The sequence below is a fragment of the Chiloscyllium plagiosum genome, unplaced genomic scaffold (genome assembly GCF_037043375.1).
Source record: "Chiloscyllium plagiosum isolate Xiang-an unplaced genomic scaffold, Cpla_swu_hap1 HiC_scaffold_33, whole genome shotgun sequence".
Taxonomy (NCBI): domain Eukaryota; kingdom Metazoa; phylum Chordata; class Chondrichthyes; order Orectolobiformes; family Hemiscylliidae; genus Chiloscyllium; species Chiloscyllium plagiosum.
In genome coordinates, this window is record NW_028270171.1 from 14,039,936 (window position 1) to 14,100,883 (window position 60,948).

Below are 60,948 nucleotides of genomic sequence, written 5' to 3' on the forward strand. Positions count from 1 at the left end.
TGACACAAAGGTTGGCGGTATCATTGATCATATCGAGGGCTATTGGAGGCTGCAGCGTGACATAGACAGGATACAGAGCTGGGCTGAGAAATGGCAGATGAAGTTCAACCTGGATAAATGCGAAGTGATGTATTTTGGAAGGTCGAACTCGAATGCTGAATATAGGATTAAAGACAGGATTCTTGGCAGTGTGGAGGAACAGAGGGATCTGGGTGTGCAAGTACATAGATCCTTTAAAGTTGCCACCCAAGTGGACAGGGTTGTTAAGAAGGCAGATGGTGTTTTGGCTTTCATTAACAGGGGTATCGAGTTTAAGAACCACGAGGTTTTGCTACAGCTCTACATGTCCCTGGTGAGACCACACTTGGAATATTGTGTCCAGTTCTGGCTGCCCTACTATAGGAAAGATACAGAGGCTTTGGAGAGGGTGTAAAGAAGGTTTACCAGGATGGTGCCTGGACTGGAGGACTTGCCTTATGAAGAAAGGTTGAATAAGCTCGGACTTTTCTCTCTGGAGAGAAGGAAGAAGAGAGGTGACCTGATCGAGGTATACAAGATAATGAGAGGAATGGATAGAGTCAATAGCCAGAAACCTTTCCCCAGGGCAGGATTGACTGGTATGAGGGGTCATAGTTTTAAGATATTAGGAGAAAGGTATAGCGGGGACCTCAGAGGTAGGTTCTTTATGCAGAGAGTTGTGAATGCATGGAATGCGTTGCTAGCGGTGGTGGTGGAAGCAGAGTCATTAGGGACATTTAAGTAACTGCTGAACATGCACATGGACAGCAGTGAACTGAGGGGTGTGTCGGTTAAGTTATTTTATATTATATTATGATTAACCTTTGGCACAACATCGTGGGCCAAAGGGCTTGTTCTGTGCTGTACTTTTCAATGTTCTCTGTTCTAAAATGACTGAATAACTTTAATGCTGGTTAGTTCCTCACAGGAACAGTCCTTTAATTGAATTGAATTGAATTTATTGCCACGTGTACTGAGGCACAGTGAAAAGCTTTATATTGTGATAACCAGAGTAAATTGTGTGATACCGGTTACCCTTTCATGTGTGATATCAATTAACTCTTTTGTGCATATCCTCAGTTCTAAGGAAGGATCACTCGACCTGAAATGTTATCTCTGATTTCTGTCCATAGATGCCAGACCTACTGAGCTTTTCCAGCAATTTCTATTTTTGTCTCTGATTTACAGCATCTGCAGTTCTTTGGTTTTTCTTTTATGTATTAATTGTCTTATACAACAAAACAGACGTGGCCCTGAGAAGGGGATGATGAACTGCCTGCTTGAACCACTACAGTCCTTGGAGTGTAGGGACACCCACAGTGCTGTTCGGAAGAGAGATTCATGCTTTTGACCTAGCAACGGCGATATATTTTCACATGAGGATGGTGATGGCTTGAAGGTGAACAATAGGGAGTGGTGCTCCCATGGATATGCTTCCCTCGTTCTAGATGTTAGAGTTTATGTGTATGGAAGGTGCTGATTAAGTAGCCCGGGTGAGTTGCTGCAGTATATCTTACAGATGGTACACACTGCTACAACTGCGCCTTGATTGTGGAGGGACACCATTTTGAATGGTGGCTTGTAAGTAGACTGACTTCACCAAGAGTTGATGTACCTAACCTCAGCTGTGAAATCCTTGGGACAGTGACAGTTACCTCTTCAGCCAGAGACATTTAAAATTAGAACCATACCAGCTGTTAAATACTGCTCCTTTATTATCTCTTCCCAGCAGACTTCCTTTGCTGGTACATGTGTGTATGGTAGTCTCAAGTGGACAAAATCCAAAATGCAGTTGTCAATACGGTTAGTGGTACCTATTGCAGAGCAATTGGCTGTATTGTTCTTGATCTCAGGTTGAGAGGAGGAGATGTGGTAATCATACTATTTATCCAACGCTCTTGTTGGTCTCTGTCTTCCAATCGCCTTAGCTAAAATGTTCAGATATGTATTCAGAACAAGGCATGACTGCAATGTTCCATGGGTAAACCATCTCCTGAAATGTTTAAACTGACAACTGAAAGAAAAAGAACCACAGATTCATGGGAACTCCCCTGATTCCCCATCCCAAGTCACACACCTCCTGACTTGAGCACATAGCAAGCATTCCTTCGTTGTGGCTGGGTTAAGAATTCTGGAACACTCCTTCCCATTTATCCAGTGGTTATGCATTTGCCACCAACCCTTGGGAATGAAGTTTCAATTACTACCCCCATCCAGGACCACATGTAAATCCACATAATTCCCATCTTTTATCCCCCTGTTCACTGACTCACAAAAACATCCAGAATGTGGCAGGACCTCAAGCTGAGTAACTGCAGCCTGGGTCTTTAATGGAAACCTCTTTTAATGGAAAAATGTTGAGAAAGTGGATTAAGAAAGCTGCTTCTTTGTGTCACTTCTTCCATACTTCCCCTCCCTCACACTATACCACAAACACAGAAACATACTACAAGGGAATTTTTGGCACAAAGTGTTTGGTAATAGATTGCATTTATGTGGATCTCCAGGGTAGGGTATTGAAAAATGAGAACGTTTGAAAGAAATATGCATTCATATAAATAGAATTATAAATAGAGCTTTGTCTCCATCAAAGCATGTACGTACTTCATTTTAATTTCAAAGCAGGATTCTATAATGCCTTTCCCCAATTTAGACTTTTATAGCAACCAATCTGCTCAGTGTTAATATAGAAGCACAGGAAATGTAGGCCATTTGGCCCTTTGAGCCTGTTTTTGAAGTCAATAAGATCTGCTTTGACCAGCTATGTCAACACAATGTGCTTGCCAAGCCTCTTGTTTCAGGATTCCCTTAGCTTTCAGATTTGTATTGGCTTCAGTCTTGAATATTCACAATAAATGGGCTGTGGCTGCTCAAGAAGGCAGCTTGCTGCCACCTTTATAAGGGCATGTAGGGCTAACAATAAATGGCAGCATGGACAGCCATGCTCACATGCCATGAATGAATGAAAATAAGCTCACCATTCACTGCTGTCCAAGTAGAGACAGGGTGAATAGCCAAGGTCTTTTTCCCAGGGTGGGGGAGTCCAAACCTAGAAAGTATAGGTTTAAGGTGAGAGGGGAGAGATTTAAAAGGACCTAATGGGCAACGTTTTCAAGCAGAGGGGGGGGTTTGTTTGGAATGAGCTGCCAGACGAAGTGGTAGAGGCTGGTACAATTACAAAATTGAAAAGGCATCTGGATGGGGATATGAATAGGAAGGATTTAGAGGGATATGGACCAAGTGCTCGCAAATGGGACTAGATAAATTTAGAATATCTGGTCGGCATGGATGAGTTCGACTGAAGGCTCTGTAACCGTGCTGTACATTTCTACGACTCCATGACTCCAGAGACTTCCAAAGGCTTCTTTCATCAGATGTGACAAGGGCAATATTTGCTGTCCATCATCACCTGGCCTTGAAGTGAGTGTTTGCTCAGCCAGTTCAGAAGGGAGATTTGGGCCATGTGGATTGCTTGTGTCTGGAGTCACATGTAGGCCAGACCAAGTAAGGATGGCAGATTTCCTTCCCAAGAGGACATTAGTGAATGAGATGGGTTTTGATGCCGATCAATGGTAGGTTCATGGTCACCGTTATGTAAAATAACTTTCAATTACTAATGCCAAATGAAATGACTGTGTCTGGGTGCATGGTCTAGTTGCCATTAAGAGAAGCTGGTGGAAAGAATAGAACAACCTGGCACAGTGATAGCTGAAAATACAGTCATACAAGATAGGAGCAGGAGCGAAATGAGGAAATGCTTCCAGGCACTTGGTGGTAAGGATTAGAAACATAGAAACAAAATATTGGAACAGAGGTAAGCTTTTGTTACACTCCCTCCATCACCAGAACATCCTTCCTCAGATAAGATTAGATTACTTTACAGTGTGGAAACAGGCCCTTCGGCCCAACAAGTCCACACCGCCCCGCCGAAGCGCAAACCACCCATACCCCTACCCCTACATTTACCCCTTACCTAACACTATGGGCAATTTAGCATGGCCAATTTACCTGACCTGCACATCTTTGGCCTGTGGGAGGAAACCGGAGCACCCGGAGGAAACCCACGCAGACACGGGGAGAATGTGCAAACTCCACACAGTCAGTCGCCTGAGGCGGGAATTGAACCCGGATCTCTGGCGCTGCGAGGCAGCAGTGCTAACCACTGTGCCACCGTGCCGCCCATAAGGGGAACCAAAAATGCACACCACACTCCGGGCGTGGTCTCACTAAGGCCCTGTACTCGAATCCACTCACTCTGAAGGTGAACATACCATCTGTCTTCTTCACTGCCTGCTGCTCCTGCATGTGCCTCTACCTCTGGTCGGAAAGTCCAGGTTCAGGTAATGCCGTGCCTTGAAGGTGTGTCCTAACCTTTCCAAACAGGTCGATTTTAAAAATAAGTTTTATAAAAAAACGGTTTCTATTAGGGAATGGTTGGTCTGGCCGAATTGAAGGATTGTGTGTATTTATGCTGTGTTGGGTTTTGTAAGCAGATTGATTTGGGAGATAGATTGGTTCCTATCTCCCACTTTAATAGAGTAATGCTGCTGAGATTTTGACCCCTCATTCTAGACTCTCCTGTCTGGGGACAAAGTTTCTCAGTGGCTACTGTCCCAACATCATAAAATAGAAGCCTGGAATATTTACAGCATCATGATTACAGGGAGTTGGCCATTCAGCCCATTTCTCCCCAGATGCTATATAGTTAGCTCCACTTGCTCTGACCCCTATGTTTTCTCATCAGATAACTATCTCGCTCCTTTTCGAAATTGTATCTTGTGTGCTCAGGAAGTGCATTTCAGATCCCCAAATAAAAATTCCCTCATGTCACCTTTGGTTTGTTTAAGGAAGAGAAGCGAGTTATCAGATCAACCATGATCTCTGTGAATGGTAGAGCTGTTTGGGGTACTTCTGTTTCTACATAGAGTCACTGAGTCATACAGCACGGAAACAGACCCTTCGGTCAAACTCATCCATGCCAACCAGATTTCCCAAACTAAACCAGTCCCACTTGCCTGCATTTGGCCAATATTCCACTAAACCTTTCCTTTCATGCACTTATCCAAATGTCTTTTAAATGTTGTAACTGTACCTGCATCTATCACTTCCCCTGGCAGTTCATTCCACATTCTGGATTAGTGGTGCTGGAAAAGCACAGCAGTTCAGGCAGTATCCAAGGAGCTTCGAAATCGACGTTTCGGGCAAAAGCCCTTCATCAGGAATAGAGGCAGTGAGCCTGAAGCATGGGAGTCCCTTTCCCACTCTGCCGAGGACATGGAGGTCCTGGGCCTCCTTCACCGCCGCTCCCTCACCACCAGACGCCTGGAGGAAGAACGCCTCATCTTCCGCCTCGGAACACTTCAACCTCAGGGCATCAATGTGGACTTCAACAGTTTCCTCATTTCCCCTTTCCCCACCTCACCCTAGTTCCAAACTTCCAGCTCAGCACTGTCCCCATGACTTGTCCGGACTTGTCCTACCTGCCTAGCTCCTTTTCCACCTATCCACTCCAGCCTCTCCTCCCTGACCTATCACCTTCATCCCCTCCCCCACTCACCCATTGTACTCTATGCTACTTTCTCCCCACCCCCACCCTCCTCTAGCTTATCTCTCCATGCTTCAGGCTCACTGCCTTTATTCCTGATGAAGGGCTTTTGCCCGAAACGTCGATTTCGAAGCTCCTTGGATGCTGCCTGAACCGCTGTGCTCTTCCAGCACCACTGATCCAGAATCTGGTTTCCAGCATCTGCAGTCATTGTTTTTACCTCTTTAGTTCATTCCACATGTGAACTATGCTCTGTGTGAAAAGGTTGCCCCGCACATCCCTTTTAAATCTTGCTCTTTTCACCTTAAAAATGTGCCCTCTAGTTTTGAACTCCCCCAACATAGGGGAAAACCCTTTGCTGTTCACCCTCTATATGCCCCTCATGATTGTATAAACCTCTGTGTGGTCACCACTCAACCTCCTCTGCTCCGGTGAAAGTAGTCCCAGCCTATCCTTATAACTCAGACCTTCCAGTCTCGGCAACATCCTTGCAAATGTTTTTGAACCCTCTCGAATTTAATAATATCCTTCCTATAGCAGGGCGATCAGAACTGGACACAGTGTTCCAAAGGTGGCCTCACCAACATCCTGTACAGCCTCAACATAATGACCCAACTTTGGGGCGGCATGGTGGCACAGTGGTTAGCACTGCTGCCTCACAGCGCCAGAGACCCGGGATCAATTCCCGCCTCAGGCGACTGACTGTGTGGAGTTTGCACGTTCTCCCCGTGTCTGCGTGGGTTTCCTCCAGGTGCTCCGGTTTCCTCCCACAGTCCAAAGATGTGCAGGGTCAGGTGAATTGACCATACTAAATTGCCCGTAGTGTTAGGTAAGGGGTAAATGTAGGGTTATGGGTGGGTTTCGCTTCGGCGGGTCGGTGTGGACTTGTTGGGCCGAAGGGCCTGTTTCCACACTGTAATCTAATCTAATCTAATCTAATCTAAAAAATCCTATACTCAATGGTCTGGGCAATGAAGGGAAGCTTGTGGTCTTTTGCCAGTCATCTTAAATTCTCTAAAGCTTTAAGGCCGGGCAAACCTCACCTACCTTTAAAACCACCATCCACCAATCATCACCCTCCCCTCCCCCACGTCCCAGAAGGATATCCTTCAGCCTTCCACTCACCCGATCTCCCTCCCATTAGTTTTACAATCTCTTCCCAGTGAACCATGCCCTAATCAGGAGAAATGTCTATCAGGAAGTGTCAATTAATCACATGGTTTGTTAAAACCTAAATATAACTTTGTAATCCAGCAACATGATTCAATAGTAAGTGCTCAGTCTGTCATCTTCTTTGATGATTTAGCTCCATAAATGTGCATCGTTTTCGATTCCTCCTTTATTTAGAGATCCAAGTAAAGGTCAGCAGCCCAGATTACAGGACATGACCAGGGTTGAAATCTGTTATGATATTATCACTTAGCTATTCCACTCCAATTAACGTACTCACATCAAGGTGCCTTCAGCCACAAAAACAGAAATTGCTGGAGAAACTCAGCAGGTCTGGCAGCATCTGCAGACAGAGAAAGCAGAAGCAATGTTTCTAGTCTAGATGAGAGTTCTGAAGAAGGGTTCCTGGACTCAAAATGTTGATTCTGTTTCTGTCCATAGATGCTACCAGACGTAATGAGGTTCTCTAGCAATTTCTGGTTACGTTTCAGATCTTTAGCAGTTCTGAGGAGGGTCACTGGACCTGAAATGTTAACTCTGATATCTCTCCACAGATGCTGCCAGACTTACTGAGCTTTTTCAGCAATTTCCGATTTTGTTTCTGGTGTTCTTTGCTTTATAGAACATAGAACATAGAACAATACAGCACAGAACAGGCCCTTCAGCCCTCAATTTTGCACCGACCTGTGAACTATTCTTAGCTCGTCCCCCTACACTATCCCATCATCAGCCATGTGCTTATCTAAGGATTGTTTAAATCTCCCTAATGTGGCTGAGTTGACTACATTAGCAGGTAGGGCATTCCACGCCCATACCACTCTCTGAGTAAAGAACTGCCTCTGACATCTGTCTTAAATCTATCACCCCTCAGTTTGTAGGTATGCCCCCTCGTACACGCTGACGTCATCATCCTCGGAAAAAGACTTTCACTGTCTACCCTATCTAATCCTCTGATCATCTTGTATGTCTCTATCAAATCCCCTCTTAATCTTCTTCTTTCCAATGAGAACAGACCCAAGTCTCTCAGCCTTTCCTCATAAGGCATTCCCTCCAGACCAGGCAACATCCTGGTAAATCTCTTCTGCACGCTTTCCAATGCTTCTACATCCTTCCTGAAATATGGGGACCAGAACTGTACACAATATTCCAAGTATGGCCGCACTAGCATTTTGTATATTTGCAGCATGATATTGCGGCTCCGGTACTCAATCCCTCTATGAATGAAACCTAACACACCGTATGCTTTCTTAACGGCACTATCCACCTGGGTGGCAACTTTCAGGGATCTACATACATGGACTCCAAGATCCCTCTGCACCTCCACACTGCCAAGAACCTTTCCATTGACCCAGTACTCTGCCTTCCTGTTATTCTTCCCAAAGTGCATCACCTCACATTTAGCTGCATTGGACTCTATTTGCCACCTCTCAGCCCAATTCTTCAGTTTATCTAAGTCCCCCTGCAACCTGTAACATTCTTCCACACTGTCCACTACTCCATCGACTTTAGTGTCGTCTGCAAATTTACTAATCCATCCACCTATGCCTGTGTCTCAGTCCTTTATAAAAATGACAAACCACAGTGGTCCCAAAACAGATCCTTGTGGCACACCACTAGTAGCCGGACTCCAGGCTGAATATTTTCCATCAACCATTACTCGCTGCTTTCTTTCAGAAAGCCAGTTTCTAATCCAAACTACTAAATCACCCTCAATTCCATGCCTCTGCATTTTCTCCAACTGCCTACCATGTGGAACCTTATCAAAGGCTTTACTGAAGTCCCTGTATACCACGTCAACTGCCTTACCCTCATCTACATGCTTGGCTACCTTCTCAAAAAACTCAATGAGGTTTGTGAGACACGACCTGCCCTTAATGAAACCATGTTGACTACCTGCAATCAAATTGTTGCTTGCTAGATGATTATAAATCTTATCTCTTATAATCCTTTCCAAAACCTTTCCTACAACAAAAATAAGGCTCGCTGGTCTATAATTACCTGGGTCATCTCTACTGCCCTTCTTGAATAAGGGCACAACATTTGCAATCCTCCAGTCCTCTGGTACTAAACCTGTTGACAATGACGACTCAAATATCAAAGCTAAAGGTTCTGCTATCTCCTCCGTAGCTTCCCAGAGAATCCTCGGATAAATCCCATCCAGCCCAGGGGACTTGTCTACATTCACTCCTTCTAGAATTGATAACACCTGTTAGTAACTAACCTTGATCCTTTCTAGTCTAAAATCTCGTACCTCATTCTTCTCCTCTACAATACTCTCCTTTTCCTGAGTGAAAACCGATGACAAATGTTCGTTTAGTACCTCTCCGATCTCCACAGGGTTCATACTCAACTTCCCACTTCTGTCTTTGACTGGCCCTATTCCTACCCTAGTCATCCTTTTATTCCTCACATGCCTATAGAAAACTTTAGCGTTCTCCTTTATTCTATTTGCTAAAGACTGCTCATGTCCTCTCTACTCTTCTTAGCTCTCTCTTTAAATCTTTCCTAGCTGATCTGTAACTCTCCATCGCCTCATCTGTACCATCTTGCCTCATCAACACATAAGCCTCTTTCTTCTGCTTAACAAGAGATGCAATTTCTGTTGTAAACCACACTTCCCTTACCTTATCACTTCCTCCCTGCCTGACAGGGACATACCTATCAAGGATACGCAATATCTGCTCCCTAAACCAGCTCCACATTTCCGTTGTCTGTATCCCCTGCATTTTGTTACCCCACTCTCTGCATCTTAAATCTTGCCTAATCGCATTATAATTGCCCTTGCCCCATCGATAACTCTTGCCCTGTGGCATGAACCTATCCCTTTCCATCGCTAAACTAAACGTAACTAAATTATGGTCACTCTCTCCAAAGTGCTCACCTACGACTAAATCAAACACCTGGCCTGGTTCATTATCAAGCACCAGATCCAGTGTGGCCTCCCCTCTTGTTGGCCCTTCAACATACTGTGTCAGGAAACCCTCCTGTACACATTGGACAAAAACTGATCCATCAGATGTACAGAGTTATAGCATTTTCAGTCAATATTGGGGAAGTTAAAGTCCCCCATAATGACCACCCTGTTCCTTTCATTCCTACCCAGAATAATTTTGCCAAGCCTTTCTTCCACCTCCCTGGAACTCTGCGAAGGCCTATAAAAAAAACTCCCAGCAGTGTGACCTCTCCTCTCCTGTTTCTAACCTCAGCCCACACTACCTCAATAGACGAGTCCTCATCAAAAGTTCTCTCAAGCACCATTATACTATCCTTGACTAACAAGGCCACACCTCCCCCTCTTTTACCACCTTGCCTGTTCTTAATGAAAGATCTAAACCCTGGAACCTGCAACACCCATTCCTCACTCTGCTCTATCCATGTCTCCGAAATGGCCACAACATCAAAGTCCCTTATTGAATACTTATTCAAGTATTGCTTATATTTTATTCAGCACGAGATGCTCACAATAGCCTGCTGATGGCATTTAACCTTCTCTCGAGCCATCTTTTGTTTCTTATCCTTTTACCATTCATATCTACCTTGCTCCATCATTTTATCATTTAATCTCTCTTGCCTTTCCGCTTACCCCACTCCTTCCTTTCTCTCTCCCTCTCTCTCTCTCTCTCTCTGTCTCTCACTCTCTCACACTCACACCATCTTGGTCTCCCAGCTTCTGGATTTGTTTGAAACCTGTTACATCTCTAACATGTATTACAATCGTAGGTGATGGTAATATTGAACAAGTCAGGTCCTAGGACGAAATTTGGCTTGGTAGGCAACAAACTTTAGTTTTCTTATTTATTGTGAGACCGGTCACTGAAAATTCTCACAAGAGGCTGCCAATGTACTTTTAACAAAAGGAGAAAAAAGCATGTTTACTACACAAAAGGGAAATGCAGACAATGTTACAACAGGTGATAACTATTGGAACAATCTCATTACAAACATCTGAAAGAAAGATTAATCACTTTTATTTCAGCAATGACCTTAGTAGATACACAAATCTCAGTGAAGAATCACCCTCTATCTTTACATTAATTCTTGTTTCTCAGTTGGCACAGCTCTATAATGTTTCCTTTTGTCAAATTTCTGCTAATTGGATAGATAATATGTTTTTCAGTTAATGTCTCTCCATAAGGCGCTTAAACTAAGCTCAAACAAAAACAGAAATTGCTGGAAATTGTTTAAGATCTAGATTTAGATATTACTGTCATGTGTACTCGAGTACAGGAGTACAGTGTACAAAATCGCCATTCTCCGGTGCCATCTTAATACAAAAGACAGGGTTAAAAACAGAAGCAGAAATTAAAGGAACAGCCAATAGGAAAGAAAACATCCACATCACCTCCCACCTCCGCCATGAGTCCAGGTCACCTGAAAAACAAAGTCACAAAGTCCATCTCTCAGTCTGTGAACACTCAGGTGCCCTGAGTCCATGCACGCTGCGGCAGCCAGACGTTGCCATCAGATAACGGGGACCGACTATGGCCTGGAGACACATCACCAACGCTGCAACCACGTCACTATTCTTCAGCACCAACTCGCCTCCACCAACGGGTCAGTCATGAGCCCACGCTGGGCAAATCCTGACAATTCAGTCACCAGTGAGGCAGCTGGGCCTGGAACTGGCCTCAAACCTGACACCGGGCTCACCATGCTGACGTAGCCAGTGCATCATTCTAGCTGATGGTGCTGCAGCTGCCCCCTGGGACCCCCATTTCAGCAAAAGAACATACCACAGCCGACCCTCTGGGAATGAACCATTCCCACTGCTGGTGATACTCTGGGAAGGAACTGAACTAACTCAAACCTAACTGAGCAGTCTGTAATTTAGTATTAATTTGTGGGAAGGCACTGGTCTATTGGTACTATTACAACCTGTTAATCCAGAGACTCATGTAATGCTCTGGGGATGTGGGTTCAAAACCAAGCCTGGCAGATGGTGGTTTTTGAATTCAATAACAATGTGTAATTGAACTAAACCAATATGGTTACCTCACATCCTTGAGGGACAGAAGATGCTGTCCTTGCCTGGTCTGGCTTGCACGTAATTCTTAAAGGTCCTTCATGACATTTGGAATGGCTAATTAAACTCACTATCAATTGTCTCTATCTTACCAAAGAGCAGCCTTTGGGACTAGGGAAACTTTCACTTTACTGGCCACGGAGTGCTTTGGGACATCCCATGGCTGTTAAAGGTGATAAATAAATGTAACTTTTTCTTTCTTTCTCCCCACCCCAATTCCTCCCACGTCTCCAATTTCCCTGCTTTATCCCCTTCTGTCATACCGCCTAATTTCTCCTCCTTCCTTCCTGAAGGAATACTGGAAATTTGGAAAGTTCTTGGAAAGGATGAAACTAGGGAGGGACAGTTCAGCAAACCTTGAGTTTGGTACAGTGTGGATATGAAGGGTAAGAGACTGACTACAAGAGTTTATAATAGCACTGCATAAGAATAGAATGGATTTCAAACACTGCTGCCATCCCTGAGCTGTTTATAGTCTATTTTTGCCAGAGAAACATAAAGCCTTTAATCATCCCTCTGTCTCTGGGTGTGGCCCTGAACACTGTGTTTTCACTGAGTTAAGAGACACAGTCTGTTTTGTGCTTGGGAGAGGAGAGTTACAAAGGGATACAGTCAGGCTAAGAGTGAGAGAGGACTATGGGAGATAGAACGTGTCTCACTGGATTGGTACCTCACCCATCAACAACACACAGTAGGCAGTGGTGTATACCAACTACAAGATGCACCCCAGCAACTCACCAAGGCTTCTACCACAGTGCCTACTGCACCCACAACTACTGCCATCCAGAAGGGCAGCAGATGCATCACTGCAAATTCCACCACTTGCAAGTTCCCCTCAAAGCCACTCACCATCCTGACTTGGAAATACATTGCCGTTCCTTCAATGTCGCCGGGTCAAAATCCTGGAACTCTTTCCCTAACAGCAGTGTGTGGGGGTGCCCTTGTAGCCCAAGCACTGCAGGAGTTTAAGAAGCCAGCTCATCGCCGTCTTCTCCATGGCAATTAGGGATGGCCTGGTCAGTGAGACCCACACTCTGTGAACAAATTAAAACAATCTACTTCAGATTGGAGAAACAATCATTATGTCCTCACTGAAGCGGGAGTAGGAGTGTGAAAAAACAAAATAATTTTGGTGGCCATGTATGCAACTCATTAAAAACTAATGTCCAAGCCCAAAAAGTAGCCAAAGAAAGCTGATGGGGCTGGTGGAATATTACCTCAAAGATGGTACTTATGTTCTTTCCCACGGCTGGGACACTGCTACCCTCCTGATTAAACCAGTGATGAGAAGGCCCCTGAGTGGACCGCACATCCTGCTGCCAATTGAGGCCCTTAGTAGGCAATTAATGACAGGCAGGCCTCCTGGGACTTAGGGAGCATGGTGACCTCGCTGCTGCCTGATCAAAGGACCCGACAGGGAAATGCAGGCCACTGCAAGCTACATCCCTGTTCTTGCTGCCAACTCCCATGTGCCCTCCCATCCTGTCTCCTGCATTCAGATACCTCTGGCCTGGCTTACTCTGTTATATTCTTGTGCTATTTTAAACATAACGCAAATGCAAGTACCTGGAGTCTGTTAACCTAAAGATCTGAGATGAGTTTATTGACAGCTGAACCAAATATACAGTATGGAGTAATCCTCAGATACAGCCTGTGCCTTGAGTGCTACATTGCAGAGGGCTTGGACAACATCCAGGTACTTGGCCCTTTGCACATGGAGCACTTAAAGGAAATACATTCCAAACCTCATAAGATAACCATGGGTGCAGTTTCTAAACTTAACTCTAACTCCAGCCACTATTTTTCCAGTGGAACTGCAGAACAAAAGATCTTCTCTTTATTGTGCTGCACTTTCTGACACTGAAGTCCTTATCCTGTCAAAAGCCCAGTGACAGGTGGCCTGTTAATTGCCTGATTGGCTGGTAATTCATTGGAGCATCCCCAAAGGATGCAGGTGTCTAACACCAGAGATGAGAATGTGTTGCTGGAAAAGCACAGCAGGTCAGGCAGCATCCGAGGAGCAGGAGAATCGACATTTCGGGCCAAAGCCCTTCATCAGGAATGGGGATAATATTCCACCAGCCCCATCTACCTGGACACCCCGTGCTGGCCTGCTACCTGCCCTTAGCCTCTTCATTTCAAAGATTCTCGATGAAGGGCTCTGGCCCGAAACATTGATTTTCCTGCTCCTCAGATGATGCCTAATCTGCTGTGCTTTTCCAGCAACACCCTCTCAACTCTGATCTCCGGCATCTGCAGACCTCACTTTCTCCAACACCAGAAAACCTAGTCAACTCTATGACACTGTCTGCCAATGGAACTAAATGATAAAGAGGTGAGGCCACAGTTCAACTGAGCCTTGTTTAGACACTTCATACATAGTTGTGGACAGGTACCCCAAGAAAGGATGTAAATAACATATTCAACTTGATACCAGGGCTTCCAAAATAGGAGTCAGTTCCCCCTCTAGGGTCACAAAGCAAAACTTTGGGATGACGGGATAGAGGCAATAAAGACGACCAGAGAGTTCTGACCAAGTCACAGCTGACACTCCCTCAGGCTCTCACCTTCAATGCCCTCACTGAGGCCTCATGACAACTATCATGCCTCAAAATGGAGTCAGAGTGGTTTAACGGATAAAGAGATGAGGTTTGGTTGTATTCTCTTGAGCTTAGATGGTTGAAGGATGGTTGAACGTCAACATATTTAAAATGATAAAGGATTTGAAAAGGCAGGCATTAGTTCCTGTGTTGCAAGAACCCTTTTAAACTTAAAGGTACAACATTCAAAATCAAAATCAGGAAAATCTTTATGACATAAATTTTAATGGAAATTTGAAATTTGCTGCTGCAGAGGGTGATTTAAGATATAAAATCCAAGATTGATACATTTTTAGAAATTGCTGGAGAAACTCAGCAGGTCTGGCAGTATCTGTAGAGATAGAAACAGTTAACGTTTCAAGTCCAGTGACCCTTCTTCAGAATTTCAGATGCTGCCAGATCTAGGGTCAAGATTAGAGCGGTGCTGGAAAAGCACGGCAGGTCAGGCAGCATCCGAGGAGCGGGAAAATCGACGTTCCGGACAGGAGCTCTTCATCAGGAATGAGGCTGGGAGCCTCCGGGTTGGAGAGATAAATGAGAGGGGGTTGGGGCTGGGGAGAAGGTAGCTAAGAGTATAATAGGTGGATGGAGGTGGGAATGAAGGTGATAGGTCAGAGAGGAGGGTGGAGTGGATGGGTGGGAAGGAAGATTGACAGGTGGGACAGGTCATGAGGACGGTGCTGAGCTGGGGGGTTGGAACTGGGGTAAGGTGGGGGGGGGAGGGAAAATGAGGAGTTTCTCCTGCAATTTCTGTTCTTGCTTCAGATTTGCTTTGTTGACACATTTTTGTTGTGTATCAGTGTATCAAGAGATAGAGAACAAAAACAGGGACATAGGGTTGAAGTACAACTCAGCCGGATCTCTCAGACTGACAGAACAGAATCTGGAGGCTGAATGGCCTGTTCCTGTTACACTGCAAGCCTGATTTGCGCAGTTGACTTTGCGAATTGCACTGCCACCTGCTGGACACATGAAACCTCCACTGTCCATAAACACTGTCCACTGAATTATTTCTGGGGCCAATTTGACAAGCAGGGAAAGCCGACTCACTCTGTCAATCATTCCAGAGAATAGCCACAGTTCAGACAGCACAGATGTGCACTGCTCTACAATTCCCTTCAGTCAAGTGGTTGAGGAAGTGTCACAGGCCTGTCTTCAATGATGCTTGTACCAAAGCGGACAGAGCTCTGGAGGACCAAATACATCTTCCAGGAGAAGCAGTGATTTGTAGAATCTTAGAATCATGCAGTTCAGAAGAGGTCCTTTGGCCCATTGAGTCTACATTGCCAAAGCTACACTAAATCTACACTAGTCCCACATTCCAGCACTCTACCCATAGCCTTGAATGTTTTGATATTTCAAGTGCTTGTACTTCTTTCAGTCTAGTGTACTACCTTTGCCTACCGAAACATGTATTTTAATTCACATGCAAATTAAAAATTAGCTTTGTCTCTCTCTCTCTCTCCATAAATGCTGTCCAACACGCAGAGTATTCTCAGCATTTTCTATGTTTTAATATCAGATTTACAGCATTCAGTGCATTTTGCTTTTATGTCTGAATGGAGTATTTTGTGATGATATCTTGAAAAATCTGCGTTTGTCAGTGTTCCCATTATGGACTAATTGGAACTGTTCCAGTGGATGCACTAATAATATCGGGAATTCACCCTAATCTAGTGGAACCGGCATTAGCAACCACTTCCTGGGCCTGAGGGGAACAGGATGCAATGTTTAAATGCCAAATTTGCCATTTTGTAGCTGTTCAAGAATGTATAACAAGGCAGTTTCTTTACTTGCTTTCATTTCAACAGAGTTTAGCTCAGGCATGGTACTGAGTGCAATTAAACACAAAGGCCTCCTCTAAATGAGATGGAATCATTCTGGTCAATTGCAGATTAAAGTAATATCATCTCACACATATAACTGTCCTTGAATAGAAAGGGCTACTGGGTCGATTCAGAAGGCAGTTAAGAGTCAACCACATTGCGGTGGGTCTGGAGTCACTAAGCCAGACCAAGTAAGGAGGGCAGATTTCCTTCCCGAAAGGACATTAGTGGACCATGAATTGATGATAGTTGTCATGGTCACTATTACTGAGGATAGCTTTCAATTCCAGATGCTACAAATTTTTAAAATCAAGCTGTTTGGATGCAGCTGCAAAGAGATCCTGGCCCAGAGGTAGGGACACTCCCGCTGCACCACAACAGCTCAATTCTAGAGTTTCGTCAGCTGACTGTAAATTCCACCACCTGCTGTGGTGAGTTTTGAAACCCCTGTCCCCAGCGTGTTAGGTTTCTGGGTTATTTAAAATAAAATGAACAAGATTACCACAACACCACCATCTCCAATGTGTGAAGGAAGATTTGTTGACTATTGTCTATTCTCCCTGATCGCATAGACTTACACTATAGCACTTTTCATGAATACTGAACAGCTCAAATCCTTCTGTGACCAATATGATAGCTTTTGATGTGTCATCATTGTCGTAATGGAGTCAAGCAGGGAGGTGTCATCATCCTTTTCTCCATCTTAGAGTCATGGAATCATAGAGCATGGAAACAGACCTTTTGGTCCAACTCATCCATACCAACCAGACATCCCAATCTGACCTAGTCCCATTTGCCAGCATTTGGCCCATATCCCTCTCAACCCTTTCTATTCACGTCCCCACCCAGATGCCTCCACCACTTCCTCTGGAGCTCTTTCCACACACACACCTCCCTCTGTGTGAAAAGGTTACCCCTCAGGTCCTTGCTTAGGGGAGGCAGTGGCCTAGTCGTATTATTTCTGGACATTTAATCTGGACTGGAGACCTGAGTTCAATTCCGGCCATGGCAGATAATGGAATTCAAATTCAATGCCCATTGCATTTGATTCACTAATGTTCATTAGGGAAGGAAACCGCCATCCTTACCTGGTCTGGCCTCCATGTGACTCCAGACCCACAGCAATTTGGCTCACTCTTAACTGACCTCTGAGCAATTGGGGATGGGTAATAAACACTGACCCAGCCAGCAATGCTCTCATGAACTCATTTAAAAAAGAAAATACATTTTTTCCACCTCACCTTAAACCTATATGTCTTGAATCTTGAGGGCTGGTTTAACTTGGATGGCAGTTTTGTGACACCATACAGCCTGGGTTCAATTCCTGCACTGGCTGAGGTTACTCCACCTCAAATTCTGAGCTGTGGTGACCCTCAGGTTAAAAGGTCATCTCTATCTCATGAGAGAGAGCAATGAGAATGCGGTGGGTCCATGGTGACTTTGCTGCTATAATAGTAATGAACAGAGAGACTGTGATGTTGATTGAGGGGTACATGTTTCCTCGGACCCTTGGGATGAAGCCCCTGTGTGCCTTTAACTGCGCACTACACTAGCTGCCCCATTCACTTGCAAGGGCAGACAAGGCATCAAGTTAACATCTCCTTCAGAAAATATACATCTCTGACAACAGAGCATTCTCATGTTCTCATCTGGATTGTCAGCCATGACGTTTTGGCTTAAGTTTTGGAGTGAGATTTGAATCTAGAGTCACCAACTTAAAGGCAAGGGGGTGCTGCTACGTGAATCATAGCCGACAGACAAATGAGTGCTATTCCACCAGAGATGAATGAACAAAGTCATCTCATCATGGCTCCTTTCCAGGTCAGTAGTTGTTTTTTTTCAATAAAAGATAAAGTCACCATACTCTTACCAGACCATGGGGCTGCACTGTCATTAGAGAGAGACAGCTGGTGATGGTTTCACCTGAGGGTCACCACATCTCAGGCGAGGGTGAGGTTGAGAAGACCATAGTAATCTCAGACAATGTGGGGATTGAACCTGTGCTGTTAGCGTCACCGACCGGCCTTGCAGGCAACTATGCTAACATCCAACTGCTATTAAACGGTGTAATCAGCAAGGAGTAAGTGAGGACTGCAGATGCTGGAGATCAGAGTCGAGAGTGTGGTGCTGGAAAAGCACAGCAGGTCAGGCAGCATCCGAGGAGCAGGCGAGTCGACGTTTCGAGCATAAACTCTTCATCAGGAATGAGAGGGGGGCCCAAATGGGAGGAGGGGGGGATGTTGGGGCAGGGGAGAAGGTAGCTGGGAAGGCGGTAGGTACATGAAGGTGAGGGAGAAGGTGATAGGTCGGAGAGGAGGGTAGAGTGGATAGATGGGAAGGAAGATGGACAGTAGGACAGTTCAAGAGGACTGTGCAGAGTTGGAAGGTTGGATCTGGGATAAGATGGAGGAAAGGGAAATGAGGAAACTGGTGAAATCCACATTGATCCCGTGTGGTTGGAGGGTCCCAAGGCAGAAGATGAGGCATTCTTCCTCCAGGCATCGGGTGGCTAGAGTTTGGCGGTGGAGGAGGCCCACGACTTGCATGTCCTTGGCAGAGTAGGAGGGGAATTAAAGTGTTCCTCTAACCACACAGGATCAATGTGGATTTCACCAGTTTACCCACTTCCCCTCCCCCCACCTTATCCCAGATCCAACTCTCCAACTCTGCACTGCTCTCATGACCTGTTCTATCTTTCCATCTTCCTTCCCACCTATCTGCACCACCCTCCTCTCCGACCTATCACCATTATCCCCACCTTCATCTACCTATCACATTCCCAGCCTCACCACCCCTCCCATTTATCTCTCAGCACCCCCCTTGGGCCATCCCATCATTCCTGATGAAGGCCTTCTGCTCGAAACGTCGACTCTCCTGCTCCTCGGATGCTGCCTGACCAACTGTGCTTTTCCAGCACCATATTGTTTAGCCATTAAAGGGTGTCTTTAATTTGAACAATGTCAATGGTTCTAACTCCACCTCTTCTCAGAGAGGGTTAATTGTCAGTCTGGATTCTGTGCTCCTTTTATTTCCTATTTTCCTTGTTATTCTTTATGTACTCACCCGAGCACAAAAGCATTTGACATAGTCGTACATAAATCTCTGGATTATGAGCTGGGTAGAATGCAATGTGACAGAAATAAAACAGCACAGAGGGTTCCACTTATTAAAGCATTTGTGGATTTATGGGGCAATCAGACATTTTAATTCTTCCACCAAAACAAAATCCAAAGGGTTGTCTGCTGCAGCATCAGCCTTGCACCTCCTTATCTCTGCACACTTCTCCAGCCTGACAACAATTCCAGTCTGCTGCAATCCTAACCTCCTATATCGTTTCCAGTTTTTTTCATTTCACTACTGCTCCCTCAGCTTAAGTTCTGGAACTGCACCTCCCCCTCCCTCCATACCTCTCTGCCTCTCCACACTCCTTTACCTCCATCCAGCTCTCGGATGAAATTTATACTCACTGCTCTTAATACCCCCTTGTGTTTGGTAACCCTCTGGTCAAGCATGTTTATACTGTAACCAAGTGCAAGGTGCCATATAAATGCAAGATATTGTTGTTACACCTGGCCTGAATTCAAGTATCAGACTTAGATTAGATTCCCTACAGTGTGGAAACAAGCCCTTCAGCCCCAACAAGTCCACACTGACCCTCCGAAGAGTAACCCACCCAGACCCCTTCCCCCACCCGATATTTACCCCCTGGTTAATGCACCTAACACAATGGGCAATTTAGCATGGCCAATTCACCTGACTTGCACATCTTTTTCGATGGTGGAAGGAATCTGGAGCACCCAGAGGAAATCCACGGAGACACGTGGAGAATGTGCAAACTCCACACAGACAGTTGTCTGAGGCTGGAATCGAACCTGGGTCTTTGGCGCTGCGAGGCAGCAGTGCTGACCACTGAGCCACTGTGCCACCCCAATCTTGATATCACTGATACCTCAACATGGCAGAGGCCTCCTGCTCTGGGTTCTAGTTGAATTTTCATGCCCTGGGATCTTATTGTCAGTGAATCAAACACATTAACTGCTCCTTAGGTAAACAAAGGTACCTTGGATTTAATAGAGTGCACTGAATGGTAACACCACAAAAGGAGGCCCTTCGCTCTTCATAACTGTGCTGGCTCTTTGCAAATCAACTCGGCCAGTCCCACTCTCCTGCCCTTTCGGGCTTTGTTTTAATTTTCCACTTTCAGATTATGATCCAGTTCCCTTTTTAAAATCCGCAATTAAACTTGCCTTCACCCCACTTGCAGACTGCTTTCTAGATCTGAAGCACATGTTGTGTTAAACAGAATACCTTTTTTGTTATTCACTCCTGGGATGTGGGTGTCACTGCCTGTCCCTAGTTGCCCCTCGCAGTTCAGAAACAACAAGATTTCTTTGTTCTTCACAGCTGGCTCTTAGACACTGGAATATTTGCTGTTATTCCATCGCATGTTCTGTTATGGACGGTGTCCCAAAACTCACTCTAGAACAGTGATGCTCCTCTCAACCAGCAACATAGGTCTCAGCCTCCTCTCTTTATCTCTCTATAGTGAGTTTGTGTTATAGTGGTTAGAAAATGAGTGTTCCATTGTAAGTACATTTCTGTTAATTACAGCTAGCTTTAACTTGTGTATTAACATCATTGACCTTCTATGCCTCCTCTTCTAGATCTGTCCAAGTTAGTTGATACGTCTCTCCATGAACTCGACACTGTATCAGACTGCTTATGGGTATGGAGATGAATGAAATAGCTTTGATGTTAGTAAACTGATCAAATTTAGACCACTATCTTTCTTTCCTAGCTAAATATGAAGGCCTTGTGCCACCATGGTTTACACAGTTAAATCTTCTTAAGCTGCAGACAATTCCTGTAACAAAACTCAAATAAAAGCAATATACTGTGGATGCTGGAATTCTGAACTCAGAAGGGAGAATTATAGAGTCATAGAGGTGTACAGCATGGAAAGAGACCCTTCAGTCCAACTCGTCCATGCCGACCAGATATCCCAACCCAATCTAGTCCCACCTGCCAGCACCCGGCCCATATCCCTCCAAACCCTTCCTATTCAGATACCTTTTAAATGCTGTAATTGGACCAGCCTCCACCACTTCCTCTGGCAACTCATTCCATACATGTACCACCCTCTGCATGAAAATGTTGCCCCTTAGGTCTCTGTTATATCTTTCCCCCCCTCACCCTCAAAATATGCCCTCTAGTCCTGGAGTCTCCCACTCCCGGAAAAAGACCTCGTCTATTTACCCTATCATTTGCCCCCATGATTTTATAAACCTCTATAAGGTCACCCCTCAGCGGAGAAACTCAGGAGCATCCATGGAGAGGGGAAACAGAGTTAACTTTTCGAGTCTTGAATAACTTCTTTATTATTCAGTGTGGCAGGATTACTAACTACGTGACATCACTATTACGCTGCCAGCTCCTTATTACCAAGACTCCAAATATGCAAGACTTCTTTCACTTGTGAACCATATTTGTATTTTCCAGCATCTTCCTACAGATGGTGCTGTTTCCTCTCTCTGTTCTGAGCCACAGTACATGACTTGATGAATATCTTGATTGCTGATCCAGCTCTCTGATATCTGGGTTCAGCTCCTGCAATTGACCATGTAATGCAGACTCAACCCATGAATACAGTTTATAAAAAACATGCTGTTAGAATGATTTGAATTTTATTCTATTGGAATCTTGACCAATGATCAGTGAGTGCTGTCTTAATCATCATAAACTCTTGTATTCAATACCTTCACTTGTAAAGGCAAGTACCTGTATTCCATATGCCTTCTCAACCACTTTATCGATATGTCCTGCTGCCTTCAAGTTTCTATGTATTCCCTTGCTGGAATTCATCACCTCACACTTTTCAGGATTAAATTCCAATTTTTTAAAAGTATTCATTTTGCGGGACTTGGGTGTCGCAGGCTGGACAGCATTGATTACCCGTCCCTAGTTGCCCCTTGAGAAGGTGGGAGTGAGCTGCCTTCTTGAATCGCTGCAGTCCACTTGCTGTGGGTTGACCCACAGTGCCGGTAGAAAGGGAGTTCCAGGATTTTAACCCAATGACTGTGAAGGAACAGTGGTACATTTCCAAGTCAGGCCGGTGGTGGTGGTGCTGCCCTTGCTGTCCTTGCCCTTCTAGATGGAAGTGGTCATGGGTTTGGAAGGTGCTGTCTGAGGATCTTTGGTGAATTTCTGCAGTGCGTCTTGTAGATAGTAAACACTGCTGCTACTGAGCACCGGTAGAGGAGAGATTGAATGTTTGTGGATGTGGTGCCAATCAAGCGGGTTGCTTTGTCCTGGACGGTGTCAAGCTTCTTGAGTGTTGTTGGAGCTGCCCCCATCCAGGGCAAGTGGCGAGTATTCCATCACACTCCTGACTTGTGCCTTGTAGATGGTGGATAGACTTTGGGTGTCAGGAGGTGAGTTACTCGCCGTAGTATCTCCAGCCTCTGACTTGTTTTTGTAGCCACTGTGTTTATGTGGTAAGTCCAGTTGAGTTTCTGGTCAATGGTAACCCCCAAGGATGTTTGACAGTGGGGGATTCAATGATGGTAATACCGTTGAATGTCAATTGTCACCATTCTGACCATCTGACCAACCCACTTATTTCATTATATAATCCAAGGGTTTCCTCCTCAGTATTTACCACACCATCAATTTTGGTATCTTTTGCCAACTGACTGATCAGGCCTTCAATACTCATAAGTATTGGACAAAAAAAAAGTCATGTGGAGTGTAATGTGGGAAAATATGTGAAACAATTCCACCAAGGCCAGTATCCCGTCATCAAGTTCACTCTTTATTTACGTGTGTATGGTACATGACACTGACCCAGCTCACACAGAGCCAGCTCACACTGACCCAGCTCACACTGACCCAGCTCACACTGACCCAGCTCACACAGAGCCAGCTCACACAGAGCCAGCTCACACTGACCCAGCTCACACAGACCCAGCTCACACTGACCCAGCTCACACAGAGCCAGCTCACACAGAGCCAGCTCACACAGAGCCAGCTCCTAGAGTGGGCAGAGCGCCTGACACTCCTGTTTAAATCTGTCGGCCAGCACTCCCTGGTGACACAGAGTGTGGCTCATGTGTGGAATGAACTTCGTGAGGAAGTGGTGGATGTGTGTACAGTTACAGTGTTTAAAAAGACACTTGGACAAATACCCGAGTAGGAAAGGTTTCGAGGGAGCAAGAGCGGGCAGGTGGGATTAGTTTAGCTTGTGATCATGTTTGGCTTGGACTGGTTGGACCATAGGGTCTGTTTCTGTGCTGTATGACTCTATCACTCTATGACAGGGCCAGATTAACAGCCCCAATCAGGGAACTCATATTCTATGAGGTCCACCTGGTTGACCTTGTTCCAGTCATGAAGTTGTTCATTTTGGAAGGGAGAACAAAAGAACAGAACATTAGTTAAATGGAGAAGAAATTGCAGAAAGATGCATCACAGAAGGTCTTGAGGGTACTTGTACATGAAACGTATAGGGGCAGCAGGTAATCAAGAAGGTTAATAGAATGTTGGCCCCTTTCAACCCCATTTTGATTTAGTCCACTCCCCCTCTCCCAAAGGCTGCCCACCTTTGATGGTCTTATTGCCCTCAACAGGCTTGGCACATAGATGAATCCATTAGAAAACACAGATGGTTTGCCGATGGTGGCTAACAGATGAATAAAAATACCATGGGTGATTTAGTAGCAGGGCCAACGAAACATTCAATTCTGAGCAAGAGCATTTTTGGACTTAAGAAAAGAACGATGACAAATGGATTGTTAGCCCTTATGTCAAGGTGGTTAGCGTATAAGAGTGGGAAAGTCTTACTGCAAATGTACAAGATGCCCACGAGACCACATCTGGTGTACCGTGAGCAGTTTTGGTCTCCTTATTTAAGAAAAAAATGCAATTTCATTGGAGGCAGTTCAGAGAAGGTTCACTAGGATGATCCCTGGTATAGAGGGATTGTCCTATGAGCAAAGGCTAAACAGGTTGGGACTCTACTCACTAGAGTTTAGAAGAATGACCGGTGATCTCATTGAAACATATAGGATTCTTAATAGGTTTGACAAGGTAAATGCTGAGAGGATGTTTCCCCTCATGGGAAAGTCAAGGATCAGTGGACTTAGATCAGAATAAAGAGGTGCCAATTTAACATGGAGATGAGGAGCATATTTATTTTCTCAGAGGGTTCTGAGTCATTGGAGCTCCTTGCCACTGAGAGCAGAGTCCTTGTGTATATTCAATTTTGATATAAATGGATTCTTGATCAGTTGAGGAATCAAGGGTTATGGGGAAAAGGCAGGAAATCGAATGTGTGGAGTGTTGGAACAGCCATGATTCTATTGTATTGTGGAGCAGGTTCAAGGTGCCAACTGAGCTACTCCTGATCCTATTTCTAATGGTCTTAAATTTAATAGAGTCATAGTGTTGTACAGCACAGAAACAGATCCTTTGGTCCATCTTGTCCATGCCAGCCAGACATCCTAAATTAAACTACTCCCATTTGCCAGCATTTGGTCCATATCTCTCTGAACTCTACATATGCATGTAATCATCCAGGTATCTTTTTAAATGCTGTTTTTGTACCAGCCTTCAATATTTCCTCTGGAAGCTCATTCCATTAAGGCACCATTCTCTGTGTGAAAAAGTTGCCCCTTAGATCCCTTTTAAATCTTTCCCCCCTCATCCTTAACCCTGGGCCCTCTAGTTTTGGACTTCCTCAACCCAGGGAAAAGACCTTGACTTTTCAGCCTACCCATGCCCATCATGATTTTATAAACCTCTTTAGGTCACCCGTCAGCCTCTGACACCCCAGGGAATGTAGCCCCGGCCTGTTCAGCCTCTGCTTATAGCTCAAACTCTCCAATCCTGGCAACATCCTTGTAAATCTTTTCTGAACCCTTTCAAGTTTAACAACATCCTTCCTGTAGCAGGGAAACCAGAATTGAACACTCTATCCCAAAAGCAGCCTGACCAATGTCCTGTACAACTTGACATGCCAACTTCTGTATTAAATGCACTGACCAATAAAGTCAAGTGTACCAAATGCTTTCTTCACTACCTGAGACTTTAAGTTAATATGAACTTGCATTCCAAGGTCTCGTTGTTCAGCAAAACACCTCAGGTCCTTACCATTAATTTGCCTTATCAAAATGCAATGTCTCACATTTATCTAAATTCAACTCCATCTGCCACTCCTTGGCCCATCTGATCAAGGTCCTGTTGTACTCGCTGTCCATGACACCACCAATTTTGGTGTCATCTGCAAATGCTTAACCATTCCTCCTATATTCGTATCCACGTCATTTATATAAATGACAAAAAGCAGTGGACCCAGCACCGATCCTTGCGGTGCACCGCTGGTCACAGGCCTCCAGTTTAAAAAACAACTCTTCACTTCCATCCTCTTATCTCCTACCTTCAAGCCAATTTTTTATCCAAATAGCTAGCTCTCCCTGCCTTCCATGTGAACTAACCTTATTAACCAGTTTACCACGAGGAACCTTGTTGAATGCCTTGCTAAAGTCCAAATAGATAATGTCTATTGCTCTGCCTTCATCAATCTTCTTTGTCACTTCTTCAAAAAACTCAATCAAGTTAGTGAGACATGATGTTGCACGCAGAAGGCCATGTTGATTGTCTCTAATTAGTCCTTGCCTTTCCAAATATATGTAAATCCTGTTCCTCAGAATCCCCTCAAATAACTTACTCATCACTGACATCAGGCTCATCGGCCTCTAGTTCCCTGGCTTTTCCTTAGCACCTTTCTTAAATAATGGCGCCACGTTAGCCAACCTCCAATCTTATCCGATTGATGCACATCACAACATTACCGCCTCCCCCTTTCACCAAGTTTTCTGGAAAATGGAAAATAGTTCAATGGGGAGCTATGTAGCCATCCCACCACTACCACAGGTCTGAGGGACCAAATGGCCATCTTTTCCACTTATCCTTTGATGAGGTGAGAACATCCCACGGCATAGCCAAAAATTGTTGCCCAATAATGAGTGGCTTGTTTGGCTATTTCAGATGGCAGGAAGGAGTCTATCACATTGCTGTGGGTCTGGAGTCACATGTAAGTGGGGATGACAGATTTCATTTCCTGATAGGATTTTAGAGCATCAGGTGAGTTTTTTTCCTACAGCAATTGGTGATTAGATATTGTGGTCATCAGGTTAATGTTTATTTTCCGGATTTGTTGATTGAAGAGGCAGAGATGGGATTTGAACCCATGTATAATAGAGTTTTAGGCTGAGCCTCTGAAATACAACTCAGTGACATTAACACTATGTCGTTATCATTTATTTTTTTAACTTGAAAAATATACTTTATTCATAAAAATATCTTTATATACATACTTCGTCATGAAAGCAGTTCAGTTCTGTACAGTAACATTTGAAAAAACAAATAAACATTGGAGTTTTACTTTATCCAATGAACAAACCAAATGCATTTCTTACCTGTACAAGATTATATTTACATAGACTCGAGGCACTGGGAGGGTCCGATAACTGAACGGACCCCCATTAACTTTCAGCAGGGAGACCTCAGATGGTGGTCTTTCCCCACTGTGCATTGGCAGCAATTGCCCCAAGCTTTGCTGCATCGTGCCAGTCTGCAACACTTGGTCAGGGTCAGCTCCTTGCTCTAGAAGACCAACAGGTTTCTGGCAGATCAAAGAGCATCTTTCCCCAAGTTGATGGTACTCCAAGTGCAATCAATGTTTGTCTCGGTGCGCGTCCCAGAGAACAGACTGTAGAGCGCAGAGTCCCATGTCATGGAGCTGCTCAGGATGAATCCCAACAAGAACCACTCCATCTCTCTCCAGACTTCCTTAGCAAAGACACATTCCAGAAGGAGATGTGTGACTGTCTCTATCCTTGGCAGCCGCTTCGAGGGCAGCATGTGGTGGCGCAGAGAGACTGGGCGTGCATGAAGGATCTCACAGGTAATGCCCTTCTCACCACCAGCCAAGCGATGTCTTGGTGCTTGTTGCAAAGTACTGGTGATGAGGAATTCTGCCAAATGGCTTTGACAGTCTGCTCAGGGAACAACCCAACAGGATCCACCCTCTCCTTTTACCACAGGGTCTCAAGGACGCTAAGTGCTGACCACTTCCTGGTGGACTTGTGGTCAAAGGTATTTTTCTTTACAAATTTCTCCACAAAGGACAGATGATACTAAACAGTCCAACTACTTGGAGCGTTCTACGGCAATGAGGCCAGGCCCATCCTTCGCAACACCGGGGACAGGTAGAACATCAGTACGTTGTGACACTTGGTGTTTGCGTACCGAGGGTCTACACACAGCTTGACGCACCCACACACAAAGGTGGCCATCAGGATGAGGGTGATGTTGAGTACGTTTCTCCCCAACTTATCCAGAGTTTTGTACATGGAGTCCCTGCAGACATGGTCCATCGTAGACCTCCAAATGAAGTGGAAGATGGCTCAGGTAACAGCACAGTTTCAGGAAACAGACCAGACCTGCGCCACGTACAACAGAGAAAGTGCCTCACACCTGATGACCAGGATTTTACCCACAATGGAGAGGGAGTGGTGCTCTCAAAGGCTCAGTTTCTACCTCACCTTGGCGATGCGCTCCTCCCAAAATTTTGCACACTCCCCTCCGAGCCGTATTCCCAGCACCTTCAGGTAACCTGTGCCGACGGTGAAAGGATATAGGATTGGTTGGCCCAGATCCCAAAGAACATGGCCTCGCTCTTGCCTCGATTTACCTTGACTTCTGAGGCCCGTGCGAACTGGTCGCTGAAGCTCATGAGTCTGTGCACTGACAGCAGATCCGAGCAGAAAGCGGCGACATCATCCATGTGTGGGGAGGCTTTGACCTGCAGGTCCCCACTGCCTGGAATAGTTACCCCCCTACCCACCCCTCACCCCCCCCCACCCCCCTCCACCCCCACCTCAGGCTCGCATCCTTCCTCCTACACACATGATGAGGCAAGAGAGAGTGGGCAGCCATGCTTGACTCTAGATCTGATCAGGAAGCTGTCTGATTCCCACCCATTGATTAAGACTGCACTAACGATGTTGGTGTAGAGCAATCAGGTCCAATTATGGATTCTCTCCCTAAAGCTCTTTTTGGAGCATACGTCCCATAAGTAAGTGTGCGATATAGGTCTTTGAAAGGAATATGCCAAGACCACTATTTATGAAGTGATTTCTCCTTTCTTTCTCTCTTGTTTCCTGAACACAGATCTGTTAGGTGTTGATGAGATGCACCCACTTTCTAGGTATTTGTCCTTCATATCGACTTCCCAACTCATCTCATTCAATCCCTCAATCCCCTTCCCCTATAATCTGGTCAGTGGATCCCCTCCAACATTCAGTGGTGCCTTGTTCCACACATCCCTTTGTTTAACGCGACAGCTTATTCATACAATCCAAAGCTTCTCCAAACCAAATCTCTCATTTGGTAGTTAAATTTAACATTAGCTTATTTGCCTACGTAGCTGCTCAGGAGGGTATGTGTGCCATGAGACACGTATTCAGTTAGCAAGGGAGCCAGAATCGGATGGCTGGGAGGTTTCGTATAGCCCAGAAACAAAGCCAGGTTTGAGCCTTGAGCTTCTTCGAGTAAGAAGTTGTCTTCTACTTTTACTCTTTCATCTCCTTGAGAGAAAACTATACAATCCGGCACCTAAATGATGCAAAACATCAAATGCGTGGTGGTGGGTGATGGGTGAGTACTCTTTGTTGTTACCGTCTGAATGTTTCATTTTGTTTGATGATATGAGCTGCAGGTAGACAGGATAGTGATAAAGGTATTTGGTACATGTGCCTTTATTGATCAGTGCGTTGAGTGTAGGAATTGGGAGGTCATGTTGTGGCTGTAGAAGTCATTGATTAGGCCACTTTTGGAATATTTTGTTCAATTCTGGTCTCCCTGCTATAGGTAAAATGTTGTGAAATTTGAGAGGATTCAGAAAATATTTACAAGGATGTTGTCAAGGTTGGAGGGTTTGAGCTATAGGGAGAGACTAAATAAGCTGGGACTATTTTTTCTGGAGTGTCGGAGGCTGAGGGGAGACCTTATAGAGGTTTATAAGATCATGAGGGGCATGGATAGGTGGAATAGTCCTTTTCGGCGAAAGTGAAGACTGCAGATGCAGGAGGTCAGAGTCAAGATTAGAGTGGCGCTGGAATAGCACAGCGGGTCCGGCTGTATCTGAGGAGTAGGAAAATCGACGTTTCAGGAAAAAGGCTGATGAAGCCCTTTTCCCCAGGGTAAGGGAGTCCAAAACCAGAGAGCATCGGTTTAAGGTGAAAGGGGAAAGATTTAAAAGGGACTGGGTTGCCATCTTTTCACACAGAGGGTGGTGTGTGTATGGAATGAACTGCCAGAGGAAGTGGTGGAGGCTGGTACAATTACAACATTTAAAAGGCATCTGGGTGGGTACATGAATAGGAAGGTTTAGTGGGATATGGACCAAATATTGCCAAATGGGAGTGGATGAGTTTAGGATATCTGGTCAGTGTGGACGAGTTGGACTGCAGGGTCTGTTTCTGTGCTGTCTGATTCTATGATTCCTGGTATCTGCATTCTTTGGAAGTGTTACAATTGATACCTTTCCTCGCTCCCTTTCACGATGAACATGGTTCCATAATTTCCAGTCTCTCTTCCTTTGCTCCTCCAACTTTGTTGGTTATTGCTCCCTTTTCTAATTCTGGTCTCATTGTGGGACCCCCACCATTGCCACTTCACAGGCACTAAACTTTGGAATTCCATTTTTAAACAATTTTTATTTTTCTCAGTAAAAAGGCACCATGGGCAAAAGATTTAAGTCAATGTTTCCACCACCAGGAAATCACCCAGGTGGTCGGGGAACCGTCACAAGCAAAACCCAATAAGGGCATTGCTTACATGAAAAAGGTGAAGCAATTAAATCAAAATAAACTTTGGAATTTTATTTGCTCTTTTTTAAATTGCAAAGATATATTTGTATGTATGCGTTGTCACAAACACAGTTCGATTCTGTACAGTAGCAAATCAACGAACAAGCAAACATTTGAGTTTGACTCAATCTCAACAAACCAAAGGTATCTCTTACACATTGAAAACTATATTACTTTGGGATGTGGGCAACATTTGTTGCCCATCAACTGAGTGGCCTGCTGGATCAGTTAAGTGGAACTACATCACTGTGGGTCTGGAGTCACACATGGACCAGACTTGGAGAGAATGGTAGATTTTCTTACATTAAGGACATTAGTGAACATGACTTTCTCTTTTTACATTCAGTGCCAATTGTCAATTCATAGAATCCCGATAGTGTGGAAACAGGCCCTTCAGCCCAACAAGTCCACACCGACCCTCCGAAGAGTATCCCACCCAGACTCATTCCCCTATTACACTACATTTACCCCTGACTAATGCACCTAGCCTACACATCCCTGAACACTGTGGGGCAATTGAGCATGGCCAATCCACCCTAACCTGCACATCTTTGGAATGTGGGAGGAAACCGGAGCACCCGCAGGAAACCCACACAGACACGGGGAGAATGTGCAAACTCAACACAGTCGCCTGAGGCTGGAATCGAACCTGGTTCCCTGGCGCTGTGAGACAAGTGCTAACTGCTAATTGTCAGCTTTCAATTCTCTGTTTGTTGATTGAACCAGCTACTGTTGTGGAATTTCCATCCATATTCCCAGATCTTTAGCATGAGATTCTGGCTCATTATTCCAATGGCACGTCACTATATCATTGTAATCCTTAAATTTCTTTCCTAAACATCTCATTCGCTCTCCTCCTCTAAGATGCTGCTTAACACTTCCCTCCCAGACTTCCTCATATATCCTTAAATATCTCAGTGTCAATGTTTGACAGATTTTCCCCAAAATATACTTTAGTAATAAAATTTGTAAAGGTATATAGCAAAACCTACTCAATTTAGAAATTCCAGAAATGCAATAAAGTTTGATTTGCCTCCATACACCACTTTCTACTCATAAGTGAGTCCAATATAATTGTAACGTTCTACGTTTCCAGGGAGCTTTCACTACATTAAAGACACTTTCTAAAATGGTGGTGGTATATTACAGGTCAGTCAGAGTCCAGGCTATTGTGGTAACACATAGTCTTTACATGTGAGTCGTGGTCTGGAGTCACAGATTGTGATGGTAGAAGCTCAAACGTCCTTTCCAAATGTTAGTGACTATGACCAGGACTCTCTCTCTCAACCTCACTGCTTGTGAGTTTGGCAGGTTTGTAGGTTGGCATTCAACCTGTTTACCCCCTCCCCCCACCCACTGATGAGCACAGTTCCCATAGCTGCCAACTCCTGGCGTGGGACTTGAACTCAATGTTTCTGGTAGAGCAGCAAGGATGCTCCCCATTACACCACACCTCTTTGTCAAATGTATACAAGTGATTATTTATTTTGGCCGGTTATCTAGCAGCTCCTGTTCTCAGTCTACTTTCAAGCCATGCACTTTCAGTCAGTTGTTCCTGAATAGTCAACACGATTGGGAACCTTAACTAATGTTCTGTGTTTTAATCTTGCCTATTCTGGGAGGGCTGTTCATGATCGTAAATGGCAGAACTGGGTCAAGAGGCTGAATTGCAATTAGTTCTTATATTCCCCACCATTGAAAGATGATCTGAGGAAACAAGGGCTTCTACAGGGCTGCTTAGAGTTGGTGGATTGGTCCACATTCAAGAACTCAGTGGCCAACCTAAATGAGTATACCACTACCATTATGGACTTAATTAGTATGTGTAGAGATCACTGTGTGCTGAAAACGTTAGTCCGAACATTCCCCAACCATTCCCCATGGATGAACTAGGAGATCCACTCCCTACTGGAGTCCAGTTCTGAGACGTTTAAGTCGGGTGACCCTGACCTATACAGGGAATCCAGGTATGACCTTCATAAGGCCATTAGGGACACCAAGAGGCAATACCAAATTATACTTGAGACCCAGACTAACTCACATGGACACCCAAACTTTGGGACTTACACAACATAATAGGCTACAAAGCAAAGTCGAGCAGAATCACAGGCAACAGTACATCCCTACCCAATAAGCTCAATGCATTTTGACATTCGCTTTGAACAGAAGGGCAGTGAAACAACATCACATGTCCCAACAGCCTCAGATGCACCTGTACCCTCAGTCATCGCCACAGACGTGGGATCAGCTTCTTAAGGGTGAACCCATGCAAAAGGACAAGCTCAGATGGAGTCCCCAGCTGTGCACTCAGATCCTGTGTGGACCACCTGGCAGGAGTGTTCACAGACATCTTCAGTCTCTCCTTACTATGATCTGAAGCCCCTCACCTGCTTCAAGAAGACCATCAGCATCCCAGCGCCAAGGAATGATTATAGAGCCTGCCTCAAGGCTACCGCCTGGTGGCTGTGACGTCCATATTTATGAAGTGGTTGCAGAGGTTAGTCATGGCTCACATCACCAGCAGCCTCTCAAATTGCCTTGATCCCTTGCAATTTGCAATAGGTCCATGGTAGATCCTACATTCATCCCTGGAACATCTGGATAACAAGCATACCTACGTCAGGCTCCTACTTATTGACCAAAACTCTGCCTTTAATACCAGCATTCTTAACATGCTCATGTCAAAACTCCAGGATCTCAGTCTCTGGTCCTCCCTCTGTAACTGGATTTTTGACTACCGGGCCATCAGACCGGAAGTCAGTAAGGACAGGGAACAATGCCTCCTCCTTGATAATCCTCAACACCAGTGGCCCCGCAAGGCTGTGAACTCAGCCGGTAATGGTACTGTGTGGCCAAATTCTGTGCCTACTCCATTTATAAAGTTTGCTGACGACACCAGCATTGTAGGTTGGACCTCAAAACAATGACAAGATGGAGTACAGGAAAGAGATAGAGTGCATAACAGCATGGTGTAACGACAATAATCTCTCCATCAGCGTCAGCAAAATGATAGAGTTGGTCATCGATTTTGGGAAGGGGAGTAGAGGGCACACTCCTGTCTGTATCAATGGTGCTGAGATGGAGATGGTTGAGAGCCAGGAGTAAATATCACCAACAGTCTGTCTGGTCCATCCACGTTGACACCACAGTCAAGAAAGCCCACAATGCCTCTACTTCCTCAGGAGGCTAAGAAAATTTGACATGTCCATCAATATTCTTACTGATTTTAATGGATGCACCCTAGAAAGCATCCTATCCTGATGTATCCCAGCCTGGTACAGTAACTGCTTTTCCCAAGACTGAAACAAATTACAGAGAGCTGTGAATACAGTCCAGTCCACCACGCAAACCAGCTTCCCATCTGCTGACTTCATCTCTACTTCCCGTTGCCTTGGGAAAGCAACCAACATAATCAAAATCCCCTCCCACCATGATTATATTCTCCTGCACCCTCTTCGATCAGGAGAAGATATAACTGTTCGTGTACATATACAAACAGATTCAAGAATGGTTCTTCCCCACTGTTATCAGACTTTTGAATGGACCCTCTTTAATATTAACATGGATCTCTGCATCTTCTCGGCAACTATAACATTATATCCTGCACTCTGCTCTGTCACCCTGATGCACGATCTCCCTGTAAAGCACATAAGGCCCTTTTCACGGGACCTTGGTGACAGGAATAAATCAAATCAAATCAAATCAAAGGGAAGATGCAGAGCCTGCCTTCACATAACATAGAAACTGATGCTCGAGAATTCTGTAAATTGTATCCCACAGTCTGTTAACTGCTGATCACAAAAGAAACATGATGTCTTACAGGACAAAGGGAGACCATTTGGCTCATAATACCTGTGCCAACTCTTTTGAAAGAGACATCTAATTAATCATACATCCTTTCCCTTTTCAAGTGCATCTGTGATTCCTATTCCAAACTGAATCTAATTTCGCTGACCTTTCAGGCAGCATTTTCAAACAGCTCATAGTTGTGTGGGGCCACAAAAGGATAGGTTTCTGATTCCTGATGGAGTACAGGGTCTGGGGGTGAAAGGCATTGAAGTGTTCGATCAGCCATGATCGCTATGTATGATAGAACAGGCTACATGGGCTGAATGGCCCACTCTTGTTCGTATGTGTATGAAGGGGTGAAGAGATTCGATCAGAAGTTGAAATGGAGTTTCGAAGAGTGGCAGATGAGGTGAACCAGGTTCAAAGAAATAGGCTTTTCAGAGAACACAATATTTTGAGAAGTTAGTAGAAAGAGCAGAGGGAGAAATAAATTTTTATGTGTCGTGCCAACCTTTCCTAGATCTGAAACCTTTTGTGGCCCTATATTCCCCTAAGGTTTCTGCAATCCTCTAACGCAGATCTCCTGTAACAATACCCTGATTTTTAATGACTGAACGTTGACAGCCTTACTTTCAGCTGGACATTAAACTCTGGCATTCTGTCTTGCTCTTCGATATGTGGTTCCCCAGCTTCACCTCATTGACTGAATTCTTAGCCACCTGACCGAAATTGACTCCAGTGGCTAGGTTCAAATATTTGTTTAATAATCACTCCCAAGCAGTAGTTTTGGGGTATTTTGCAAAGTAGGAAGCAATAGGGGAATAAAGGGTTATGGGGAAAATGGACAAGAGAGGTGTTGGATCAGCCATGACAGAGCAGGCATGAGGGGCTGAATGGCCTTATCCTATTCTTATTTATTACGATCTTCCAGTTATAAATTGATGTTGAAAGCGCAGATGTCAAGCAGCAGGTATTGGGGAGAAGAACAGACGTATAGACAGAGAGATGTTGAGCTTTGGTCACTCTGATCATTGTTACTTCAGTTGTGTTGATGCCATACCCAATGGTTAACTATCAAAAGAGAGAGAGATTGACAACAAACTGGATTCCTCTCTTCCTGCAGAGCTGTTGGGAAAACCTGCCTCCTCATCACTTACACAACCAATGACTTCCCTGAGGAGTACATTCCGACCGTGTGAGTATCCATTGCTACTTTGTTCACTTCTACTTTCAGGTCTTCCTTACATAGGATGGTTACTTTGGGTTTAGAAGCCTCTGAGTTTCCTGATGAATAAAATACTGGCCTCTTGCAACATGAAGCCATTGTCGTGAGTGTGTTGCTGGAAAAGCACAGCGGGTGAGGCAGCATCCGAGGAGCAGGAAATTCAACGTTTTGGGCCAGAGCCCTTCATTAGGAAGCCTGATGAAGGGTTCCGGCTGGAAACGTTGATCCTCCTGCTCCTCGGATGCTGCCTGACCGGCTGTGCTTTTCCAGCAACACAATCTCGACTCTGATCTCCAGCATCTGCAGTCCTCACTTTCTCTAGCCATGAAACCATTGCCAATTGTCATAAAAGATACACCTGGCGCACAAATGTCCTTCAGAGAGGGAAATCTGCTGTCCTTACTTGGTCTGGCCTATGTGTGACTCCAGACCCACAGCAATTGTGTGACTCTAAACCATCCTCTGGGTAACTATGGATGATCAATAATAGGAGTTGGGAGGTCATGTTATGGCTGTATACACATTGGTGAGGCCACTTTTGGCATGCTGCATTGAGTTCTGGTCTCCCCGCTGGCAGAAGGATGATGTGAAACTTGAAAGGTTTCAGAAAAGATTTACAAGGATGTAACCAGGGTTGGAGAATTTGAGCTATAGGGAGAGGCTGAATAGGCTGAGGTTTTCTCCCCTGGAGCTTCAGAGGCTGAGGGGTGACCTTATAGAGGTTTGTAAAATTATGAGGGGCATGGGTAGGGTGAATAGCCAAGGTCTTTTCCTCAGGGTTGGGAAGTCCAAAAACACAGGGCACAGGTTTAAGGTGAAAAGGGAAAGATAAAAAAAAAAGGGACATCAGAAGCAACTTTTTCAGGCAGAGGGTGATGTGTGTGTGGCATGAGCTGCCAGAGGAAGTGGTGGAGGCTGGTGCAATTACAACATTTAAAAGGCATCTGGATGGAGGGATGAGTAGGAAGGGTTTAGAGGGATATGGGCCAAATGTTCACAAATGAGACTAGATTTATCTAGGATATCTGGTTGGCATGAATGAGTTGGACCAAAACCTCTGTCTCCATGCAGTCCATCTCTATGACTATAATCTAATGCATGACCTAATGCTTAATACTAAAAAATTAAGAAGTATATTCATAAGAATTTCAAAGCTTTTAAATCCTTTCCAGAATTCATTCCGTTATAAAAACAAAGTTTGATCCAATAAACCATGTCAAACACGGCTGCTCCTTTAATAGACATTTTTAATTATCAATAAAATGTTAACTCAGCCTCACTTTACCAATTAAGTGCTTTGGGAGATTTTGCAACTTAGCCAAGCGTTTAGTCTGACCGTTGCTCTAATAACAGCCTTTGGAAATAGCAACTGCTATAGACCAGACCAAACCCCTGCAAAACACACCAGGGAGATAGCATAGACTCTAACTTTTATCTTATTTAAAGGCAAGTGTAAGATGTTGCATTCCAGATGGGATTCAATTGGTCAAACTAGTAGGCTTTGAACAAAACAGATGTTATTCTTATACCACAGTTAAAACACAATCAAAAAATAAGAATTGTTTTAATTTTAACTCTGTTCAAATACTTAACAAAACAATATATCATGTAACTTCTACTCATCAACTCTTCCAGTGTAGCAGCATCCCATAAACAAGTCCTTGGCAAAAGCAACTTCAGCAGTACAGAACTGTGCTATCTCCAGTCTAGGAAGAAGTACCAAATGAGTCTAGCAGCAGAGACAGAACTCCAGCTTTTTGTAGCAATAGTTGGAGAACTATCTCTAGCAGCTTCAAGTCCAAAAGACCCAACTTCAACAACTGAAAGCAAAATTAAATCCCTCCCTGGTTTTGAGTGATCCTGACTCAGCCCACTTATGCTTCTTTTTGTCTAAAAAAAAATCAAAGCTATTTACGCTGCTTTTCATGGAGGAGACACGGAGGCACCAAAATTTACAACATGCCCCTTCAAGAGAATCAGGAGAGACCAATCCCTCTTAAAGGCACATCTCATCACACGACAATGAACATCATTGAAACTGAAGAACCAGATAATCTCCACCAGTTTGTCTATCAATCAAAGCAAAATGTTTTGTTTTCAAACATAACTGACAGATCCAGCACTTTATTTTTATCATAACTAAAAACTGGGTATTTTAAGGACTTCAGATTGTGACACTTAAACAGAACTTATTTACCCTTCAAAAGCATTTACGATCATGCTATAAATTCATGGCTACTAGACAATAGGCTCGGGATTTTGACGAAATAGTCTGTTTGAACTCAGCACTAATTTCAAAATATCTTGCTTTCCCAACTGCACAATTCACATCTGGCTCCCTTTTCCTGTTGGAGAAAACAGAATCTTACGACAAAGGGCAAAAGGTCTTTTGCGTCCGGGTCCCACCCTTCATGCTTAAGTGTGTCTGGAGCTGGCCCAAGATCAATCCCATAATCCCAACATTTGCATTTTAGCAAATTCACATATTGCCAATCTTTCCTGTGAGACCAACATTTCTATAAATTGTTTGAACTGGTCATAAATAGTGGGCAACAAAGGCCTGGCCTTTAATTCATTCAGATTCCATGGCAATGCCAAAGAATTGACCACTCTTAATGCTGATTGACTTTAAAGTGAGTTTGCTTTGGAAGATCATTGTGCAGTCAATGAATGTCAAGAAATATGGTTACATCCTACAATATATACCTCTTGGCACCAGCAGGATGCCATACATACTTGAACACCAGCAACACCAATGATATTTAAATGGAACCATCAAAATTCTGAACACAGGAATGTGCGACATAGGGAAAGAGTGGGCGGTTTGGAACTTTGAACCTGCTCCTCTTTCAGTAAGATCATCGATCATCTGGTTATGACCTACAGTCATAGAGTCATCCAGCATGGAAACAGATTCTTTGGTCCAACTGGTCCAGGCCACACTTAATCCCAAATGAAACTAGTCCCACCTGCCTGCTCCTGACCCATATCTCTCCAAACTTTACCTTTATCTACTCATGTAAACGTAACTGTGCCCATATCTACCACTTCCTCTGGAAGTTCATTCCACATGAGAACCACTCTCTCTGTAAAAGATTTGCCTCTCAATCCTTTTTAAAATCTCTCTCCTCTCACCTTAACAATATGCCATCTAAGTCTTGAAATTCCCCATCGTAGGGAAAAGATACCTGCCATTAAACCTATCCATTACCCCTCATGATTTTATAAATCTCTGTAAGTTCACCTCTCAACTTCCTACTGTCCAGTGAAAAATGTCCCAGCTTATCCAGCCTTTCTCTATAACTCAAGCTTTCCACACCTGGCAACTTTCTGGTAAATCTCTTCTGGACCGTCTCTAGTTTAATAATATCCTTCCTATAACTGGGTGACCAGAACTAGACAGAGTATTCTCTAAGAGCCTTGCCAATCCCAATGTCTGGCCCAACCTCAACATGACTTCCCAAGTCCTGTATTCAAAGGACTGAGCAATGAAGGCAAGCATGCTAAACTTGTGCCTACATCTCAACACCACTTTCCTGAATGTACCACATAACCCTTGATTCCCTTGTCCTTCAAGAACCTATCTAACTCAACCTTTTGAAAACTTGACCTCCGCTTGCCTTCTGGGGAAGAGAATTCCACACTCTACTGAACCTCTGACAGAAAACAAAATCTCCTCACCTCCTTCTTAAAATGGAGGCCTGTTACTCTTGAACTATGAACCTTGGTTTTGGCCTCCCCCCACAAGAGGGAAGATCCACTTGGTATCCATCCAATTCTGTCACCTCAGGCTCTTATATGTTTCCAAAAAAAAAAAATCACTTCACATTTTCCTAAATGAAAGGTCTAACCTGGACCAGGTTTCTTCAGAAAATAAACCTGGTAAACGCAGGGTGGATATTCACAGTGACTGGAGGGTCTAGAACCAAGGATCACAGTCCAAGGGTGTCATGTAAGCCATTTAGGACTGAGTTGAGGCAAAATCTTTTCACCCAGGAAGCGCTGACCTTGTGGAATTCGTTAGCCCAGAAAGCAGTGGGGCCTAAACATTGAATATTTCCATGGAGTTAGATATAGTTCTTAGGGCTAAAGGGATCAAAGGTATGGAGGAGAAAGGGGGAATAGGAGACTGAATTGAATTATCAGCCATGATTATATTGAATGGTGGAGCAGACTGGATGGGCTGAATGGCCTACCTTTTTCTATGTTTCTCAGCCTTTCGACCCAGGAATCAGTCTCAAGATCTGTGTTGGAAAGGACTCTGAAAGGATCTGAAAGGGTAAATACTGAGGAGTGTCATGATGTGACATGTACTTGTAGGGATCCTGAAGGAGTGAGACCTGATGCTGAGTGCTCCTCGAGTGTAACAATGTCCATCGTATCAATGCAAACCCATAACTAGTGGCGAACACACATTGAAATAAATTTTGTCAAATATGAGGGACTCGCCCAGTTTGACCCAGAAGTGGTTTCCCTCAATCACACCATATAAAGCAGGCCCTGTTGTTCCTTTCACTTAGTGACAATGGTGACAGCAACCTTCACAGTTCAGTCAATGCAATGGGCAGTATGGTGGCTCAGTGGTTCGCACTGCAACCTCTCAGCGCCAGGGACCCAGGTTTGATTCCATCCTCGGGTGACTGTCTGGGTGGAGTTTACACGTTCTCCCCGTGTCTGCGTGGGTTTCCTCCAGGTGCTCTGGTTTCCTCACAAAGTTCCAAGATATGCAGGTTAGGTGGATTGGCCATGGGAAATGCAGGGTTACAAGTAGGGGGTTCAATCTTCAGAGGGTTAGTGTGGATTCAATGGACCAAATGGCCTGTTTTCCACACTGATTCTCTGAAGATGACGAAGTACACTGTGCTGCAGATGTCCAATCGCCTGTACAGTTGCAGTATGTTCCATTCCTCTTGCAATGCTTGGCAACATTCCATTGGCCTTCTGAGGGCACTGTCCCTTCTGTGACAGTCTGGTTACTCATCAAGCTCCAGCTGTACCCAGTTCCCTTTTCGAGTAAGCATAGGAGCTGTTTCCATCATACAAAGGGAAAGGATGTGCATTTATATAGCACCTTTCACAACTTTAGGATATCTCAAAAAGCTTGACACTCAGTACAGTGCAAGCATAGTTGACTGTTGTAAGGTAGCAATATAGTAAGGTAGTAAGGTTGTAATATAGAAGCCAGTTTGCAGCAAGATCCCAGAAACAACCGTCGAACAATGAATGCTATTTATTTTGAATTTGGTCCAGGGATAAATATTAGTCAGTACACCATGGAAAGTTCTTCTTCTTGAAAATGCTGGCATTGAAACATTTGTGTCTAGCTGAGAGGCCGGACATGATGAGCGCTGGGTTTAATTACTTATTTAAAAATCAGCGCCTCCTAGAGTCCAGGAGTCCCATTGGTATTGCTCTGGGTGTCAGGCCAGATGTGTGCTCACTCACCTCCCTCATGTGGGGCTTTAACCTATGACCTTCTCACTCAGAGATGCGAGCGCTACACATTGAACAAAAACTGACACCCTCATCAAAATCCTGCACTGGGTTATTGACCTGGAGCTGCTGAGGCTGAATTAATCTCATTTTGTTTTGGTCTGACATCTTTTCACTGTCTCCCCCGACAGCTTTGACAACTACTCGACCTCTGTGACCGTCGATGGTCATGCTGTGAACCTGGGATTGTGGGACACAGCTGGTCAGGAAGACTATGACAAGCTCCGACCTCTCTCCTACCCTCAAACTGTAAGGATACTTTCACAGAAAACCTGTCATTCTCTTTCTGTCTTTTCACAAGAGAGCGGGAGGACTAATTACTTCATTAAATAAGTGTATTGCCAATTGTATGGGATTGATCCTCATGCATGAGGTAGGCCTTGGGCCTAACTTCTTGCCTTGTCTAGCAGTGATAGGGATGTGATGGCCGAGTGGTATTATTGCTAGACTATTATCCCAATGATCCTGGTAATGTTCTGGGGACCTGGGTTCAGATCCCACCAGAGCAGATGGAGGGAATTTGAATCCAATGAAAGTCTGGACTTAAAAGCCTAATGATGACCATGAAATTGTTGGGGGGTGGAGAGTGGGAACTCTAGCTGGTTCACTAATGCTCTTTATGTGGAAGTACTGGAGTGGACAGAGTCACTTGACACTGGGTTATAGCCCAACAGGTTTATTTGAAATCACAACCTTTCAGAGCACTGCTCCTTCGTCAGGTGAGGTGACACTTCACCTGAAGAAAGAGCAGCGCTCCAAAACCTTGTGTTTTCAAATAAACCTGTTAGACCATAACCTGGTGTAATCTGACTTTTGATAATGCCTTTTAGTGAAGGAAACTGCTGTCCTTAACTAATGTGTGACTCCAGACCACACAACAATGCGGCTGACCCTTAACTGCCATCTGGGCAATAAATTATAGCCTAGCCAGTGATGCTGTGAACGAATAAAACAAAAATATGATATGTCATGATCAATAAATGTTAGACTGGCAATGCCCTGCAGAGACCAGGCTACCCAGATACCTTGGATCCCTGCTGTGACTGTGACCAGACAAAAGCAGTGGAAAGTGTGATTCCAATGGCACACACCCTCCCTCCCCTAGAATCAGACTTGGTGAACTTTGGCCTTGCTCGCAGCTTAGCTGAGCAAGCTTTACATTTGTGAATAATCGTTCCTTGGGAACATTATGAGCATGGGTGGCACTTATTAAAATGGTGGAAATCATAGTTAACACATTCCAGAGTTTTGATGCAGAAATACCACTCCAGATTGTAAAATTTATAATCATATTTGACTTTGGAGAGGGTGCAAGAATCGGTTTACCAGGATGCTGCCTGGATTAGAGGGTATGTGCTGTAAGGAGAAGGCTTTAACAATGGAGGCCAAGATGAGACTTGATAGAACTGTATAAAATTATGAGAAGAACAGAAAGGGTTGACAGTCAAAACCTTTTTCCCAAGAGTGGAGATGTCTAATACTCGGGGGCATGCATTTAAGGCGTGAAGTCAAGAGTTCAAAGGAGATGTGAGGGGCAAGTGGTAGGTGTCTGGAACATGCTGCCAGGGGCGGAGGTGGAGGCGGGTACAATAGGGGCATTTAAGGGGCTTTTAGATAAGTGCATGAATATGCAAGGAACAGAGGGATATGGACCAAGGGCAGGCAGAAGGGATTAGTTTGATTTGGCATCATGTTCGGCACAACATCATGGGATCTGTTCCTGTGCTGTACGGTTCTCTATTGTATGTCCTATAGTTTGACACAAAGCTGAGTAGAATGGAACTGAGGACCACTCAGCTAATTGTTGGACTTTATTCTTTTCCAGGATGTTTTTGTGATCTGCTTTTCACTTGTCAGTCCTGCTTCTTTCCAGAATGTACGTGTCAAGGTAAGTCCTGGGGGATAGTTCCTTAATCAGAAGAAATGAGCACTCACATTATCACACCTTGCATCAGAATGTTCGAGTCCAACCTCACTTCTCCTTCATGAACTTGAATGTTTCCTTTTCAAATATTTTCCTTAGCCTCAATCAGTGGCTGGTGGAAAAATGCAACTTGTGATTGTGGATCTACGTTAGAAAGGCCATGTAAATGCAAAGTGCTGTTGTTGTGGCATAGTTCAAATTCCCTTAACTCCAAAATGGAAAATAATATATCTTTTTAAATCCTGTTGCTCACGATTCGCCTGCTACTAAAATTAATCTTCCTTTATGCATTCTTAGCAATCCATTCTCAGCTCCAATAAAGTCAATGCCAAGTCTACTGCATTGTAAACCCCAGTTGTTGTTCCAGTGTTAGACTTTAGGAAGGTCTTTTACACCCATTGGGTTGAATACAGTCTCCAAACACTTATAACAACATCTCTGAACAGCGTGGTTAGGAAATATTTATCAAACCTGGCTAATGTAGTCTGAGCAAAAACTGAACTGCTCAGTGTATTCAAGACTCCTCATAGGTAGTGCCTGACTGTCATGGTAAAGTGACACATTTTGTTTTATTGACCAGATCCAGATGGCAAGTTAGGAGCTACAGTAGATCTTCGGCCTGTTTTGATACTTGGTAAGATCAAGACTGATCTGACCATGCCCATCTCTGATGCTCTTTGACTCCTTCGTCAGTCAAGAAGCTCTGCATTAAAAGTACTCCGGATGGTGAGGAAGGCATTTGGTACTGAGCCGAGAGGTTGGGATGTCATGCTGTGGCTGTGCACGGCATTGGTTAAGCCACTTTTGGAATATTGCATTGAATTCTGGTCTCCTTGCTATCGGGAAAATGTTGTGAAACTTGAAAGGGTTCGGAAAAGATTTACAAGGATGTTGCCAGGGTTGGAGGGCTTGAGCTGTTGAGAGGCTGAATAGACTGGGGCTGTTTTCCCTGGAGTGTTGGAGGCTGAGGGGTGACCTGATAGAGGTTTATAAAATCATGAGGGGCATGGATAGGATAAATAGACAAGGTCTTTTCCCCAGGGTAGGGGAGTCCAAAATCAGAGGGCAGAGGTTTAAGATGAGAGGGAAAAGATTTAAAAGGGACCTAAGGGGCAGCATTTTCACACAGAGGGTGGTGCATGTATGGAATGAGCTGCCAGAGGATGTGGTGGAGGCTGGTATAATTACAACATTTAAAAGGCATCTGGATGGGTGCATGAATAGGAAGGGTTTGGAGGGATATGGGCCAAATGCTGGCAAATGGGACTAGATTAATTTAGAAATATCTGGTCGGCATGGATGAGTTGGACTAAAGGGTCTGTTTTTGTGCTGTACATCTCTATGACTCTAGCCAGTGGTCCAGCCTTCACTGCTCTTTAGGGAAGAGAGTTGCAGAGGATCCCGGTCCTCAGAGAGAAAGAAGCCATTCCCATCGTAAATGGGAGACCCTTTGAAACTGTATTGCACAAGGATCCTCTCAGCATCCACCCAATTAAGTTTTCTCAGGATCATATTATAAGTAAAGTATAGTTGCATAGTCCCAGAGGACCATAGGACTGCTCTCCCATTAAAGAGAGAGAGAGAGAGAGAGAGATGACTGGTTTTGAGTTTAACCGGAGAGTTACCATATTTCAGGCAAGGGATGTTGTTAAGAAGAAGGTCACCCTATATTCTTCTAAACTCCAATAGATATAGGTCCAACCTGTCCACATTTCCTCAGAAGATGCACCTTGCCCAGAAACATGTTCATGGACTGCTCATAGAGTCATGCAGCACGGAAACGGGACCCTCTCTTGAATGAACCTTTTCATAGTTGAGAGTGTGTTGCTGGAAAAGCACAGCAGGTCAGGCAGCATCCGAGGAGCAGGAGAGTTGACGTTTTGGGCCAGAGCCCTTCATCAGGAATCATTCCTGATGAAGGGCTCTGGCCCAAAACGTCGATTTTCTACTCCTCGAATGCTGCCTGACCTGCTGTGCTTTTCCAGCAATACATTCTCAACTCTGCTCTCCAACATCTGCAGACCTCACTGTCTCCTGAATCTTTTCAGAACTGCTTCTAATGCAGTAATGCCTTTTCTCGAATAAGGAGTCCAAAATTGGACACAGTACTCTAGGTGTAGTATCATCAGCTGTAGCAAAACACCTCTGCATTTCGATCCTTTTTTTTAACTCACTTGTGGGACATGGGTGTCATTGGCTGGGCCAGCTTTTATTGCCCGTCTCTAGTTGCCCTTGAGAAGGTGGGGGTGAGCTGCCCTCTTGAATAGCTGCAGTCCATGTGCTGTAGGTTCACCAACAATACCCTTAGGGAGGGAATTCTAGGATTTAGGCCCTTCAACAATGAAAGAACTGCAATATATTTCCAAGTCAGGATAGTGAGTGGCTGGCTCAGAAGGGAACTTGCAGGGGGTGGTGTTCCCATGTATCTGCTGCCCCTACCCTTCGAGATGGAAGTGGCCGTGGGTTTGGAAGGGGCTATCTGAGAATCTTTGGTGAATTTCTGCATTGCATCTTGTAGATGGTACACCCTGCTGCTACTGAGTGTCGGTGCTGGCGGGAGTGGATGTTTGTGGATGTGGTGCCAATCAAGTGGGCTGCTTTGTCCTGGATAGTATCGAGCTTCTTGAGTGTTGTTGGGGCTGCACCCATCCAGGCAAATGGGGAGTATTCCATCACACTCCTGACTTATGCCTTATAGATGATGGACAGGCTTTGGGGATTCAGGAGGTGAGTTACTCACTGCAGTACTCCTAGCCTCTGATCTGCTCTTGTAGCTGCTGTGTTTATGTGGTGAGTCTAGTTCAGTTTCTGGTCAATGGTAACCTCCAGGGTGTTGATGGGGGGAATTCAGTGATGGGAGCACCATTGGATTTCAAGTGACGGTAGTTAGATTGTCTCTTACTGGAGATGCTCATAGGCTGGCATTTGTGTGTTGCGAATGTTACTTGACACTTGTCAGTCCAAACCTGGATATTGTCCAGATCTTGTTGCATTTGAACATGAACAGCTTCTGAATCTGAGAAACCGTGAATGGTACTGAACATTGTGCAATCATCAGCGAATATCCCTACCTTTGACTGTATGATGGATGGAAGGTCATTGATGAAGCAACCTTGCAGTGAATGCAAACATTCTGTGAACCTTCCTAATCACTTGCTGCATCTGTCTACCAACTTACGATAAATGTGGACTTTGCAGGTAGTAGCAACTGTACAGTAAATTTGATTCTTTTATTTTTATGTAGTTTTGTGATAAACCGAAAAACTGATGTTGCAGAATGGTTGGCCGTTAAAGAAACTGTTGAAGTTGATGATAATGATGATCAGGCAGTTTTCTGCAACAAGTCATTAACCCACAGAATTGGTTTTCCAATGGGAGATGCACATTGAAACTTCACCCTTTCTCTTCTATCTCTCTCCTAATTTTATCCTTTGCAACCTGGACCCTTATAATTTTAATGAGGAACTGCCCTTCTCAGTATCAGTAGGTTTACTAATTATAAAAACCGAAAGAACTGTTTGTGCTGGAAATCAGAAACCAAAACAGAAATCGCTGGAAACAGTCAGCAGGTCAGGCAGCATCCGTGAAGAGAAATCAGAGTTAATTTCTTGGGTTCAGTGACCCTTCCTCAGAACTGATGAAAAAGTAGGTGTATATACAGAAGATCGGGAGTGGGGAGGAGTTAAGGAGTAAATGAAAGGTGGGGATAGAGCCCGAAGAGAGAGAAGAACAGTAGAACAGACAATGGAGTGGAAAACAATCCGCTGAGGAAAATAAATAGCTACAAATGGGGACAATGAGTGGCTAACAATATATTGTGTGTAATAGTAGAGCATTTAATAACAAGTGTGTGTGTGTGTGTGTGGGGGGGGGTGGGGGCGGGGGTAAGGACATGGGTGAAGGTGCTTCAAGCTCTAAAACTGCTACTAATTATGACGTGTGAACCCCACAGAGTCCTGACCATCTGATCAAATTTCAGAACTCAGAAATGTTTTGTTCAACTTCTGATCCGTCTAAGCACCTTTCCATTAGCCTCGGGGAGCTTGTTTCTTGGTTCCTTCAGTTAGCCTCCCAGGCATGTTCATGAAAATTAAAGCTTCCTGAACAACTCCACTTCATTTTCATTCATAAGTTCAAACCACTCAGATTCTCCAGCTCCTCCTGTAACCTTGTCCAATCTTATGACCTTTCAGAAACCTTGATTCTCTCCAATTCAGGGATTCACTTCTGTCATTCCGCCAATAGCAGCTTTGCATAGAGATGTTTTTCAAAACTGTATCTCATTCATACAATGTGTCACGATACATTACATAACAGTCCTTACTTAACCTCACATAGAGTGCATAATATTTCTTACAATGCAGGAGGTTGCTCTTTGAGTTTCCAGACTCTTAATGCATGCCCCAAACTCTAGAATGCTAGTCATTAACCTGTGCAGCTCTCTTCCCTTCTTTCATACTCTTCTCTTTGATCAGCTGTTCTCATGTCTCCTTTGGTTTGGTGTCAAACATTGGTCACCTCGGAAGCAACGTGCGATATGTGGGTGCTATATCAATGCATGTTGTTAGCCGACATATTATAATTCAGAAACACTAATGGTTTCTAATGAAATGCAGAACAGAAACCAAGTTATATTTCCATTTGCACAGTTTCACTCTATTTGCATTTTACCAGGTAAGACTAAATACACAAGATATTATCTCTTTCAGGAAGTCTTCCATGGACAACAATGAGCATCTGCCTTCATTCTGAACTCTAACTAAATCCACTATTTTTTTCAGGCCCAAGGACACAGAACACTTTCTCAGTGCATTTGTCCCAGGCATTAGTATTTGCATATCATATTCCCAGGTTAGCTATGGCAGGAGATAGATGCAAAGTTCATGTGTAAAATAGCACTCCCCACCTGCTTTCACATCCATTGTTCTTAAGGGATGAGTTAGTGAGCTCAGTATTGAATGTAGACAGCCATATTCCCTTCCCAGCATAGAGGGTCAGTTGGCTGGACAGCTGGCTTGCACCATGGAGCTAACATCACAGTACAGGTTGAATTCCTGCTGTGGCTGAGATTACCATGAAGATCCTGTTTCCTGACCTCTCTCTTTCTTCACTTGAGCTCTCGTAGCACTCAGGTTAAACTTTCACCAGTTGTCTCTTGCTCTCAAATACAGTAGTAGCCCAGAGGTCTTCTGGGGCTATGAGGATTTACCCACTAGACACTGTTGTGTTCACCTTACGGGGAGAAAGTGAAGATTGCAGATACTGGAGAATCAGAGTCAAAATGTGTTGCGCTGGAAAAACAGAGCAGATCAGGCAGCATCCAAGGAGCAGGAGAGTCGACGTTTCGGACATAAGCCCTTCATCAGGAATGTATGTTCAGCTTACCTTTGATTCTTAGAACAGTCAGAAGTGGGGTCACAAACTTCACTTGGTTGCACTTGTGGAGATGTTATCATGTGACCTTCCACCTCTAATTATCCCATCAAACCCTTTCCCTCCCCACCTGCAATTTTTTTTCAGCAATGAAAGAATTTCCAGAGGAAAATGGAAGATGAATTCCTCTGACTGCTGTTTTCAATAGCCCAGTGCTTTTGTTTCCCTGGTAGTCTCTGAGCGATGGTCAGGAGATTATCCTGGAAGCTCTTGGAAAATCCTGGAGAATTGACATCCTGGGTCAGAAGAGATTTACGTTATGCTCTTATTCCCTCTTTGGTGAAGGAATAATCAGCCTGGGTTCCATGTCTTCATTGTTGTCCAATTTGCTGGAGGTGCAAAGATGTGGCACGGTGGCTCAGTGGTTAGCACTGCTGCCTCACAGCACCAGGGACGCAGGTTCAATTCTGGCCTTGGGCAACTGTTGGTGTGGAGTTTGCACATTCCCCCCGTCTCTGCGTGGGTTTCCTCTGGGTGCTCCGGTTTCCTCCCACAGTCCAAAGGTGTGCAGATTAGGTGAATTGGCCATGCTAAATTGCCTCTAGTGTTAGGTGGATTAGTCAGGGGTAAATATAGGGGGGGTGGGTTTCTCTTCGAAGGGTCAGTGTGGACTTGTTGGGCCGAAGGGCCTGTTTCCACATTGTAGGTAATCTAATCTAATCTAATGTGGCTGTCAGGGGTCGATGACAATGTCTATCACGCCATGAATTGTGTGGTCAAAATAACCAGCCAACACCTATTGGACAGACATGAATAGATTTGTGGATGTGGTGCTGGAAAAGCACAGCAGGTCAGGCAGCATCTGAGGAAAGGGAGAATCGATGTTTTGGGCATCAGCCCTTCATCAGGAATGAGGCTTGCGGGCCAGGCGGGGGGGATGGTGGTAGGGGGTGTGGCTGAAAGATAAATGGGAGGGGGGTGGAGGTGCAGGGTAAGTTGCTGGGAATGCAATAGGTTGATGAAGGTGGGGGAGAAGGTGATAGGTCGGAGAGAAGGGTGGAGCGGATAGATGGGAAAGACAATGGACAGGTCAAGGGGCGTTGGATGCTTGGGAGTGGGATAAGATGAGGGGGAGGGAAATTGAGGAAACTGGTGAAATCCACATTAATCCTGTGTGGTTGCAGGGTCCCGAGGTCGAAAATGAGGCTTTCTTCCTCCAGGCGTCGGGTGGTCAGGGTTTGGCAATGGGGAAGGCCCAGGGCCTGCACATATTTGATGGTGCAAGGGGGTGGTGGAGTTGAAATGTTCAGCCATGGGGCAGTGGGGTTGGTTGGTGCGAGTATCCTAGATTAGATGTCTGGGCTGGGACAGAGAAACGCGCGTGGTTAAAACATACCTTCTTGAAAAGAAAAGTGAGGCCTTTGAAGAGTGTTCTTGAGTTTCTAGTTGATCTGGTAGAGAAAATTCCACAGACTGCCCACAATGTTGACTTATGTTCACTAAGAAATAAGAGGTCAAGTTACCACAGTGTTCTCCCGTAAGTCTGCAAGGAGGGTTGCTACTCACCTTCCGTTCGGCAGCTTTCCTGAGGGTGTTCTTTCTCTTTGCAAGTTTTGTTTGTTTCAATTTGCATATGATGTTCAGAAATCCTGGATAAGTTGGCAGGGGAGAAAGAAAATGCAAATACCAACTGGAATTTGAATATGAGTTTTGGTTTGCCCTGCATTGGTTTCCTCAGAGTGTTTCTGCGCTACAGACAAAACAATCCAGCTCTTTCCAACAGGAAATCAGCTCCTGTTTGGATAATTGCAGCAGGATGTTGTGAAGTTATGAGGAGAGGTTACAAAATGTAAACATGTTCTCCTTGGAGTAGAGCAAGTTAAGAGCTGAGCCGGATAAGACTTTTCCAGTCGATTTTCACAGAGGAGGGAAAGGAAGATTATTCCCTGTGGGGTAAAGGGTAATAATTAGATATGGAGGATTTAACGTCACTCTCAAAGGGTCTAAGGGGTAGATTAGGTATTTCAATAACAGGTTTAGAAGAGATGTGAGGAAAGATTTTTTCGTCCAGACGGTGATGAGAATCTGGAACTCATTTCCTGTGAGGATAGTCGAGGCAGAAACCCTCAGAGCATTTAAGAAGAATTTAGATGTACACTTGTGATGCCAAGGCAGACAAGGGTCAAGTGCTGGAAAATGGGACGAGAATTGATCGTTACTTCTTTTTGATTGGCACAGACCTGATGGGCCAGAGAGCCTTTCTCTGTACTGTCGACCCATTTTACACAAAGAGGAATGTTCTCTCCGAGAGAGTTATCCGCATTTGGAATGGTTGCTCTGATAAGTGATGACAGTTGATCCCATAAGTCATTGTCAAGGAGACCTGGAGTAAGGCAAAAGGCTAGGATATAGGACTGAACAAAATGGCTCTTTCTTTGAACTAGATCAGGCACAATGGGGCAAATGGCCTTCCTCCATGCTGTATGACTCTTTATACAGAAGCACAGATAAAGATTACAGTCAGCTGTGGGTCAGTTGGCTGGACAGTTGGCTTGCAAACATTACAGTACAGGTTCAATTCCTGCTGTGGCTGAGGTTACCATGAAGATCCTGTTTCTTGACCTCTCTCTGTCCCCTCAGTTGAGCTGTGGTAGCCTACCCAGCCACTCCTTGTAACTCATCAAGCTGCGACTATCCTGTGTACTTGAAGATTGAGGTTGGAGTGTATGAAGTTTGGGTTGGAGGCAGAGTATATTGAATAATTTAATTCTGCTCTGTAGATTATCTGCTGAGGCAGAAGAGTGGTAAGGAAAATGGAGAAGAGGGATGCTGCATTGACTCACTGATATAACTCCACAGAGGCCGGTATCCCATCACCAAGTCACTCTTTATTTCCACGTGGAGAGCCCTTGACACTGATCCAGTTCCCTCAGAGCCAGATCTCAGAGTGAACAGGATCTCTGACACTCCTGTTCTTTTTTTTTCTTTTTTTTCTCTGTTTTTTTTTCTTTTAACCCCCACACTACCACCTAAGTGCGGTAGTGCTTATTTTTTTCCCCAGCACCCATGGTGTGTGTGTGCAGGTGTGAGACACAGTGAAAGACACAAAGTGCACCAATCTTTATTCTATTTCCACCACCAGGAAGATAGGAAAACAGCCGGGTGGCCAGTGACAAACACTGCCCTTCACATCAAAGGGCAGTGCTGTGTGATCAAAACAGTGAAGGGGAGGGTAGGGACTAAATCAAAATAGAGTTGGAGGGAGAAATGATGCACTCCACTCCCTGCGGCGCCCACCTCTCCTTGAACAACTCCAGGGTGTTGGTGGACACCGCGTGCTCCTTCTCCAAGGACACCCGGGCTCTAACGTAACCGCGGAAGAGTGGCAGGCAGTCGGCCCTAACGACCCCTCCACGGCCCGCTGCCTGGACCTGTTAATGGCCAGTTTGGCCAGGCCCAGGAGCAGACCCACGAGGAGGTCTTCAGACCTGCCGTCCCTCCTCCGTACCGGGTGCCCAAAGATCAGGAGCGTGGGACTGAAGTGCAGCCAAAAACAGAGGAGAAGGTTTTTAAGAAAATCAAAAAGGGAGTGCAAACGCCCACACCCAATATACACGTGGTCCACGGACTCCACAGCACCACAGAACAAGCAGTTGGGCTGGGAGTCCGTGAACCACCGCAATCTGCGGTTGCAGGGGACTGCTGCGTGCAGCACCCTCCACCCCAGATCCCCGAGAGAAAGGGGGACGACTCCCGCGTAGAGAGCCCTCCACTGGGGATCCCCACTGCCCGGTGGCAAATGGGCACGCCAAGGCGTGTCCGGACGGTGGATGAGGGAGTAGAGGTGGACGGTGTGCAGCAGCAGTCTATACAGGGCCCTCTTTTTTATGTCTTTGAAAGAAACAAAATTAAAATTTCGGAGGCGGCTCAGGTTGTGGGGCACAGGCTCCCGCAGGAAGTACGGGACCTTGGGGCCAATGTGAAATTCCGTCCGGGCTGGGGTGAGCGCGGACGGGATCCCACCGCACACCTGAGCGTCCTCCAACTGGTGCACCACGTCAGGTCCGAGCACCGCCATTTTAAGGCGTTGGATGGTGGTGGCCACGTACTGGACGTCTACCGCTGCCCTGCTCAAACAGCGGGGATCGAAACAGCGCTTTAACAAGCTGCGTAGTTGGAGCTGATCAGCAGTAATGGCAGCGGTGGGATTCGAACCCACGCCTCTGTCGAGACTGGAGCCTTAATCCAGCGCCTTAGACCGGTCGGCCACACTGCCAGCCACACTCCTGTTCTTATCTGTCAGCCGGGGAACCCTAATTGGACCAGTTTAACAGCCCCAATCAGGGAACTCATACTGCATGGCTGACCTCATTACAATCACTGCACTCACCTTTTTTTGAACCCAGTCTTCACTCAGTTATGATCCTCTGGTGGTTCCATTGATGAGAATCACAGCTTGCATGTCATCGTGAAGTAGGTGTTGGATGAGATTTGAGAACTGCCAAGAAGTTACACCATAAGCTTACAAAATTGACAGAGACTGAGGCTTTTGCAATGTCTATAGAGGCCCTGTCCAGTCGTTGCTGCTGATCCTTTTCTTCAGTTGGCCATACAATGAGGATCATGCCTGTGGTGAACGCAAAATACTGTGGGGATGATGGAAATCTGAAACAAATGCTGAGATTGCTGGAGAGAAGAGGAAGAAGAGTCACATTGAATTCAAAACCTTAACTCTCTTTCTCTGTTCATGGATCTGCTGAGATCTCCACGTTCTCTGTTTGTCTTGTGTCTGTGATGCCTCACAATTGACAGAAATGGCAATGTGTCTCTGGAAGGAATTCTGCAGTCACTGGGAAATGAGAGGTGAGTCGAAAAATTAAAGTAAGTGGAGCATACACTTTGGCTTGTCTGACACAAAAAGTTTGTAAAACTTTACACCCTTTCAGCTGGGAGATTCTGATGGCACTAGTCTTGGCAGTTGAATAGTTGATTGGAGATTCTTGATTCTGTCACGAGCTGAAAGACATTTGGCCAGTTTCCATCAACAGTGGCTTTATGACTTGTTTTCAGCAAACCAGGGATTGACTTCAAATGGAATCTTACCGGGGCCTGCATGATGTGTACTACGCCGAGAAGTCTGGGAGAAGTGGGTGAGAAATTGGGCGAGGTCTCTCTTGACATCAGAAGTAGCTCATCACACCATCGACAGATTGTCGCTGTTGAGGCCAGATTCTCAGCAGGGTGCTCCAAGTTTCCTAGTTACTGGGCTTATCACTTGTTGTCAATCTTAATAAGTGCAAACCGCTCCTCATGCACATGCAGCTTCCTCTCCGACTGCCAGCAGTGACGAAACTAGATGGCAACAATTCCCAACGTGAAAGTCAAAGTGGGAATCTTGTGACTCCAGCTCGCCACTTGCTCCTCCGAGCTGTCATCTCAGGCACCCGGCTACAACGTCTCCACACTCCACCCACACGTGAGCTGTGTCTATGGGCCCTGGCAACTGAGGCCTGCCAATCTAATGGGTCAGGGAGTCTTTCTGATCTACAGGATGTTTCTGCAGTTTACAGCTGCCCTCTGGAGAATGCCAACAACTGGCAAATAAACTCTGAAACCAGTGAGGTCACCCTGCACACAGGGTCAGGTGCCAGCTCATGGACTGAGCCAGGCTGCATCTCCTGTTTATTTGCTCGCTGTCTGAACACTCACTCTCCTACCTGATGCTCACGCCATCCCTACCTGGTCTGTCTGTCCTTTGCCCTCCCACCAGGCTGACATTCTTTCCAAGAGAAAGTGAGGACTGCAGATGCTGGAGATCAGAGACGAGAGTGTGGCACTGGAAAAGAACAGCTGGTCAGGCAGCAACCGAGGAGCAGGAGAATCAATGTTTCGAGCATAAGCTCTTCAGAGTGGCATTCCTTTTGTCTTGCCATACCATTTAGCACAGACACAAAGCCAGGAAGCTTGCCATTACTGTCAGCAGGTCTACATCCATCTCAAGAGAGTCAACCTTCAGGTTAAGGGGGCAGTAAGTTAAGGGGCAGACTCCGATATCAGTCCAGAAGCATGGGCATTGTCAGTTGGCCATTGGAATGGTTGGAGCTGGGTGCCTTTCCTCACAGAGGCCGAGGAGCTGAAAGCCAATCAGTCTGGCATCTGTCTTGGCTCTTTCTACCCTGTTTTCCACTGGAACTAAATAAAGGGAGGGATTGAGTGAGATGGCAGTGGCTGGAAAAGCTGGGTAGTGCTGATGCAGATGTTGGAAAGGTGGTCAGTCGTCCTGTGATGGTAGGTAGGCAGCAAAGGGGGCATGCAGGGTTAGTGTTTTGTGGGCGAGGGTTGGGGGGTGAGAGCAAGTGAGGGAAAATGTTGGAGGCAATAGCGAGAGTGGTAGAATACAACTTTTGATGGAAGGTGGGTACAGTGGTTGAGAAGGACTGGGTGTGGGGGAGCAGAGAACAGATAATGGCACTTATCCTGGTGGAGTAGAGAAGGTCATAGAGTCATGGAAACAGACCCTTCGGTCCAACCCATCCATGCCGACCAGATATCCCAACCCAATCTAGTCCCACCTGCCAGCACCTGGTCCATATCCCTCTAAAACCTTCCTATTCATATACCCATCCAAATGCCTCTTAAATGTTGCAATTGTACTAACCTCCACCACTTCCTCTGGCAGCTCATTCCATACACGTACCACTCTCTGTGTGAAAAGTTGCCCCCTAGGTCTCTTTTAAATCTTTCCCCTCTCACCCTAAACCTATGCCGTCTAGTTCTGGACTTCCCCACCCCAGGGAAAATACTTTGTCTATTTATCCTATCCATGCCCTTCATAATTTTGTAAACCTCAATAAGGTCACCCCTCAGCCTCCGACACTCCAAGGAAAACAGCCCCAGCCTGTTCAGCCTCTCCCTATAGCTCAAATCCTCCAACCCTGGCAACGCCCTTGTAAATCTTTTCTGAACCCTTTCAAGTTTCACAACATCTTTCCGATGGGAAGGAGACCAGAATTTCACGCAATATTCCAACAGTGGCCTGACCAATGTCCTGTACAGCCACAACGTGACCTCCCAACTCCTGTACTCAATACTCTGACCAATAAAGGAAAGCATACCAAACGCCTTCTTCACTATCCTATCTACCTGCGACTCCACTTTCAAGGAGCTATGAACCTCCACGGTCTCTTTGTTCAGCAACACTCCCTAGGACCTTACCATTAAGTGTATAAGTCGTGCTAAGGTTTGTTTTCCCAAAATGCAGCACCTCGCATTTATCTGAATTAAACCCCATCTGCCACTTCTCAGCCCACTTGGCCTGGCATTCCCGCAGTGGCCTGAGGCCACAATGATCTAGGTGGCAAAACCACACTGACAAGGTCTGATGGCATGGCATTCTCTCCTGGTCCTGGGATAAACTCGACATTACTCCATCCACCAGGATCTCCAGGACCCTATCCATAAAGTGATTCCCCCTCATCTGTCATGTCCCAATCATAGAATGTCATGCCTGATGAGGGTGAAGGGGTGTCTAGTGAAAATTCTCAGCTGTGTCCCTCCCGAACACACTTTAGTCCATTGGCTATTCCATGCTTCCTCTTTGGATTCAGTGTAACCCACATTGAGGCTTTTAGCAAACAATTGAATTTATAGCCTCAGCCACCTTTTGACATCTATTTCTTTCTTTTCAAAAGGCACGAGTTGTAGGTAAAAGTTCAATTCCTTGTAAATAATGCAGCATGATGATCCATTGTCATGACAGCTATGAAAATTGCTATGATAGTGTAAGCCATGAGTTAGCAATTTTCCCAATGAGTTAGCAATTTTCCCATTTTTCTTTCCCCTTTCTCCTCATGTAGTGGTACCCTGAAGTGAAGCGGCACTGCCCCAATGCTCCCATCATCCTCGTGGGCACCAAGCTTGATTTACGCGATGACAAAGAAACCATCGAGAAACTGAAAGAGAGGAACCAAGTCCCTATTACCCATGAGGAAGGTTTACAGATAGCAAAGGAGATTGGTAAGTGATGTTCTTGCTGGAGGAGAGCACCGTCCTTGTACACCAACTTGACCATTGGCAGTCTCCTAAGTGATAATAAGACCATGGTGTGCTTTGTGGTTATCTGCAAACAGAGTATTCCACTCTAGAAAGCTAGTTGGTGAAGGATGATACTGGAGTCAATCATTAGACTCTTAATTCCAGAATTTTACAATAAATATTGAATTCAAATTTCCCTATCTACCATTGCAGGATTCAAACCCAGATCCCTGGGGGATCCTGTGGTGCAATGATGGTGTCCATACCTCTGACGTAGGAGGCCTCAGTTCACATCACACCTGCACCAGAGGTGTGTCACAATATCCCTGGATATTTTGATTAAAATCCCTGTCGTAGTATGTCTGAATAGGTTGATTAAAAATAACAAAACGCAGGGCCTCATAGCATTACCAGGGCCTGTTGTGGATTAATTGTGTCGTGATTATACCAATAGGCCATCCTCTCTGCCGCCCTCCAAGTGAATGGGCCTAACTTGACCATCTGCCATCCATATCATGGACATGTAGGCCTCAGGCTCACGACTGTCCATCTGTCCATTACAGGAAAGACTTCCTGAAGTGCATGAGGAGAACCTGATAAAAAAAAACAAAAGACAAGCACTGAAAAATGTTTCTTTCTTATTTTCAATTTGCACAGGAGCTGCAAAGTTTATTGAAAGCTCGGCCTACAAACAGAAGGGCCTAAAGACAATATTTGATGAGGCTATTCGAGCTGTGATCTTCCAACCTGTGCAGAAGAGAAGGATACCCTGCTGTATTCTGTAGAATAAATATCAAAAGGTTCTTTTTTTGGATGGGTCAAATCTCTGGCCTTTTCTGAGACATGGAGTGACCACAATAGAGTTTGGAATCGATTGGAATTTTCGTTGTCGACGTTTCTCCCTGCGTACAGCTGTGAAGGAGACTATGCGCTCTTCAATTAGTACCACAAACCCCACCCCCCACCCCGCCTTTCTCTGCCCCATTGTTCAGCAATATTCTCCCCTTGTCCAATCCCTTTTCAAAGTTACTGTCGAATTTGCCTCCAGTCTCTAGTCATTTTCACTAATGTTCCTGTCACACAAGATCACTGACAGTGCCATTGGCCACGCTGGAAGGGAACGAGGCATTAAATTCTGTTGGGGAAAGGCACATTAAGCTTTCTTTTTCTCAATGGCACTGAGGCTTGTGGTTCAAAGTTCAATGGTAAACAGGTAGGAAAAAGCTATGGTATAGAGAGCAGTTGGACAATGCATTCGATCTCTCTGCCAATGACTCCACTAAACCTGATAGGTATAACATTTCTGTACGAACCCGCATAGTCAGTGACCCCACTGAAGCAGGAAAAAAAATATTCAACAAACCTGTGTTGTGTGATCCTTCTCAAATTCCGAATTAATGTTTTACCTTGATTGCTAATGGTTGAGCATTTTATTCACTTACCTGCTGTTTCTCAAAATAAAGTTTAAGAGCAAAAAAAAATTTTTGATCAAATATTCAGTAGTGCAGTCGTTCCATTGACTTGGACAAATTCAAATTTACTTTGTTCACATTTTCTGAGAATTCTGCTTTATGCCACAGCATTTCCATTTGGATACCTACATTGCTAGACTCATGTTATAGGACAATTTAGCAATTCATTAGTGCACTTTGACTGGCTGAGACTATGCTGTACTTTGAGTTATAACAATTGCTGGCAGAGCCAAACATCTGTTATGTTTGTGCATTGTCTAATTTGGCTAAAGGGAATGCAATGCTGCTGTGCTGGGCGGAGAGTACGTGAAATGCTCAGGGCTCCAGGCAACAATGGTCAATAGCTCATTTACAAAGCACTTTGTCACCCTCTAACAGTGAGAGGAAGGAACTGCAGGGTAGCATGTATCATATCTGCACTGAGCCTGTCTTTAGACTGAGAAAGCTTCTTGCGTAAGATGGTCAGGCCACATGAATTTTGTCTGTTGACCCAAATTTGTTTTTTCCTGGAATGCAAGCCTGCAGATAGAGTTTATCCCTTGAGGAGGTGCCACTCTGCGTCAAGTATGGCTGCCCTGGAGATGAGTCCTCTCTTGGTAGCCAGTGTAGACCTTCTCATCACAAAGCCAGACTATGAGCTTGTGTTCAAGACAGGATCGTTGGGGGAAGGGCAAAGTTAAGAACTGCCTTCAAGATAACATTATTATTTATTATACATTTTATAATAGAAGTTTTTAAAATCATGAGGGACATGGATAGAGTGATTAGGCAAGGTCTTTTTTCCCAGAGTAGGGGAATCCAAAAGTTGAGGGCAGAGGTTTAGGGTGAGGGGGAAGATATAAAAGAGACCAAAGGGCCAACTTTTCCATCCAGAGGGTGGTGTGTGTATGGAACGAGCTGCCAGGGGAAGTGGTGGAAGCTGGTACAATTACAGCATTTCAAAGGCATCTGGATGGGAATATGAATAGGAAGGGTTTAGAGGGATATGGGCAAATACCGGGAAATGAGATAGATCAATTTAGGAAATCTGGTCGGCATCAATGAGTTGGACCGAAGGATCTGTTTCTGTACTGTACATCTCTATGACTCTGTGGCTCAATAATAATGTTATGGCCAGACTCTGGGCAGTTCCAGTTGGCATATGCAGACTGGGTGAGGAGAGGTGAACTGTCCCGTCTTCTTTACTCACCCCCTCAGTTGGTTGCCATAGGGTTCACTGAAAAGCAGACCCACTCCCTTGTGGATACCCTTTCCCCTGACAATGTAGATGATGGCAGAAAACTTCAAAGGGATATTGATAGACTCAGTGAATGGACAAAACTGTGGCAAATGGCATTCAGTCTAAGCATGGATTAGGTTACCCATTTGAATCGAGCAAGGATATATCAGGGGATTTTCAAGTTGGTTTGAAGTTCAATAATAATGAATGTCCAAAAGTATTTTGGGGACTGAGATGTATAGATAGAATTGTAAGTCATAGAGTTGTGCAGCACAGAAACAGACCCTTCGGTCCCACTTGTCCATACCAAACAGGGATCCTAAATTAATCTAGTCCCATTTTCCAGCATTTGGCCCATATCCCTCCAAACCCTTCCTATTCGTATACCATCCAGATGCCTTTTAAATGTTGTAATTGTACCAGCCTCCACCACTTCCTCTGGCAGCTCATTCCACCCACACGCCATTCTGTGTGAAAAATGTTGCCCCTTAGGTCCCTTTTAAATCTTTCCCCACTAATGTTAAACCTATGCCCCCTAGTTTTGGACTCCCCTACCCTGGGGAAAAGACCTTGGCTATTCAACCTATCCAAGCCCTTATGATTTTATAAACCTCTATAAGATCACCCCTCAGCCTCTGGGGGAGAAAAGCCCTAGCCTGTTCAGCCTCTCCCTATATCAAACCCTCTTTAAAATGCTATGAACAGGCGCAGAAAATAATCTAGAAAGCTAATGGAATGCTGTCCCTCATATGTAGAGAACTGGACTACTAGGGTGTAGACGTTATGCTGCAGGTGTACAAATCTCTGGTTAGACCCCATTTGGAGCACTGTAAGCAAATCTGGGCACTACACCTAGGAAGGATATAGTGTCCTCAGAGGGAATATAATATACGCTTACAAACATGATATCTGGACTTCAGGGGTTGAGTTATGAGGAGAATTTAAGCCTTTTATCTCCAGAATTTAAAAGGTCAAGCGGTGATCTGATGGAAGTCGTCAAGATATAAATAGGAAAAGACAGGGTAGATAAAGATAAACTATTTGGGAATTCAAGAATGAGGGGCATAGAATGAGAATTAGGGCCAGACTGTTCAGGAGAGATATAGGGAAGCTGCACACACAAAGGGCGGGAGATGTTTGGAGCTCTCTTTCACGGACTGCAGTGGATGCTGGATCAGTTGTTTATTTTAAATCTGCGATAGATACTTTTTTTTAAAGCAAAGGTATTAAGGGATAGGGGCCAAAGGCAGGAACATCAAGCATGGTCTCATTGAATGGCTTTACAGGCTTGAGGGGCTGAATGGCCTTTTTCCGTTCCTATGTTCCTGAACCAAATGAGCTTATATTTTCAAGGGAGTCATTTTAAGCAAGCTTTCAAAGAGTGAGCTTATTAATCACGAAACATAACAAGTAAAGTGTTTTGGTGGCATGGGACTTGAATTTTGCTGAAAAAGACACATGTTATTGAGGTTTGTCACCCTGCACTCATTAGGACAATTGACAAGAATACTAATGCAAAAGAGAACATTGTATATCAGTGTAGAATGCTGTTCCATTTTGCAATGGCATTCTTGTGGATTGTTCAGATGAGAACAAGATGAAAAATGTGCCTTTTTCCTGCAGTATACAGTAATGATGGTAGATGGAGGACTATATCCATGGCACAGTGTATCTGGGCCAGCAAAGGAATGAGGAAATGAAGGGAAACAAGACCATTTGGTTATGTTTTTATTCCGGGGCCTAGTGAACAGTTGGCGAGTTTGGGAACCGTGACGGGGAGATCCGATGGGGCTTCGATTACAGACTACTTGTCAACTTTATGATGCAAGGGGTTGGAGGTCAAGGAGAGGGAGGTGGCCAAAGGTGAGGGAACTGAGAGAAGGAAGGCACTGTGACATTCAGTAAGTTCTCTCTTTCTTATCGCACATGAGGAAACCTATCAAAAAATTTAAAACATGCATCACTATAGATCTCTTCAGGCTCTGGCTGGAATAACTATCCTCAATGATTTTGACATGTTCACTGCCACAGGAAGCATTTGAAGACAAAACATTGAATGATTTCAAGAAAGAGTTAGATATAATTCTTAGGGTTAAGGGGATTAATGGTTATGGGGCAAAATGGGTATAGGGTACTGAGTTGGACAATCAGCCATGATCATACTGAATGGAGTGCAGGCTTGAGGGGCTGAATGGCCTACTCCTGCTCCTATTTTCTCTGCTTAGAAGGAAACTGTTGTTTCTCATCTGAGTGTCAGGTAAAACAGTAATGAGTCCCCAATAATTTAGTTGTATTAAACCACGTTT

At 44.8% G+C, this 60,948-nt stretch overlaps 1 protein-coding gene across 1 annotated transcript; it reads left to right on the plus strand.

Moving 5' to 3' along the window:
* Positions 1–28,668: 28,668 nt before the first annotated feature.
* Positions 28,669–57,426, plus strand: LOC122542238 (ras-related C3 botulinum toxin substrate 1-like). The gene is made up of 6 exons (XM_043679765.2): positions 28,669–28,899; positions 35,026–35,097; positions 40,752–40,869; positions 42,446–42,508; positions 55,774–55,933; positions 56,609–57,426. Exons 1-6 carry the CDS (start codon positions 28,862–28,864, stop codon positions 56,734–56,736), a joined length of 579 nt encoding a protein of 192 aa, XP_043535700.1. The 5' UTR covers positions 28,669–28,861; the 3' UTR covers positions 56,737–57,426.
* The last annotated feature ends 3,522 nt before the right edge of the window (positions 57,427–60,948 follow it).

Coding starts and splice junctions, on each gene's coding strand:
- LOC122542238 (XM_043679765.2), top strand. CDS start 28,862: ATGATGCAAAACATCAAATGCGTGGTGGTGGGTGATGG. Junction 42,509..55,773: donor TCCAGAATGTACGTGTCAAG/GTAAGTCCTGGG, acceptor CTCCTCATGTAG/TGGTACCCTGAAGTGAAGCG. Junction 55,934..56,608: donor ACAGATAGCAAAGGAGATTG/GTAAGTGATGTT, acceptor CAATTTGCACAG/GAGCTGCAAAGTTTATTGAA.